The sequence below is a fragment of the Miscanthus floridulus genome, chromosome 11, assembly GCF_019320115.1.
Source record: "Miscanthus floridulus cultivar M001 chromosome 11, ASM1932011v1, whole genome shotgun sequence".
Lineage (NCBI taxonomy): Eukaryota > Viridiplantae > Streptophyta > Magnoliopsida > Poales > Poaceae > Miscanthus > Miscanthus floridulus.
Window position 1 is genome coordinate 64401135 of NC_089590.1, and position 70521 is coordinate 64471655.

Genomic DNA, 70521 nt, shown 5'->3' on the forward strand with positions numbered 1-70521 from the left:
GATAATAGAAGGCTAGAAAACTGACAAGGGGGTATTCCACATCAAAGAGAAAATAAAAGAAAAGCCGTCTCAACACTTTAAAGTGGATGAACAGGGCGTGTTGTGGTTTGACAACCGTCTTGTGGTTCCCAAGGATCGAGAGCTTAGGAATAAGCTCATGGATGAAGCTCACCTTTCTAAGCTATCTATCCATCCTAGAAGTAGTAAGATGTATCAAGGACTAAGATCCCGCTATTGGTGGACCAAAATGAAGAAAGAAATTACAGCATATGTTGCCAGATGTGACACATGTTGTCGAGTGAAAGCCATTCACATGAAACCTGCCGGTATGTTGCAACCCTTATCAGTCCCTAGTTGGAAGTGGGACGATATCAGTATGGATTTTATCACGGGTTTGCCCACTACTCAAAAAGGACATGATTCGATATGGGTAATTGTGGATCGTCTTACCAAGACCGCTCATTTCTTGCTTGTCAAAATAGATTATCGACCACCTCAATATGCCGAGAGATATATCGCAGAAATTGTGAGGTTGCATGGAATACCAAAGACCATAGTGTCTGATAGAGGCTCACAGTTCACGGCTCATTTTTGGGAACATTTACACAAAGGCTTAGGAACTAGTTTGATTCGCAGTACCGCTTATCATCCTCAGACAGATGGTCAGACTGAACGAGTAAATGCTATTTTGGAGGATATGTTGAGAGCCTGTGTATTGTCTTCCAAGGGATCATGGGAGTCATGGTTACCGTTAGCTGAATTTTCTTATAATAATAGTTATCAAGAAAGCATTAAGATGGCCCCATTCGAAGCTTTATATGGCAGAAAATGTAGAACACCATTGAATTGGGTCGAGCCTGGTGATAGAAGGTATTATGACATTGACTTTGTAGAAGAAGCCGAGAAGAAAGTTCATATTATTCAGCAGAATATGAAAGCTGCCCAATCACGTCAGAAAAGCTATGCAGACAAAAGAAGGAGACCCTTTGTATTTGAAGTTGGTGACTATGTTTACCTGAAAGTCACGCCAATGAAGAAGAAAAGGTTTGGAATCCGAAGAAAGCTTGCCGCGAGATTTGTAGGACCATACAAGATCCTGGAATGAAGAGGTCTGGTAGCCTACAAGTTAGAGTTACCTGAAACAATGAGTACCATTTTCCCAGTTTTCCATGTATCACATCTCAAGAAATGTTTGCGTGTTCCAGAGGAAAGAATAGAACCTCGAGGTATTCAACTCAAATCAGATTTGGTGTATCGTGAGTAACCAGTCCGGGTGTTAGACACTAAGGAACGTGCTACTCGGAATAGTGTGGTGAAAACATACAAGATACAGTGGGATCATCATGATGAGGGAGATGCAAATTGGGAAACAGGAGAGTATCTACAAAAAGCTTATGAAGATTTTATAACAAATGGTTCGTAACCCAAATCTCAGGACGAGATTTTTATAAGGGGGGAGGGCTGTAACACCCCTGGTGTTAGTCTTACCTAATTGCACTTGCATTTCCTGATCATGAGCATCATTCATCCATTCATAAGCATATATCACTTGAAACATGTGAAACATGATTATGAAACAAGAGTATCATTTCAAGTGTTTTCATCATTTCAGTACCTTTAGTGCTTGATTTTTGTATGACCAATCTATGGTATAGCTAAATATATTGTTAAACATCTTAGCTATGCTTAGAAAGTCATTAGGAACAATGTTCATGTTGATCATTTTGCCCAATTAAGATTTCAAATCATGGTTTGACTTGTTTTGACCCTAGGACTTTTTGGTTTGACTGTTCAAAAAGTACCACTTAGAATGTTTGCATGTCTAAGCAACCTAAAGCAAAGTTGTAGCAAATTATATGAGGAACAAAAAGTATTTTGTGACCAAGTCATGAAAATGTGCACAACATGCTCAAAATGGTCCCACAAGTCAAAATTTGGGTTGGTTTCAACACTTAGAAATTTCTAAGTTTAAATTCCAGTTTTTAGTTTCTTGAACACGACTTTGACATGATTTTACTCTCTGTCCTTTGTGAATTAGACAGTGATCTTTACATAAGTTTTGTAGCTGGCATGTAGGTGTACAACTTTCGTTTTGATTTCTTTCGCTAACACTCAACGGATTAGGAGATCGAGCATCATCTTTTGGCGCTGTCAGTCAGCCCTATTGTTCTCTGAACCGAGCTACAGTGTTCCGGTTTCAGTCAGTCCATGGCCGACCAAGGTCAGGTGGTGGCCGCCGCGTGTCCGCCACGCGCTCGGCTCGCCCTGACCACGCAGCGCGCTGGCTGGCTTGAAGAGGAGCGCGCCCTGCTGCTCTCCGCACGCGCTCTGCCCCCTTTCACCCCTCCTTGCCTTCCCCATTCGCACCCGCAGCGCACCGCCGACGCCATCAGCTCCGCCGAGCTCGCTCCAGCTCGCCGCGGTGCCACAGCCACCACCATTCAACCCACAGCTCCGCCATCGCCTCTCGGACCTCATCAGCGCCCTCACGGAGCCAGCCAAGCTGTAGGTGAGCGACATTGCCACCGTGCACCACCGTGGCATGGCCACCATGGTCGCCGCCGGTGATCGCATGTGGTCCCGCCTGACCGCTTCACCGTAGCCACTAGCCGTAGCATAGGAAGGTCCGCCTTGTTTACCCTGTGCTTGCGCGCGCCTTGTATGGCCACCAACCGTCGGGGTTCGCCGGAGCACCACCGTGCGCCATGGCCGAGCCGCCATGGGCCATGGCCGGTATCTAGGGAGTCCATTAGAGTCTAGCTTTAGGGGTGCTATGGGTGCAGGAGACCGAGGTGAGCACGCCGGTGCCGTCGGGTTCACCGGGGGAGCTCGCCGTCGGCGAATTTCGCGGCTGCCGCGCTGTCGTCTCCCTCCGTCCCCTGTTTCCTCTCGCTGACACGCGGGTCCCGCGCGTCAGTCGCCGAGCCGAAGGCGGGAGCCAGGTTTGGGCTGCGCTGTGTCGTGGGCCGTCGGATCTTTTCGGGCCAGCCCAGTATTGTTTAAGTGATTGGATTTCCTTTTATTCTTTATTATTTGAAATCTAAAATGGTTTGAAAATTGTTTGGGTGATCAAACTTGCTCCAAATCTATTGAAACAAATTTTGCTAGGTTCCTTATCATCAGATCTACTTGGGAAAATTATTGCATGTCATTTTTGGGATACTTTTCGGTAGGATTTTATTTAATCATGGATATTGCTGATAACTTGAAAAATATGTAGAAAAATCTATAGTCTGTAGAAAAATATGATTTCAAGTTTGTTAATCTTCTTAGGTCATGTACTTCCTAGAAAAATATGTTTCATGCATGTGCTGTGGGAAAATTTTGAGGTGTAGTTCAAGTGCCTTTAATGGCTGATTTTTGTTATTTTTGCTAGAGAGCAAACTTTGTATAAAACATGCATGTGGTAATTTTTGTACAAGTCATTATAGGCTATGAAAAACCTAGGTAAAATATTAATTCTGTTGTTTGACACTTTTCATAGTACAAAGTAATTTCATGCTCATTTTTATGCTATAGCTTGTCATTTTTGTGTAGGATAGTTTACTTATCCAAATGTCATGAAATTTTTATGGTAGTCTGTTTAGGGTAGTATTATGCTACTGTAATTTTCTCAGATTTTTAGGAGCATCAGAAATATATGTTGCTATTCAAACCTATTATTAATTAGGGTTTAAGTAAATGTTGCTTTAAGTGTGATTAAGAAATTAGTAAAGCTTTGGTGTATCTTTGAAGTATTTAATAAAATATGTTGACTTAACATATTAGTAGTAGAAGAGAATGCAGTAGATGACATGTGCTTATAGTATAGTTTCTTGGATGATGTTGACTACCTTGTATTTCAACATACCCATGGCATTCATCTCCTTCGATGCACCGTTTGCATAATCACTTACGCGCATTGCATCATACAGGATCGCAAACCGAGAACCCTAGTCGTCATACCCGAGGAGCCAGAGGAGCAGCTCGAGGTGCAGCAGCAGGAAGTGCCAGAAGCCGACGAGGAGGACGTTGAGGAACTTCCGGAGTGCCCCGATCACCGTCCGAGCTCCTTCGAGAGAGGCAAGCCCCGGAGCATTTTTCTCCCGGTTTGCAATGATTTAATTAAATACTTTACTTTAAAGTGAATGCATTACGTTCAGGAGTTGTTTGCAACCGTTGCTGCATTATACCTTGCTTACCTTTGTTATACTATATCCTTGTTACCCTGGTATCCGCAGTCGAGTCAATGCTTAGCTGGCTTAGACCGGTAGAAGTCAGGTGATTTCCTATCACCTGCGAGCTATAGGTGGTTACCTGGATCTGCTTGGATGACTATGAAGTCATGGTATAACTAAGTGTTAAATGAAGTTGAGACCGGACGGAGACTTGCAGAGTTTTGGACTGTAGTGCTTTCCGTCTGTGTCGATTAAGGACCGACCGTTGTTGGGCCTCGAGTCATGTTGAACGCATGCCTTACATTTAGCTGGCCGGATAAAGTACCTTCCGACCGCAAAGCTGGGAGATTTTTCGGGCCGAGTAGATTGCCCGCAACGCACTGTACCGGAGCAGGTGTGGTAGGACACGGGGGCGGGATGATAAGACCAAAGTGCAGTCGGTCGGCCCCCGGGTACATGTGGTTCCTGGCAAACTCGAGATTCCTGGAAAGTTGACTCGGTGATCAATATCTCACTTTAGCGGGTGAGTGAGGTTTGTGTAAGGAACAAATCACCAGCTGGTTAGGAATCGATTCGAATCGCCATCGCTCCTGGATAGTGAGCACTTGACTTGAGTTACTTCATCGTAGTAAATGTTATGGAACACTTGGACAGTTATAGTGAATATGACAGTATGGAAGTTGTTTAATGATCATTGGTTATCATTAGTCTGCTTAATCACATGTTTACTCTAGTATAGGTGCAAATCTAGTCGACAGGTTAATAATAATTAACTTGGCAATAATGCTTTTAGAAAGGTTCTTGAAATGCTAAAAATGCTTCTTTCTGCAAATGAGTCAGCTACCCTACTATAAAGCCCTTCATAATCCTTGGTGTCATTTATTTTCGGTTATGTCGGGTAAGTCTGGCTGAGTACCTTCTCGTACTCAGGGTTTTATTCTCACTTGTTGCAGATGGGCAGATGTATTACGGCTACTGTATCAACTGCCTTTATCCTGCGATGGGTGATGCTTAGGACCATGGGCGTGGTCATTCCTTACGTCTCGTCTGATGCTTTTGTTGGAGATGATCATTCGCTGGCACTCTATTTAAACTTTGTGTGTGTGGTTTGAACAAATGACTTCCGCTACTTTAATTCGAACTGGTTTGTAATAACTATGTTGAAACTCTGATGTATTTGAGATTTCAAACTTTTATGTAATGTGTGATGGTGACCGCTAAACTTATTACGATCATGGCTGGGACACAAGTTGGTTTGAAATCCTTCGTGATTTCACGGACTACCGGGTTATACGGGCTTAAGTTTGCTCAATCGTCTGCTCTGGTGGATGATTTTCTTACTTAATTTCGTATAATTGGTCGGTTCTGTCACACTTCCCTTGGCGCCCCTTAAGGCGCTCAAGGTGAGCCCCGGCTCCTCCGCCCACTAGGTGGCGGAGGCACAAGCCGCTATCCAACATGGCGCGGCGTCGGCGAGGGTTGACCCGAAGGAGTCGGCCGCCCAAGGAGGGGCTGCCGAGGTGACCCCTACACAGACAAGGGAGGGAGTGCTTCCGCCCCATAGGGGCGAGGCTCATGGGTCGGATGGGGCCGGCGTGCCCTTGGTTACCGAGGCCCCCGGGGTCTCTGAGGCTAAGGCGACAGAGGCCAGGGCGCCCAAGACCGCCGAGACCGCAGTGGCCGCGGTCGGTGTTTCTGCGTCCTCCGAGGCCACGATGGCGGAGGCCGGAGCCCCCGAGACCGTCGAGGCCATAATTGCGGAGGCCGGAGCCCCCGAGATCACCAAGGCCGTCATAATGGCGGCGAGGCTGTCTGTCCAGGAGGCGGAGATGAAGGCGGCGGAGGCCTCGGTGGCACCCTTGGTTCAGGGGCCACCGTTGTTGCGAGAGAGCGCCCGAGAGGCGAAGGTCTATCTGATCTCCTCCGACGATACTTCCCGGGCGTAGGAGGTGGTCGACGCCGAGGAGGCCGATGCCATGGAATAGCCGGCGCCGATCTTTGGACGAGGGAAGCTCGGCCCTTGTGCGGGCGTGACCTGAGCCTCGCGGGTGGGATCACCCGCGGGTACTATGGCGGAGCCGGGACGACCCTATGGGGGAGCCTCTGTTTGCCCTTGAGGACGTAGCCGAGGGCGGGCACTAGGGCACCTTCGAGCAATACCGCCAGCTGGCGAAGCGGTCGCTACGGATGGCCTTGTCTGTGGTGGCCGACGAACTGCCCAGAGTCACCCAGGTTCGCATTTTCCTTTCTCGCGCAACATTGTCCTTTTCTAGTTTTGTTGTAATCAATGACCCCTGTTCTACTTCCCCAGGAGCTCGAGACCCGGTCCCTTGGGAAGTCGGTCTTTCTCCGGTGGGAGAGGGGCGTCTGGGACCAGCTTCAGCGGCAGAAGGGCCTTCTTGCCAGCGCCAACGAGCTCCTATCGGCGCAAAGCACGGAGGTAGAGGACCTTCGCCTTCATTGTGCCGGCATGAAGGTCGAGGCGGCCAAGGCCCAGACGTAGCTCGCCCCTCTGGCGGCGCGGGTCAAGGAGTTGGAGGAGGAGCTCACCCGCGCGGTCAGAGATCGGGATGCCTTCAGGGGCCAAGCCATTGAAGCTACGGCCTCGGCCACGGCTCTCGCGGGGTAGCTGGGGGCGGAACAGAGGGCGCACCAGCTGACGAAAGGTGCCTTAGATGAGGCCCTTGCTACAGTTGAGGCCTCGTGAACCGAGGCTGTGGTTTGGAGGGGGACGGTCGAGGGTGAGTTTTAGTCCCCTCATTTTGTTTTCTTTTCCTTATGTTTGCTCCCTAACTCCCTTGTGTGACGCAGAGCTGGGGAGTGAAGCTTTCAGGGCGGCCGAGGCTTCTCGGGTCGAGGCCCAGCGCTTGAAGGAGGAGGCCGAGGCTTCTAGGGCTGAGGCCCTGCGCTGGAAGGAGAAAGACGAGGCCTGTTAGGTCGAGACCCGACACTAGGAGCTGAAGGCCAAGAGTGAGTTCCATGGGCTTCCTCTCCTAATTTAGGTTGTTTTTTCCCTCACTCAACCTTACTCTGTTCTCCATGGTGCAGAGTCAGAGGCGGAGGTTACTCGGGCAGCTGAGGCTTCTAGCGTGGTGCAGACGGTGCTCGAGACCGAGATCGGGGAGCACGAGGCACTGAAACGTGCTGCCCTTTCTGCCTGCGAGGCCTTGGAGGTTGAAGGGGTTCAGTCAGGCAGCTCCCTAGGGAGTCGTTTGATCGCGCTGAGCAACCAGATGCGCGAGCAGCTCCGAGGAGCGCTGCGCACGGGTGTCAAGCGCGCGCTGGCCGTCATCTCTTCTCACTACGTCAGTGTCAACCTCCCGGCCATCAGTGATGGGTATGTCCTACCTGATGATGAGGAGGAGGCTGACGCGGTGGTCACAAAGCTGATGGAGGTGGCGAAAGGCCCTGGCACGGCGCTGGCGATGCTCTTCGAAGAGGAGGTGGTTCCTCCCCTACCATCTACCGGTGCTGAAGGCCTTGAGCCTTGATCTGGGCTCCGGGAGCTATGTAAAAATAGAGTAGGGGTTATTTTGTATCATAACGCTTGTGGCCGTCGAGGCCTTTATTTTTGAAGTATTTATGTTTCTTAGTTGTTTTTCTCATGTTTCCGAGCCTCTGCCCTTTGTTGCTCCTGATCAGATTTCGTTTGCAAAATACCCCCTTGGGGCCTAAGCCGTCCCTTGGGCGAGAGGTAGTGAGGGAGTGCTATAGCCTGGAGGCGTATGCCGTCTCACGACTCTACCGGCCTCTTGCTTAGGAAACAGACCTTGGTTCGAGGGGTTTTTACAACTGATTCGTCAGAGCATGCGAGAGTCTTGGCGTAGGAATTTTTGTGAAAAACGACTGAAGAATGGTGCATGGGACCTAGGGGGAGTCCCCTATCTAGCCCCCGAGGGAGGCTTGGTTCTGCTGAGGCAGAGCCGAGTCTCCCTTGCCGTGTTACTGTATTGCCGAGACCTACGATGGGCTCGAGGGGTTTCTTGAAAAATTAGACCAACTAAAGAACGCTTTTTAATTGTATTTCGAGAAAAGACATATACAATGCTTGGAAATTTAGGGATAAAAGCGACGTAGCTGTTCTATGTTCCAAGCGTTGGTGAAGACTTCGCTCTTCTTGTTGGCCAGCTTGTAGGTCCTGGGCTTCAGTACTTGGGCGATGATGTACGGTCCTTCCCATGGCGAGGTCAGCTTGTGGCGGCCCTTGTTGCTCTGTGCTAGCCTCAACACCAGGTCGCCTACCTTCAAGTCTCGGCCTCGGACACGTCGGGCCTGATAGCGCCGTAGGCTCTGCTGGTATTTGGCCGAGTGTAGTAGCGCGACGTCTTGGGCTTCCTCCAGTTGATCGAGGGCGTCCTCTCAGGTGGTGCGGTTACTTTGTTCGTTATAGGCTTGTAGCCTCGGGGAACTATATTCCAAGTTAGTGGGGAGGATGGCCTCGGCCCCATAGACCAGGAAGAAAGGCGTGAACCCCGTGGCTCGGCTTGGAGTGTTCCTCAGGCTCTAGATGACCGATGGGAGTTCGGCGAGCCATTTCTTGCCAAACTTTTTCAACCGATTGTGAATCCTTGGCTTGAGGCCTTGTAGGATCATGCCGTTGGCACGCTCTACCTAGCCATTGGTCCTTGGGTGTCCTATGGCCGACTAGGCCACACGGATGTGGTGGTCGTCGCAAAACATCAAGAACTTTTTGCTGGCGAACTATGTCCCGTTGTCGGTGATGATAGTGTTGGGGACCCCAAATCTATGGATAATGTCAGTGAAGAACAGCACTGCCTGCTTGGATTTGATTCGATTGATCGGACGAGCCTCGATCCATTTGGAGAACTTGTCGATTGATACCAGTAGATGGGTGTAGCCCCCGGGGGCCTTTTACAGAGGCCTGACCATGTCGAGCCCCCACACGGCGAATAGCCACGTGATGGGGATGGTTTGTAGGGCCAGGGCCGGGAGATGTGTGTACTGAGCATAGTACTGGCATCCTTCGCAGGAGCGTACTAGCTTGGTAGCGTCGGCGACCACCGTCGGCCAGTAGAACCCTTAGCGGAAAGCGTTCCCCATGAGCGTCTGAGGCACTGCATGGTGCCCACAAGCGCCTGCGTGCAAGTCCCAAAGCAGGGCTCGGCCCATCTCGGCAGTGATACATCGTTGGAGGACACCTGAGGGACTTTGCCTGTATAATTCGTTATTATAGAGGACGTAGGTCTTGGCTTAGCGCGCAAGCCGTCGTGCTTCGGTCCTATCGCCAGGAAGCTCCCCCCGATCAAGCCAATCGAGGAACAGGATTCGCCAATCCGCATCCTGATTAGTCTGCGGAGGCTCGGTGTTGACTTCCTTGACCTCAGGCTTGGTCGAGGGGGTCTCGGTAGTAGAGGGGGCATCAAGCTTTGTCGTGGGTCCCACAGGTGGGCCCTCCTCTATCGTCGAGGTGTAGTCAATGGAAGGTTTGTGGAGGTCTCTGGCCAACACGTTCGGGGGGACCAGGGCCCATGCCGAGGCCATCTTTGCTAGCTCATCGGTGGCCTCGTTGTGCTTCCGCGCGACGTGGTTTAGTTCGAGGCCGTCAAACTTGTCTTCTAGGCGACGTACCAACTTGCAGTAAGCCTCCATTTTGGGGTCGAGGCAATTTGACTCCTTCATCACTTGATCCACGACGAGCTGCAAGTCGCCTCGGACGTCGAGACGTCGTGCCCCAAGTTCAATGGTGACTTGCAAGCCGTTGATGAGGGCCTCATACTCAGCCATGTTGTTTGAGGCGGCGAAGTGGAGCCGCACCATGTAGCGTATGTGTACTCTGAGGGGCAAGATGAAGAGCAGACCCGCGCCTGCCCCGGTCTTCATCAGGGATCCGTCGAAGTACAGGGTCCAGCACTCCATCTGAATTTGAGCAGGTGGTAGTTGGGTGTCTATCCACTCAGCCACAAAATTAGCCAAGACCTGAGACTTGATCGCTTTCGAGACGCAAAAGTCAAGGCTTCCCCCATAAGCTCGATAGCCCACTTGGCTATCCTGCCCAAGGCCTCCCGGTTATGAACTATCTCGCCCAGGGGGAAAGATGATACCACAATCACTGGGTGAGACTCAAAGTAGTGACGCAATTTGTGCCGGGCTAGGACCACGGCGTAGACCAGCTTCTGGACATGGGGGTAGCATGCTTTGGTCTCGGAGAGCACCTCGCTGATGAAATAAGTAGGTCGTTGTGTGGGCAGAGCATGCCCCTCTTCCTACCTCTCTACCACTACGGCAGCGCTGACCACTTGGGTCGTTGTGGCGACATAGAGTAAGAGGGCCTCATCCCTAGCCGGGGGTAGCAGGATGGGAGGATTTGTGAGCAGCGTTTTGAGTCTGTTGAGGGCTTCTTCGGCCTCGGGGGTCCAAGAAAAACGCTCAGATTTTCTCAAGAGTCGGTACAGAGGCAAACCTTTTTCACCGAGGCGCAAGATGAAGCGGCTTAGGGCCGCAAGGCATCCCATGACCCTCTGTACTCCCTTGACGTCTCTGATTGGTCCCATGCTAGTTATAGCCGAGACCTTCTCTGGGTTGGCTTCAATGCCGCGTTTCGAGACTATGAATCCCAGGAGCATGCCTCGGGGGACCCCGAACACACACTTCTCGGGATTGAGCTTGATGCCCTTCTCTCTAAGGCATTTGAAGGTTATCCTCAAGTCATCGACAAGATCTTTGGCCTTTCTGGTCTTGACCACGATGTCGTCTACGTAGGCCTCGACGGTCCACCCAATGTTGTCACCAAAGACCTAGGTCATGCACCGCTGGTATGTGGCACCTGCGTTTCTAAGGCCGAAAGGCATAGTCACGTAGCAGTACATGCCGAATGGTGTGACGAAAGAAGTCGCGAGCTGGTCTGACTCTTTCATCTTGATTTGATGGTAACCAAAATACGCATCAAGGAAAGATAGGGTCTCACACCCTGCAGTGGAATCAACGATTTGATCGATTCAGGGTAATGGGAAGGGGACTTTTGGACAGGCTTTGTTCAAACCGGTGTAGTCTACACATATCCTCCATTTCCCACTTTTCTTCTTGACTAACACGGGGTTAGCCAACCACTCTGGGTGGGACACTTCTTTGATGAACCCGGTCGCCAAGAGTTTCTGCACCTCCTCATCGATGGCCCTACGCTTTTCCTCGTCGAAGCGGCACAGGCATTGCTTCACCGGTCTAGAGCTGGCCTAGATGTCCAAGGCATGCTCAGCGACCTCCCTCGGTATGCCCGACATGTCCAAGGGACTCCATGCAAATATGTCGGCATTTGCACGGAGAAAGTTGATGAGCACGGCCTCCTATTTGATGTTGAGGGTGGCGCTGATCCTCAGCGCCCGGTCGTCGGGGCAGGCGGGGTTGACCGGGACAAGCTTGATGGCCTCCACGGGCTCGAACATCCCTGTGCGACACTTGGAGTCAGGTGCCTCGCCACTGAGTTGGTCGAGGTGGGCGATGAGGGTCTCGGCCTCTACAAGAGCCTCTGCGTACTCGATGCACTCAACGTCGCAGTCGTATGCATGTTCGTACGTGGACTCAACCGTGATGATACCGCTGGGGCCTGGCATCTTGAGCTTGAGGTAGGTATAGTTGGGGACTGCCATGAACTTGGCGTAGCATGGCCGCCCTAGGATGGCATGGTAGGCTCCCCCGAACCTGACTACCTTGAAGGTAAGGACTTCCTTGCGGTAGTTGGAGGGGGTGCCGAAGCAGACGGGAAGGTCGATGCACCCAAGGGGTCGCATGCGCTTCCCTGGCACGATGCCATGGAAGGGTGTGACGTCACCTCAGAGCCTTGACCGGTCGATCTCCAAGAGCTCTAGGGTATTGACGTAGAGGATGTTGAGGCCGCTGCCTCCGTCCATCAACACCTTGGAGAGTCAGGTGTTGCCGATGATCAGGTCGACAACCAGTGGGTACTGCTCAGGATTCGAAACATGGTCAGGGTGGTCATCTTGATCGAAGGTGATCACCTCCCAAGACCAGTCAAGGTATTGGGGGGTGGCCACCTTGATCGAGAAGACCTCTCAGCGTTCCCTCTTGCGCTGCCATGCCGTAAGGCACGCCGAGGGTCCACCAAAGATCATGAAGGCATTGCGTACCTCAGGGAACCCGTCATCCTTGTCCTCGTCCCGGTCACCGGCGCCCTTCTGCTTGGCATCGTCGTCAGGGAGCCTGAGCCTGGCGTAGTAACGCCGTAGCATGGAGCAATCCTCGAGGGCGTGCTTGACCGGGCCTTGGTGGTAAGGGTAGGGTTTCTTAAGCATGTTGTCAAAAGGCCTAGGGCCTCTGGGGCCTCGAGGATTCTTGCGTTCTGTGGCCCCGACCAGATCGGCCTCTAGGACCTCCTGCTTCCCTAGGCGCCCCTTTTTCTTTCTCTTGAGGAGGTGGGAGGCCGAGGCCTCGGGGGCCTCGTCCCTCCGCTTACCCTTGGTGTCGCTGTCGGGGAAGATGGCTCCGACAGCCTCCTCACCCGAGGCAAAGTTGGTGGCGATGTCGAGGAGCGTGGCAGCTAAGCGCGGCACGTTCCGACCTAACTCTCGAACCAAGTCCCGACAGGTGGTGCCGGAGAGGAAAGCCTGGACGATCTCTGAGTCACCGATGTTGGGCAACTCGGTGCACTATTTGGAGAAGCATCGGATGAAGTCTCGGAGAGACTCGTCCGGCTTCTGGCGATAGCTTTTAAGGTCCCAGGAGTTCCTAGGGCACACGTATGTGCCTTGGATGTTCCCGACGAAGATCCTAACCAAGTCGCGCCAGTTGTGGATTTGTGAGGGAGGGAGGTGCTCGAGCCAGGCTCATGCTGAGTCTAACAAGAGCAAGGGGAGGTTGCGGATGATGAGCAGGTCATCGTCCGTGCCACCTAGCTGGCAGGCCAGGCGGTAATCGGCAAGCCAGAGTTCGAGGTTGGTCTCGCCGCTGTACTTTGCAAGATTGGCTGGTTGCTGAAACCGGGTGGGGAAAAGAGCAGCATGGATGGCCCTGCTAAAGACCCGAGGGCCTGGCGGTTCAGGAGAAGGACTGCGGTCCTCCTCATTGTCGTATCGACCACCTCGGTGTGGGTGGTAGCCCCGAGCGGGCCCCTCATTGTCGTGGCGTCGTCGCCTGCTGACCACCTCATGGTCTCCCTGCACCTCGCGTTGATTGCCGAGGCGGTCCAGAAGCACGGGGACCCTGTGGGCTATTGGTGCTCGAGCAGGCTCGGGACAAGCCGAGGCTTCCCTGTCCTACCAAGGCGGTGTCACGGGTAGGTTCGAGACGCCCCCGTGCCGTCGGGAGGCGGAACTCTCAGCCTGCTGAACCGCGGCGGTCTCTAGGAGCTCTCAGAGCTCGCCGCGGACCCGCCGCCCCTCCATGGTAGAAGGCTTGAGCATTGCGCGGACTAGCATTGCCGCAGTCGCGACATTCTAGCTAGCGCGATTGAAGACTGGGGGTTGCTCGCTCCCTTCGTCGTCGTGGATGCGGTGATGTACATCGCGGGCCCTACGTCGGGCTCCTCTACCTTCGCCGCGACCTCGCTGTTCCTGTTCGAGAGAGTCTCAAAGCTGCTGTAGAAGAAGTCGGTCTTGTTTGACCTTGGCCTGGAGCTCACGGAGCTGTTCTAGGTTCGGGCGTTGAGGTCGCGTAGGAGTGAGGTTCTCATTCCGTGCTGTCGGTAGGACAATGCACGAAGGTGTGGCAACGCCTGTACCCAGGCAAAGCGGGGAACAGCTGCCCGCCCCCTCGTCCTCCTCGCCCGCCCTCGGCATCCCGAGCCCGATGTGGAAACACTCGCGAGTGGGGTCGTAGGTGCCCTCGTCGTCGGAGTCGGAGTAACCTAAGTAGTAGTCGCTTGCGGCCAAGAACTGGCGCATAGCCCCAGGGTCATGGAGTTTAGAGAAATCCACTCCGGGCCATGCCTCGTCCTCCTCAGAGGAGTCGGCGTGGGTGCTCAGGTCGAGAGTGAAGCGTCGACGGCGTTCTGAGGGATCCTTGTGAGCGGCAGCGTAAGCGTAAGCATAAGAGGCGATGGCATTTCTCAACCCAAAGGGGTATAGAGATGGTGCCGTCACCGGACTTTGCTCCACTGGGATTGACTCCTCAGGGAGTGGTGGAGCGGAGCTTGATGACTGGGCATCGCCGTGTGCCACCAGCGATTTTCCTTTATCCAAGCTCAGGCTAGTCAGGTCCCTAGCCAGGGACCCTGTGCCAACAGCTGGTCGTAGGATATCGGCGGGGAGCGGCGTGCTGCCCCGGATTCACGTGGCATCGGGGTGGTCTTGCTCGCGTCGTGCCTGGCGAGCGTGGCGAGAGCGGTCGCCCGGGCGCCGCCTGCGCCTGGGCTGCCGATGTGTGACTTCATCGTCGGTTGGTGGGGCCCAAGGAGTGAGGAGTACCATGTCATACTCATGCCCTAGAGACATGAACTCTAGACTCCCGAACCAAACCATCGTGCCGAGACGCAATGGTCGTACAGGGTCTGCCATCTGGAACTTGCTAGGATGACGAAACTGACACGCAGGGTCCCCTACCTAGCGCGCCAACTGTCAGTGTTTCAGGCTGGGGGGTCCTCAACCGACTAGTGAATTTGGACTACGTGCTCCCAGTCCCGGATGGTGATGCAAAGAGACACAAGGTTTATACTGGTTCAGGCAATCGATACCTTACGTCCAGTCTGAGAGATCGATCTTGTATTCCTTGCACCAAAGTGCTAGTAGTAGGGGGTTACAAGCACAGTGAGAGAGGGAGCTAATCCCAGGTCTCGGTGAGGTGTCATGTGGGCTGCTTGAGACGTTGCTCTCAGGCGGCTGGGTTGTGTATGTGTGTGTGTGTGTTACAAGGTGTTATTCCTCGTGCGCCCCCCTCTAAGTGGCCTAAGTCCTCTCCTTTTATAGTTGAAGGGAGGACAAGGACAGTACATATGCTAACTACACGGCGTCGTGCCAACAGAGGCGACATGTCCGAGCCCTGTGGCCTATTCCTGTGGCGGCATGGTCGTCGGAGTGGTCCGTCCTTGGAGCACTGGGGCGACGTGCTGGTCATGTCCGACCCTGTGCGTCATGGGAGCTCTTGGGCTACCTCGGAGCAAGCGCGGCAGCCAGGACGCAGATTGTTGTGGATGGACTGTGCGTGAGGCCGAGGCTTGGTCGGTGCCGAGGCTGCACCGCAGTGGGGGGTCTCGGCGGGCACGAACCCCGAGATAGCCGAGACCTTGGTGCACAGTGTGATGTTGTTTTCGAGGCGGGGATCGCGGGACATAGTGGAGTATGGGTGCTGATCATGGGCACAACGTCAGAACACAGTGGTCAGTAATCCCCGCCGTGCCCTGTCCCAGTCGGTATGGCGCTGATGCGACCTCAGGTCCCGTCGGCCATTCTGCGGTGTCGAGCCATCGTCCGGCTGAGACCGCGGGAGTGGTTGGTGTATTAATGGGACATGACATGTTGTCAGGAGGGTCGGTCGAGGCAGGGGGCGACAGGCTACGGACGAACCGGCCTCGAGCGACACGGAGAATGAGGCCTCGCGCGAGACGGAGATCGGATTCCTTGCCGAGGCCTTCCGCGAGAGGCCTCGCGCGAGGCGGAGATTGGACTCCTTGCCGAGGCCCTCCGTGAGAGGCCTCGCGCGATACGGAGAATGCACCCCCTGTCGAGGCCTTCCGTGAAGAGCCTCGCGCGAGGCGGAGATTGCGTCAGGACACCGAGACCTCCTGCGCGAGGTTCGAGGCGAGGCGGAGAGCCTGGTGGGCTTGGATGTGGCGGGTGAGGGGCCCACAGCTTACCTTCTAGCTTTGTTTTTTGATGGGACTTAAGTGACCCCTTTGATGTTCGCTCGGGGTACCCCGTTCTAAGGTACCCGACACATGGCTTATAAGCCAAATAAGCCCAAACGAACAGGGCGATGATTCGAGTAGTTCTCTCGATGAGAACAAGGACACCGGTACAATGTATATTCGATTCTGAGATATCTACACTTATTTATTTGTTAATAAAGATGTAAAATCTCTCTTTATCCATTGTTTTGTCCACCTCCTCTTAAGTAACTAGACAACGAGAGTTTTTTCTGCCCCAACTTTTTTACTTTTCAAACTTCTAACTCTCCTCCCCGGTGCCGGAAATGCTTCCATTCTGAGCACCAAGTGGCTGCCTGCGTTCCCAAACGAAGTGCTACCCAAAATAAACTGATTTTTTAATCCTTCTTTAATCAATATTTTAATAATAATAGCTACAAAAAAGATTAATAAAATGTAGCCTCTTTGATCGCGCCCACACGACTGGCGCGACAGCCCCACACTGTCGCGCCCTGTGGCGAAGACCGCTGACTGGATCTTGCGCGGCGCATGCTAGGGCCTACCCTGTCGCGCCACCGACTTTGGCGTGACAGAGCTGTCGCGCCATGCGGGCTGGCGCGACAAGCTGACTTAGGGTTGGCTGGCCCGGCTCAGTTTTCTTTTCTCTCTCTCTCCACCTTCTCATTCGCATGAATTAGGTTTAGGATATACTCTTTCCGTGGATTGGACGTAAACTACGGGTTGCATGGACCTAGGTAGTTGTTAAATGATGGATTTGGATAGGTTAGTTTATTTCGTTTGTTGTACTAGGGATTGCACACGATTTGGTTTGGAAATGTGGAGGTAGCCAGAAACACCAACACACCTTTGTAAGGACTGCATTTTCGCAAAGCAAGTTTGGTCCATCCTAAAACAATGGCTCGGATTATCGTTGATTGGTACGGTGGCAATGGCGGGATCTCTTCACAGTTACTAGCGCAAAGTGTTGGTTAAGGTTTGATAAAGACCAAAGAAGGGTGTTCGATAGTATTATGATCTACTTTTGGTGGAACGTTTGGAAAGAGCAAAATAGAAGAACTTTTCAGAACAAGACTTTGCAGCCTAGTTAGATGGCGCTGTTGTGCAAAGAAGATTTAGAACAATACCAGTTGTGCAAAGAACAACGTTATTAAGTCGCACTCTGCATATCTCATATGTGACTTGGACTCACGAGTCGTGCTCATATGAGTTAAAACAAAAAAGAAATATGACTAGCAAATGTGGCCGTGAGTTGCAACGGAAATAACATGCTACATAACTATTTAACCTTGTATATTAAATTAAAATACAGTCTTGATAGATTTTTTTCTTGCATTGCTAAGCACTACAGTCTTGATAGATCAAATATTTAACTTATTTTAATCTTCTAAAAGTATTTTAAAAATGTGCACAATATTTCTTTTAGCAAGTTAGTTAGCTTGCATGGAATAACTCAACAAATTTTTTTTTAGACGAGAATAACTCAACAAATTTGGGTATATACCGGAAGGAAGCGTCCAGAGAGAAGAAACTAACGGGAAATCAAGAGACATGTCCAGTATGTATCTCTTTGCCGATTAGATATTTGAAAACGTGGCCTGTTTTGCCGCAAGTAGCAAGTCACCAGGAAGCAAGGCGGCGGCGTTTAGATCTCGGCGTGATACTACTTAACGCCGATGTGTGAAGGATGGCGTTGGATGACAGCACGCCGAGGTCCGGAGGTGACACGCCACGTTGGCATTGACGTGGCAGGTTTTGACGTAACCTGACATGACGCCGATTCAAATATCTCAGCGTTTTATTATTTAATGCCGATGTTTGGTCTATTTTTAGAAAAAAGTTTTTAGATGAGTCTATTTTAAGAGATTGTTTTTTGAAAGGGCTAAAATGCAGAATTTTCACCCGCGCCGTTGGGGACGTCGTAACTGAGAGCTCACGAGGGCGCTCGGCCCAGATTACTAGTCCATTCTTCCAGCAGCAGCAGAGGAAGCACAGTCTGCCTCTCCTGACTCCTCTGCTTTCCCGCACCCCCGCACCCGCGCGCACTCACCGTCGCGGCTCCGGCGGCCGGCTGCCATGGCGACGGCGGCCCCGGCAGCGGCGGACTGCCGGGTGCGCACCGTGCTCGCGGCGGCGCTGTCGAGGACCACCGCCGCCTTCCTCTTCCTCTCCATCGTCGCCGTCGGGGTGGTCGTCTCGGGCCGCTGGATCACCGCCACCACCGCTGTGAGTCCACGCTCTCTGATTCCTTCTTGTCGTGTCACGATCGGCGCATCCTTTTTGTTGCGGTGCTGCTGCTTCTTCCGCATGATCGCGAGAATCTCCCTCTTCTTCTTTTTCTTTTTTCTTTTGGACGTTAGAAAATGATTTCTTGTTACAAACTGAAAAAAATTGACCAGCGATGGAATAATAACTTCCTTTCTGAGAACAATAGTGCGCGAATTAGCTTGCTATATTTTGAGATCAGAACAAAGCCGCGAGTGGTTTTGGGTATTTCTAATTTCGGACGTGGAGGCGTGGAGCTGGCGGTTTTTCCTTTCTAGCCGCGCGCCTTGCTGTTGAGCTCTGTTTGGCCTGCAAATGGTTGCCGCGGTAGCAGCCAGCAGAAAACCCTTGTGTGCAGTGCACCTAATTCTAAATTCTGCATTGCGTTCGCCGGGCTGACTTGGTAATCAAGGCCACAACACAACATGACCTAGAGTTATTTTCATGGCCTTAGTTGGCAGAAAAAAAACAGTTTCTTCCTCCATAATTGCTGCATGATTGATTAGTTCTAGACTTCCCGTAGCTCAGAAAGGAGTGAGCTAGACATCCAAAGTCTACTCCCTCCGTCCAAAAAGAGGAGACGCGTGCGGATCAAATTTTCTCAATTTTAACTAGATTTATAAAAATACGTGCAACATTTATATCTTAAAATAAATTTATTATAAAAATATATTCGATGATCTATCTAATGATACTAATTTTATATTATAATTATTAATATTTTATATATGTAATTGGTTAAAGTGAAAAAAAAATTAACTTCTCGAGAAGCGAGAACGACTTGTATTTTAGGACATAGCTGACTTTATTCTACGATGATGAATCGTCGTGTAGTGGCCACTATAAGACAATGAGAGCGACTGAACGAGACTTATAAGGCGGCGGTGCGTGAACGCTAGGGGACCCACGCCTTTGGCCGCCGGCGCAGAAAGATCACTAGGTCCGTAGCCGTAGGCTAGCGGCTAGCTAGATTATACTCCGTTTCTGTATTCTGTTTTGCCCGGCACGTCACGGTGCTCGACATCGACTGCTCGTTCGTGCAGACGGATTGGTGCGATCACGGGAGTTCGTATAGCGGTGTAGGCTAGTCGTCGTTAAAGAACGGGTTCAAGTGGAAAGAGAGAGCGCGCGAAATTGAAAGCCCAAGGAGGCAAGGAGCGTTTGTTCACGTCACAGAGGCAAATGGACCCTGCAAGCTCGCCACGTCTCTGGTGACCAAGCGGATATGTGCTGTTTCTTTCGCTGAAATTTAGCTTACGCTGATACTTATGTTAATTTATTATGAAAATAAAATACCATTCCTTCACTGAAAATTACTCCTCCCGTTTCAAAAAGGTTGTTCTGGCTTTGAATCTAGACAAACACTTGCAGGTTCAAAGTAAAACAACAGTCTTTTTAGAACGGAGGGAGCTTGCATGAATCCTCGAGAATCTTGCTCCGTCGGTTGCTTTCTCCGTTGGTCAGAAACGGCAGCATTCGTCTGCTGGAGCAGCCAGCTGCGGTACACGCCGATTAGGATGGGCCCTCTGTCTAACATCTGGATTTCTATTGCACGCTTATTTGCTCACTCATACTAAGGCTAACAGCGAATAAAAATCATTAATTCTGAAAGAAAAATAATCAAGAGAAAAAACAAAAAAAAAAGATATTTACAGTCATTTATTATGTAAGAATAAGAAAAAGAGGGATTAACAACCCGACATGTAAAGAAAGGAGATATATTGGTGCGAGAGAAAAAAACTATACAGGAAAACTCTAATTAAATTATGCAAGCAGTTGAAAGAGTCTGGTTTAAAACTAAATATTATTATGCTCTAACAAGTTTTTTTTTGAGGATCAATTATGCTCTAATAAGTGCTGACGAGCTCAGCTAATGTCCTGTGCTAGCTCATAATTGGGCTTGCATGACCGATCACATCTGCATTGGGCCTTAGGGCCCAAATGGTTTAACATTCTAATGACTTCTTTTGGGCCAAAAAAAAAAATCATCGCCTTTACTCTTTGCCGTTGCAGGGACGCCTGAGCCTAACGCGCCTCCCCACCAAAGCGGCCGTTCCCGCCGCCACCGTACTCCACCACGCTGAAACGCAACAGCTACAACCGCCGCGCCCGTCCGCACCACCGCCGCCTCCTACCCCTTCCCGACCACCACCTCCCTCCTACTCCATCTCCTGCGCCAGCTTCAACCTCTCCAATCCCGCCAAAGCGCCGCCCAAAACCTCCCAAACCCTCGCGCGCGCGCTCTCCTCTCCCTCCATCTGCCCCGCCTCCCCCAGCCCACCCCCGCCCTCCTCCTCCTCCGCCGCCGCCTCGCCATCCTCCAACAACTCGTGCCCGTCCTACTTCCGCTTCATCCACGAGGACCTCCGCCCATGGCGCGCCGCGGGCGGGATCACGCGCGCCATGCTCGACCGCGCCCGCCTCACCGCCACCTTCCGCCTCGTCGTGCTCGGCGGCCGCGCCTACGTCCAGCGGTTCCGCCCGGCGTTCCAGACCCGGGACCTCTTCACCATCTGGGGCGTCCTGCAGCTGCTCCGTCGCTACCCCGGCCGCGTCCCCGATCTCGACCTCATGTTCGACACCGTCGATTGGCCCGTCGTCCGCGCCCACCTCTACCGCGGGAAGTATGCCGAGATGTTGCCACCGCTGTTCCGCTACTGTGGGGATGATAAAACGCTGGACATCGTCTTCCCAGATTGGTCATTCTGGGGATGGTAATTCTACTTGCTTTGCTTGTTTGAATTGTACATTTTTCGGTCTAAATGGGATAAATTGGGAACTGAACACCAAAAGAAGATGGCACAAAAATGTATGTCAATTATATGATAAGTTCAAGCGAACAGGGCCAGTTCCATTAATGCTAATGTTTTCAGTAATAAATTTTAAATCCGTAGTTTCCATACCTTAAACTTAGATGCATATGAAGTACAACGGTTCTAATGATACTGACTATCCTTCGTTGGCAGGCCAGAGATCAACATAAAGCCATGGGATGCCCTGCAGGAGGACTTGAAGGATGGTAATAACAGAGTGAGATGGATGGATAGAGAGCCTTATGCTTACTGGAAAGGGAATCCATCAGTTTCTGCGACACGTAAGGAACTGGTTAAGTGTAATGTCTCTAGTACACATGATTGGAACGCAAGGATTTACGCTCAGGTAACTTGTTTTTGTTTGTTATTTTTTCCATCCCTGCAATAGGGATCCTTGGAGAAAGTAGAGTCCCTCTGTTCCCCCCTAATAGATTAAAATGGTTCTCTTCGAATTTAGTAAATACTATTACATGTTTACTTCTGTAACTGTTGCTTTTGTGGATAAATACTGAAGATATTTATTGTCTTACTTTATTTTTGGTTTTCTGGGACTTAGGACTGGTTCAAGGAGAGCAAGGCAGGATATAAGGACTCAGATTTGAGTAGTCAGTGTGCTCACAGGTTTGCCTTTTTTTCCTTGTTCTTGTTGAGTTATAACAAGTAAGGAGTTACATAGTTCTATCAATAGCACTTTATGTTCTTAGCACTTTTGCTCAACCGTTTACAGGTACAAGATCTATATTGAAGGATCAGCATGGTCCATCAGTGAGAAATATATACTAGCATGTGATTCAATGACCCTGTTGGTTACACCAAGATACTATGATTTCTTTTCAAGGTCACTCATGCCGATTCAGCATTATTGGCCTGTTCGGGATGACAATAAATGTGCCTCCATAAAATATGCTGTTGATTGGGGCAACTCTCACAAGCAATTGGTACCTTGCATCTATCTATATTTTGTCATCTACATTTGTAGGCAATTTTTTGCAGTTCTAAACATTAGATTTGGAAATAATAGTAATAAGCTCCGCTTGTTACTAACTGAAATCCAGTTGATATGCAGCGTATGGTCTATGGTGTTACTGATAGAGTTTGGTGTTACTGATAGAGTTTGGTGCAAACAACTTCTGCCCATAATAGCGTGCACTGAGAAATCAACCTGGGACCTTTTGTTGAAACATAAATAGCATAAAAATCCACCATGGTGCAAAACATGGCAGAACATAAAATGGAGCAAGCAGATATATAATATTTGAGCATGGGATTAAGAACTTAAAGATACAAGTTTTTCATCCAACACTAGTTTTTCATTCAAAACTGGAAGTGCCCTACTTTTCAACTTAGGCTGGATAAGTATCTACCATTCAATGAACACTTGTTTCACTAGGCTTCTCTCTACTAACAGTCATTTTTAGTTTTCCACAGAGTTAAGAAAACTTTTAAATGGTACTACCTCTGAATCTGATACAAAACAAATGGCCTAGGCCCTAGGATGCATGCTAATAAAAATGCTTTAGGTATGCCCTAGGATTCAAAACTCGGGAGTCGGGACCACTATGCTAATAAAAATGGTTTAGTTTGTCAAGCAAAACTTTACATTACCATCATCAAAAGTACTTCAATGGTAATATAGTTTTATGAATTCAGTATATCTTAGAAAAATAAAAACTCAAGGTGAGTGTTAATGTTATAAACAACTACTAAATTGGACAGGTGGCAGTGATTTTTTACTTGCACTGTTTAGAATTTTTAGCGTGCCTTTATGTTGCAATCTCTTAGATTGTTCCTCTACCTTTGTGAGAAATATACTATGTTTTTTCTCAATTGAAATACTTTTCTCATACTCCAAATCTTTCATAGGCACAGCGCATAGGAAAGCAAGCAAGTAATTTCATTCAAGAAGAGCTCAGTATGGACCATGTTTATGACTACATGCTTCATCTTCTAACTGAATATGCCAAGCTCCTAAAGTTCAAGCCCACTAAGCCACCTGAAGCTGTTGATGTCTGTTCAGAGTCTTTGGTCTGCCAAGCTGAAGGCCTCGAGAAGAAGTTTCTTATGAAATCCATGGTGATGTTTGCTCGTGATGCAGGCCCATGTGATCTGCCTCCTCCCTTCGACCCTCATGAGCTCAAGTTGCTAAAGCAGAGGAAAGAAAATTCAATAAAGCAGATTCAAATGTGGGAGCAAAGAGATATAGGGTCTTAGATAAAAAAAGGGCGTACCAAGTGCAGAGAGCTCCCGCTCTGTGCAGGGTCTGGGGAAGGGTGTTAGTGGCAAGCCTTACCCTCGCCTGTGCAATGCGAGGAGACCGCGACTCGAACCCGGGACCTTCCGGTCACAGGCGGTAAGACTCTACCGCTTGCACCAGGCCCGCCCTTCATATAGGGTCTTAGATAACCCCCTGCTTTTTTTTCTTTCAATCGCAGTCACACATAAGGCCTAATTTGGAAAGCAGGGGGAGGTAAACCCAGGAGAAATGGTTTATTCAAATGACATCCCCATGGATTGCTCACCCTGGGAAAAGTGAGGGATCCCAAGGCGATTTGAGTTTCCAAACTAGCCCTGATTGGTTGGTGTCTTATAATTTGGAATGGGGGGAGTATGATCTAACTTAGTGTCATTGAGGTGCGACCAAATACCAATTATTCATTGGCTGAAATCAACGTAGAAGAATATAGATAAATTGAGCAAATACCCATTCCTTAGGTATTTTTCGTATAAAGCAATGGTTAGCTACTTAGCTATAACCATTTTTCTGTATTTAATTTTGTTTTGATTGGCTTTACTTTGTAAAGCAACTGTAAATGTTACACAGAAATAGTTCAACAACAATTATGCAGAATATATAATTCTTAGCCAATATTCACTTCCTCATTGAGATTGGATGTCGTAGATATCTGTGCTATAGCTCAAAAAGAAGTATTGCAATGTGAACTCCTGTGAGTTCTTGTACCGTGGAGAGCTTGATGGAGCATGTCAAGGGTATCCTCTGGGAGTTTAACGCATGACCTCTAGCTAATTAATTTTACTTGAGATGCTCTCTTTCACTGGTCACTGGCATGGTAAGCAACTTCACCAGTATTTTTACCCTGCAGAAAACCCTTGAATCGGTACTCTGATAGACGATGCAAAGGAAGGTGGTGCCTTGTGAACATTTCTGGTCCATTTAGGATTTGCATCACTGGGATTTCCGAAGCCTGTGTCAGTTTCTTAAGAGTCAATCCAATTGCAGGTTTCAGTTTTCCACTACAGCAATGCATTGTTTTCTTTGCATTGATGTCAGGTAAAGGTTGTTACTACTAGTTTTCTTTGACGTCTTCCATATATCAAGTATATGAACTTGCCTTGCTCATGGCTTTGGTTGGAGTGAGCTCTGAAATCTCACCTTGGTGTCCACGCCTACAGTCCATTGTGGAAAAAGGGCTATGCAGCATAAGAATATCTAGTACAGTTATTTGGTACATACTATTTTCTCAACAGTCAACAAGCTCATAGTCAATGGAGAAAAAAAAAAAACAGAAGCGTAATTTCTTTGAGCCTTCTTCATTAGTCCCCCAAGTTTGATGTCAAGTATTTTTTTTCACCTTTTACTGTTCTGTTTGCTGCATTATCCATTACATTGCATCCAGACTGCATCCAGGTTCTTGTAGAGATTATCAATATCTAGCTACAGTGACATGGTCAAGATCATGACGTCAGTTACTCTATCCGCTCCAAGTTATAGGTCACTTTCTTTGTCTGAAGTTAAATATGGTCAAGTTTTTAGAAAAAAAATATATTAACATCTGTAAGCTCAAATAAATGTACTGTCAGAAAATGTTTCAAGATGGGTTTAATGAATCTAATTTTGGTGTTACAGATTTTGTTGTATTTTTCTATAAATTTAGTTAAAATTAGAGACATATGACTTATGATAAAACTGAAGTAATCTAATTTGGAACGGAGAAAGTAATTCTTTTTCCGTGAAACAGACCACAAGAAAAGAAACAAGGAGGGTGAAATGTGAAGAAAAGTAAAATCATTTTGGAATGAAGACTAAGGTCTTTGTTTTGAGTCCAGTAGCTGCTAATAGCTCATAGCTAATATTAGCTTACTAACTATTAGTTGTTATTAGCTACTTTGGTCCAACTAGTGAGATACTTGATGCTCATAATCAGTAGTTGTTTGTTAGTACTTCAGCCAATAATTAACTAGACTATTAGTTGATCGTATTGATTTGTAATGCATTTCTTTCTGTACGCATGCTCTTTTAGGGAATTGCAAGCGGTTACAGGTACTTGATGCTCAATGTAGTGAAACAACTTTTTGAGAGGCGAATGTAGAAAGGAGAGATAAAGTAAAGAATGCCATTCTCATAGAGTACCAGGGAACCTTGTGTCTGAAGGCTATTATATCACACCGCATCCCATTTGGCAGCTACAGGAATCATGATTAGTCTTGCGTTGATTTGCTTGGAAGCAGCACTATCTCCCTTTTCGGTCCACCTTTAAATTAAACAATCTCCACTGGCCTGCACGTGCATATTCGTGTGAAAAAAAAATCTCTCTCCTCTAGGCTCCAAGAAATTCACAGATGCGAAATGAAACTGAACACTGGAAAGTGAGGAAACGCCTCACATTTCTCAAAAAAACACAGCAAGCATTTTTTTTTCTTTTAGAAGTTCCACATAAGAACTAGGAAGCTAGCTTAAGATTAAGAACATGATTGTGACTTTTGAGTTACCCATTTCTTTTGATCAACTAGTGTACCCTTTATTGCTTTTCCTTGCAGGCTAACATTTCGCTAGGCCACGGCACGATGATGGCGCCCTGTCAAACTAAGTAGTACGTGACAACGGTGACGTGTACCCATCTCTGACTAGTGATTACTCTAGATTTCTTCTTTTGAAACAGAGGTGATTACTCTAGAATTGTCGTAACTTTCTGCAATACTCCCTCTGTCCCAGAATAGATGACGTTATGGAATACGTGCTGGTCAAACTTTCTCAACTTTGATTAGATTTATAGAAAATACGTGCAATATTTATATCTCCAAATAAATTTATTATGATAGTATATTCAATGATCTATCTAAAGATACTAATTATGTATTATAAATATTACTATTCTTTTATATATAATTGGTCAAAGTTTAAAAAGGTTGACTTCTCGGGAAACGAGAATGACTTCTAGGCCCTGTTCGCTTCGCTGAAAAAACAGGCCGAAACACTGCTTCGGCTGATTTGTTATGAGAGAAAAACATTGTTCAGACTGAAAAACAAGCTGAAAAATACGGATTATAAGACAAGCGAACGTGGCCCTATTCTGGAACAGAGGGAGCAATGGACTAGTGGTTGCAACAACTCTTCTCAGGTTATTGCGTCATCCTTTCCTTAATAAAATGTCAAACAAGCAAGTGCGAGGAAACGCCCACGGCACAAAGAAACGCCCGGTCCGGCCGTGACACGGAGCGAAAGTGTATTCTATACCCCTGAGCCCTGATCCCAGGAAGATTTGAAGCGTCACCTAACCCGCCAGTCGCTCTCAGAATGCCTGCGTGAAGGAGCGTGTCCGGCCCGGACCTCCAAGCTGAATTGGTCCGGAAGATTTCAAATTCCGATGGAGGGATGAACACCAGTTGCTCTGATAAAATGATAAGCTTAACTGTCAGCTTCAGGTATAGATGATCTGCTACCTGATCTGGTACTCTGGAGCTGGCCATGGGGCGAGTGTGTGCCGTGTCCGGAACGTGCCCCAGGTGTACAAACTCGGATCCGGTACGTGTACGTACAGCGGCTGTGGAGTGAGACCTGAAAAGGGGCGCAGAGTAAAGTGGGGGTGATGCACGGCACGGCAGGAAACGACTACGGCAGAATACCTGCGGGGGTGGGTTTGGTTGGGGCTTTGTCCTCGTACGATTAGACTAGTAGCAACTAGCAAGCAGTTGCCCTTGCCAAGCCATCATCACCGCTTGGCGTGGCCGTTAAGTGCACGCAGTGTGCAACCCGCTTCGTCCTCTTCCACCTTCCTCGCGGCCCCATCGGCGCGGCGGGCCATAAACATACCATACGCGACACGAGGACCTCCATGACCATGTGATTGTGAAGTGAAGCAAGCGAACCAGCCGCCCCTGCTTTCCTCTCGATCACTTCCAGCGCCCGCCACCGCGCCGCGCGCCGCCGCCGGCGTGATACTTTTCTCCCCCTCGTTTTTCTTGTGGTGTTGCACCCAGCACCCGTGAGCATTTTCCGGGGGGCTGGTGTGTGTGTGTGTGTGTGTGTGCACGGATGGGGAGGAGCGGCATGTCGACGGCGAGGTTGCTCGGGGTCTCCTTCCTCTGCGTGCTTCTCGTCAGGAACTCTGAATCTGCTTCGGATGACGGTATTGCTCCTCTCCTGTGTTCTGTGTGCTGTGTGCTTCCTTCAGCTATACTCTTACTTGGTGACAAGTTGATAGCCGCTGACTGCTGTGTTCTTCTTGCGTTGCGCTTGCCAGTATCTGCGCTTCTTGCGTTCAAGAGAGCCATCTACGAGGACCCTCTGTCCAAGCTGTCGGATTGGAACTCCAAGGACAAGGATCCCTGCGCCTGGTCCGGTGTGGGGTGCTCGCCGTTCAACAACCGCGTGGTCACGCTGTAAGAATCACAAGAACTGGCCACCCTTTTTTTTATCCCTCATCTGTTTTTCCTTTCTCGCATTGCTTAAGGTCACATGATTCTAAGCAGAAGAATTCCAAGATTCTCGTTTCACAAGTGCTTTGTCTGTTGAAGCATATTCGTGGCCTTCCCTGGCTACTTGTCCAAATAGCATTCATGGTTCATTAGCTCAGATGAAAAAGAAAAGAAGGTTGCTAACCATATGCGAAATGTGATATTCCGGCCTATTTTAGAGCTTGCTCAAATGGATGGCGAACAATTATGCACTGTGGTTGAAATTAAACACTGCTGGTGGTAGAAATCTCTGCAGCAGTAGCAGAATGATGCATGTTCTCCCACAGTTAAAGTGGACAAAGTTTCTGACACCAGATAAGGCACCCAGCTGGAAGCTATCATTCACCTTTATCTACTACTTTTTATTCCTGTCTTCAGTTGACTTAACAAGCATCCACAATATTTCTCCAATTCTCCTCCTACAAAACCATGCACATATATAGTTTTGAGTATGTGGATTTTGTGGTCCATCTAGAAGGCAAACCCTCAAGCCAGTATTTTTTTCAGTTTTTATGTTGAAAGAAAAAACAAAGACAAGTGTTGTTTCTCCAAATTCAGATAGGGATTTTGTTGTTTGAACAAGTACTTAACTTATTTTTTCTCTGTTGATGAACGTCCTGTTCTCATATATTAAGTGTCTGTTATTTTTTCACTGTATAGTGAGCTGTCAAATTCATCTCTCCAAGGATTTTTGGCACCACAGATTGGATCCCTAAGATCTTTGCAAAATCTGTGAGTACTATCACTCCATGAAACTCCAATTTTAGTTTCACCTAAAAAGAATATCAACTGATAGTCTTGGGAAACTTCTTGCAGCGTGTTGGATCACAATACATTCATGGGCTCAATACCAAAAGACATTGGCATGCTAAAGAACCTGATCGAGCTGAACCTTAGCTCCAACCAACTTGCGGGGCCTATACCCAGTGAGATTGGTGACTTGGCAAAGATCACAAAAATGTACAAGAAGAGCTAGAGATCAACTTGTGCTGTTCTCATCCTTACTTCAATTTTATAACTCATCTGTTCTCTTATGCCCTAGAGACCTTCATGCAAATCGGTTGGATGGCACTATCCCTCCTGAGCTTGGCATGTTGGGAAGCCTCCTTGAGCTACGGTTGAGCAATAACAGCCTTACAGGCATTATTCCTGCAAGTAATGATTCAGACATGTAAGTAACTAATTTTCAGTGTCTTCAAAACCCCAAAGGTTGTTTTCAGTAACTGTTTGATTTTAATTAACTGTATGGAGACAAGCTAAATGAGATATGAAACAATGGTCAAACTGTGAACTCCAGAACCTTGACAGTACTCTTCTATTCAGACATCAATTGGTGTGGCATATGAACAACCAGTTATACCTGTAATACTTCTTTCAGGGAATCTGCAAACAGCAATGATCAAATTGGATTGTGTCAGCTATCTCAGCTAACCAATGTTGATCTCTCGTATAACTTTTTGGTTGGAGATATTCCCACATGCTTACAACAAATCCAAAGGTACACCTTCGCCTTTTGTGGCTTAAATGTTTCAGTTGTCTTCCTGAACTTACCTGTTTTACAGTATTTGAACAGATCAAGCTTGGTAGGGAATTGCTTCCAGAACAACACATCAAACCGTCCACTACAGCAATGTATGGCGATATTTCATATTCTAATTTTTGACATATTATAGTCAATAATACAGTTTGTTCCTCTTTTTTTTTTTGGCTGTTTGACACCCTTTTCCTTCGTTATTTGACAAGAGCATATACATCGATGGTTGCAAGATACAATTATTGGTTCCTGGTGAAAATCCTTGTGCTGAGCAAAATGAAAAGTTCACAAAAAAATACTTTATAAATAACAGATTGGTAAAGCAATCCTAGCATTTAATGAACTACAGTATTTTAGGAAGTTACTAAACTACATATTCTGTCAGACTACCCCATTAGGCTAGTCTGAGTAAAGAAGTCCAACCCTTTGTTCATCCCTAGAAGATGAAATTGGGGTGCATTTCTGGGCTCGAGGACATAGTGTGATGTTGGGAACCTAACTATAGGCTGTTAAAAATTTATCTGACACTTAACAGAAAAAGTAACCCTAGTTACATTGCTTATTGCGTTCAGTTTCGGATCACTAAGTTACGGATGATTTGGGACCTGGGATAGTGTAACCTTGGCTATGGTTGTTAAAATAAAGGCCTGAACTTGACACTTTGTTTGCTTCCTTGTTGGATCCGATCTCCCACATTCTTCCTTTTGTCCTTCTGTGCTTTGATCTTTAAGGCTCCTTTTGTTTTGGTTCATGTTACATCTGAGCAATACAATACGACTCATACCGGTCTATATACTATATGTTGTGAAACTAGAACGTTCACAATGTTACTGTAATTTGCTTTTCTGAACAGTGAGCAAGTGCACTACATATTATATTACAGGTGAAACTAATCAGGAGAGAGGCAAAGACAATGGTACTGATGAGAATGTGCAGAAAGGCCTGCCAGAGCCACTTTGGCTATTCATTCTGGAAGTCATCGCAGCAGTTTCATTGCTTTGTTTGTTAACACTTTGTACCATGACTGGCCTCCGAAGGTGCAGAGCTAGATCCTCTGGGTCCGGGACCAGTGTTCCATGGACAAGAGCTGTAAGCTGGAAGGAGAACACCGTAATCTCAATCGGTCAGTGCCTGCTTTTGTTGCGAGTTACTGATAGAACTGAACTTTACACTGTGTTGATAACGGGTTGCCTTCAATATAAAATGAACAGGCACGAGAGCTGCCTATTATATTGATAAAGAAGAAATTATGTTGATTACCAGTTGTTGCTTGTGTAGATGATGACCTCCTGGTAAATGTGCCAAAGATAAGCCGGCAGGAGCTGGCAGAGGCTTGTGAAGACTTCAGCAACATAATTGGATCGTCTCAGGAGACAGTTGTGTACAAGGGAACTCTAAAGGATGGCCGGGAAATCGCTGTTGTGTCGCTGACTGTTCTGGTGCTTTACTGGAATGACTATGTGGAACTTTACTTTCAGAAGGAGGCGAGTGTCAACCAACTAAACCCACATCAAGATTTTTACTGCTGTATAATCGTATCTCATAATATGCTCGAAATGTTCAGGTGATAGAAATGTCCAGACTGAGTCATGAAAACGTTGCAAAGATGTTGGGATACTGCAAGGAGTCTGATCCATTTTCAAGAATGCTAGTCTTTCAGTATCCACCAAATGGGACACTCTACGAGCATCTGCATGGTAAGTCAACAGGCTCTTGCCTTGCTCCATGCCTCCATGGATGGTGGCATGAACTCGGTGCGTTATCTGTTTGCAGATGGAGATGGGTGGCAGCTATCTTGGCCTAGACGGATGAAGTTAGCACTCGCCATCTCGCGGGTTCTCAGATACTTGCACACCTGAGCTGCAACCTCCATTTGCAGTTGCTGCACTGACGTCTAGTTCAGTTTACCTAACCGAAGACTTCTCCCCAAAGGTCTGTGTTGTATATATGCACTCCTAGACACACTGCTAAATCAGATAACAACTGCATAGCATCCTGATTTCTGAGCTATGAGGTTCCAGTCTTAGTTCAGTTCAGATAACAACTGCAGCTGATTGCGGTTTTGCAGATAATCGATTTTGAGAGGTGGAGATATCTTGCGACAAAACCAGGATTTGACTCACTGAATGGGTCAGCCAACAGCATTACAGATTCTCGGCATAAGCGTTTCATGGACGTCCAGGCCAACACCTATGCGTTCGGCGTGATCCTGCTGGAGCTGATCAGTGGCAGAGCCTCGGTTTCCAAAGATAAAGGGGGCTTAGTGGATTGGGTAACTGCTGACTCTTCTTGACTCAAGCGGCCAAGCCTGCTCATGCTACAGCTACACTGCCTCAGGCATGAATGGCCTCAGGCTACCTGTATCTGTGATCACTGACAACGGCGTGTTGCATGCAGGCAAGAAAGCACCTGGAGCAGCCCGAGGAGTTCAGCAAGCTGGTGGACCCGAGGCTGCAGAGCGTTAACCAGGAGAGCCTGGGCATCGTCTGCAACGTGGTGAACCTGTGCATCGACCCGGAGCCGTCGCGGCGGCCGTCCATGAGCATGATCGCGGCCATCCTGGATGAAGGCATCGAGGCGTCGGCGGCCACCTTGCTCAAGAATTCGTCTCTGGCCTGGGCCGAAGCCGAGCTGGCCATCTCCTAGATGCCCTTTGCGGCTTTGCTCGTTTGCTGCACTCGCTAGACTGTATGCAGCCTGTTCGTTTCGGCTACGATCGATTATTACTGCTGGCTGGTTTGGTGGGAAGAAAAATATTGTTCTGGCTTATAATCCACGACCGTTTACGACCGAGCGAACAGGCTGATGGTTGCTTGGACAGTGATGGTTTGACCCATTGTTACTCCGTTTGGCATTGTAATGGTTTTTTTTCTCTTATCTGGAGAGAGAAAATTGCGTAGAAATCTGAATTCAAAATGACTTTGATCAGCCCGACAAGCAGAGTTTTTTTTATCCTTTCAAATACAGAGGGAGAGCATTTTCTTTTCTTTTTTGAGCACAGCATTTTCTTCTTTGTTGGGGTAGCATACTTTTCCGGAAAAAGTCCACGCTACCTTCCTTAACTTTCGTGAAAGTCCGCTTTTTCTCCCCAAACTTCAAAACCAGGCAAAACACCTCTCTCAGCTTTTAAAACCGTTCATCTTACCTTCCTGGCCCTATTATAAACGGTTTTGAAGGCGGTTTTGTCTTTTTTATTTATTTTATTTATTTTGGTTGAATCTTTAAAAAATTATAGTAAATCACAAAAAAATCATAAAATGGAAAATTCAATTTTTTGAACTTCACATGAGTAGATCTACACAATGAACATATAATATGGTATGCTTTAGTACAAAGTTTTTGTTGTGGCTTTAGATCTATGTTTTTCTGTAATTAAATAGAAAAATTCATAGCTATAGTTTCTATGGTCCAATTATGATGAAATTTTTATGGTGGACTAATTATTGTATGCTTAAACTGTAGTAAAAAATTCATACTCATTGGATCATGTATAACTTAGTTATAGATTTTATTTAAGTTTATGCTTGTTAAATATAAATAAATCTATAACGAAGCTATACATGATCGAATGAGTATGATTTTTTTACTACAGTTCAATCATACAATAATTAGTCCACCATAAAAATTTTATCACAATTGGACCATAGAACTGCAGCTATGAATTATTCCAATTAATTACATAAAAGCATAGATCTAAAGCTACAGCAAAAACTTTATATTAAAGCTTACCATATTATATATACACTGTGTAGATCTACTCATGTGGAGTCCACCAAAATTGGATTTTCCATTATATGTTTTTCTGTGATTTACTAGGATTTTTTAAAGATTCAGCCGAAATAAATAAAAAAGAAAAAGATAAAACCGCCTTTAAAACTGCTTATAACAGGGCTAGGGGGTAAGATGAATGGTTTTAAAAGTTGAGGGAGGTGTTATGCTCGGTTTTGAAGTTCAGAAAGAAAAAACGGACTTTCGCAAAAGTTGAGAGAGATAATGTGGACTTTTTCCTTCTTTTCATAAGTCTCTTTATTTCCATTTCATCGGCGGCCCACGCGAATGCGGCCTACGAACCACGGAGGCCGTAGGTCCCAAATATCCAACGGCCTGCAAAGAACAACCCACAGATCGGCCGCAACGGGGACTCTGGGAGACTGGGAGTGAACTTTTTTCTTTTCTTTTCTTTTTTTTTTTTTGATGAGAATATAATATGCGTCGGGGAAGGGAAGGAGCACCTTTTGCCGCCGCGTCGCCATGGCGGCGGGAAGAGAAACCGACGAACAGCTGACCGAGTACGAGAAGCAGCGGCTGTCCCGGATACGCGAGAACGAGGCACGACTCGAGGCCCTGGGCCTCCGCAGCCTCGCAGCGTCTCCTCTCCTCCGCAGCCCGTCGCCGGGGACGGCCAAGGGGAAGCAGAAGAAGCGGTCCGCCGACGAGGACGAGGAGTACGTCCCATCCGATAACGGCGGCGGCGAGGAGGACGACGAGAGCTCGTTGGAGAGCGCGCAAGACGAAGAGGTGGAGGGAGCGGGGAAATCAGCTTCTAGGTCACATGCCAAGGTGCGGGGCTTCCCCTTTCCTCAGTTCTATGTCATCCACTCATCCTCATTCGTTGATGGGGTCTGCCGTCTAGGCGTCGCCCTCATAAATGGTAATTTTTACTGCACAATGGGGGTTTAAGATCCACTAATGAAAGGGTATGATTTGGTAGCTGCTATTATACCACAGATGTGTTGCATAATTGTTCTCACATTTTGTTTCAGGGAAAGAAAAAGAAATTGTCAAAATCTACAAAGAGCGCGCGTACTAAAGGTAGTGCTTCTTTTGCTGATGTGGTGGATGATGATACAGCCTTACAGCAGGTATTGTGATAACCACGAATACACTACAAGAGCAATATTGACCCTAGAATGGCCCTCAGATCCTAAACGTTTGTGCTAAGGCCATGTTTAGATCACCTCCAAATTCCAAGTTTTTTCACTCTCTCTCCATCACATCAATTTTTAGCCGCTTGCATGGAGTATTAAATGTAGGTAAAAAAAATAACTAATTACACAGTTTAGTTGGAAATCACGAGATGAATCTTTTGAGCCTAGCTGGTCTACGATTGGACAATATTTACCAAATAAGACGAAAGTGGTACTATTCATCAGGTTCAAAAAACTTTCAATCTAAACGAGGCCTAAGTTTTCATTGTATGCTTTGGTTAGCACTTTAATTAACAATGATACAGGCAATTGCTCTCTCCCTTGCGGAATATTCAGAAAAGCCTGTGACTGCATTGGGTGCAGAAACATCGAGCACAGTAACAGGAGCGAGTGAAAGTACTCCACACAAGAACAACAGCAAAGCATCAGTTCAGGACTCAGCTAAGAACAAGAAGATTAAAAAGCTGGTACGTCCCTTCAAGCTTGAGTTGTATCAATTTCACCTGTGCCATGTATGTTTTACGCACTCGTTTTTCCCCCCAAGGGTAAGAGCCGGATTCAGCTGACAGAAGATGATGTGGTTGCATTCTTCTCATTTGACGGTACTCTTATCTGATACCAAAATTCATTTTCTACATGTCTGACCCATCAAATGTGTTAAATATTGTTCATTATTCCAGGATCTTGTCAAGTACAAGATCTTGTTAAGTGCAATGAATAGTATTTTCATGAAATGTAATGAACTCAAAGTAACTTGGTTTGAATCCACGTTATTTTAAATCTGCTTTGGTGCGGATGTTTTTAGTCTAGTTTGACCCTCTCATACTTGTTTGCAGCTCATAGAATTAGCCCCTCGCGCACCCACCCCCCCACCCCCCCCTCCCCCCCCAAATCCCCATCTGCTTATGGATCAGCTGTAGGTTTAGATGCAAGATAGAAGCTTAAACCAAACCTAAAACTAGCATGATTCTGTTTCTAGTCTTGTTTCTAGAGAAGGACCATGACCATGCCGCTATCGTAATATGTTGGTGCACACAGACTTGAAAGGAAAAAAATGATACACCTTTCGCTTCATTGGTTGCTTGCAATTTAATTTCTGCGGAAACTGGTAGGAATATTTGCGAACTTACTTTGGTCTACAATTCATTTATTGTGCAATATCTGCCAAGAAATGATAGCAACAGGTGGTAGTACAGTAGTACTGATGTATACCACGAGTCAAACTGAAATTACTAGCCTCGAAATAGCTTCTCTGGGTATTTGTTCCGAGGTATCTATAGAGCAAACTGATGATCTATACACTTTTATTAAAAAATGATTGATACACTTATTGCTTATATTTACTGCATGCTCTGTACAAAAAAAAAATATCATTCTTAGTATATTACTTGTGGAAATAGTACTGATTTGTTCACATTTTGTTTCTCAGAAGTTGGTAAAGGATATATTACCCCATGGGATCTTGAAAGAATGGCTACAATAAATGATTTCATCTGGACAGATTCTGAGATATCTAAGATGATCCGTTGCTTTGATAATGACGGTGATGGAAAGGTTTGTCTTCGATTTCCTCTCAAGTTTAAGTATCAATGTGAACCCACTTGCGATTTGCTAACATTCACTAGCACCTGAAAATGAACCAGAACTGACAGTTTTGTTTCCTCGTTTTTATTTGCCCATCCAAAGCAAGTTGATTTGTATATATGAAAACACCCTGGATCACCATGAACCCGCTGAATCTTCAATTCAATGGATATCAGTCTCTTTAGCTTGTCAATTTAATCAGACATTAGTTAGCATTGCGGATGTGTACTACTGATTCCTATATACATCTGTTCATGATTGCCAATGTTGAACAAGCACTAGAAATATAAGGTTTCTTTTCAACCTCCAATTTCACTATAATTTCTCCCCTATTTTCTTACATCTTGATTTTGCTGCTCCACAGATAAACCTCGAGGATTTCCGCAGCATTGTATCTCAATGCAACATGTTGCAGGAGCATGAGAAGTGAGGGCAACATGTTGCAGGAGCATGAGAAGTGAGGATGACGAGTGTTGCCTGTCTGAAGATGCTTGTACTCTAGTTATGCATGGCCCAGCCTGTGACATTGCATCAACATTACTGGCATAGCGGGGGGACATAAAGTGAGACAATGAAGCCCATTTGTGTTTTCCTTTTAGCCATTCAATAGAACCTTTTTGTTGTTGGAGCTTGTCAAGTCCAGTTGACCAGGGATTTATGATTCTACACGACTATTCTTCTGTGTAAACACTAAACAAACAGATTCTGAAAATGATAGTTGCTGCGATCGTAGCTTTTAAAGTTTTTTTTTTAAGAGGTGCACTACTAATACCTTTAGGTATCACCTTTTTTCTATGGAGAAGTTGTGTCAGAGAAGGCCATGCGCGAATTGGACGATTTCAAAGTTTCATACATTGTCTTCTTTTTATTTCGGGTTCTAGTAGTAATTATCTTACGTCCACCTTTTTTTTGGAAAGATGTACGTCCACTGTTTTACTCTGAACCAGTCCGTTCTACTCACACATTACGGCGTTTTTTTTCATGAAATGATATTGAAGTTTACGGCTGATAAACCGACTGATGTTATTTTATTATGAGAGAAAAATAATGTACCATAGATGATAAGCTAGGCTGATAAGTTAAGCGAACGGGGTAGAATACGGGTGTCCTGCTTTAGATTGACTTGACAAAGTGATACGGTCCTTTTACGCACCTTTAGATTGACTTGACAAAGTGATACGGTCCTTTTACGTATCGTCCGGCTATGCATTGCTATGTGGCACTTGATCTTGGACGTTGGGCGCGATCTTCGCCGTTGCTTCGCTGAATTAGCGTTGGGGCGAAGTTGTAGCATCGTTCTTGACGTCTTGCCTCCCGATGCGCGGTTCCACTTAGGAAACCCACCCCGCTGGGAGTCGTGGGTGGCGTTGCACGGGTGCGTGGCTATAACTTCCCCCACCGTGAGAGTTGGACGGACGCCCAAGACTTTGCAGCCAGCGAGGAAGCCAGAAAAAAATTTAGGAGAGGCTAAACAAAAGAATAGAGGCTTTTTTATCTTCTCTTAACCTTAGTCCCTCCTACCTAATACATATATACATAAAATTTTAAGGGAGGGCTTAGGAGGGCTCCACGTGCCCAGGATCGGTAGGGGGAGCTAGAGCCCCCAAGCCCCACCGCTGGCTCCGTCGCTATTTGCGGCTATAAAAGTGGAAGACTTTGCGCCCAAGACTTTGCATGCAGTCATATTAACAAAATTAATGTGTCTAAATCATGATTATTAAATGAATTTTAATTCCAAGATCCAATCGAGGCCTAGCGAAATTTCAAAGTCATAGAAATATGCATGAAATAGGATGATAATTCTTTCCGAACGACTAGCCTCAGGACAGACGCTCCCGTCGGGCGTCCAGACGTGGCTCGCTCTAATAGGCGGGATACCACGCCGCACACAAAAAGAGACCGCGACACCTGTTTTTGTGCCCCCACTGTGTGGACCCCGCACTACTTCCCGTCCTGACCGCCGCACCCGAACGCTAGTGGGTCCCAGTCACTTGCCCCACCTAAAGATGCGTGACGGAGGCGTTTGCTGGTCCCAGGTACCCCAGCAGCAGCAGGCGACTGCGGCAAGTTGTTGTCTGCCAACCACCGGCGCTATTGCAACATGTGCAACACCTAATCTACTTTTACAACATCCAGATGAAACACTTGCAATATACGTATAAAATAGATGAAACACTTGAAACATACTCTTGAAACATCCGTGTATAACCATAACAACGTATGCAACATCCAGATCTACTTTTGCAACATCCAGATGAAACACTTGAAACATATGCTTCAAACATGCGAGTATAACCATAGCAACATATGCAGCATCCAGATAAAACACTTGAAACATACGTCTGAAAACACTTGAAATGCTTGAAACATAGGCTCGCAACATGCATATCTTGTCATTGCAACATGTGCAACATCACATATCTACTTTAACATCCAGATGAAATACTTAAAACGTGTTGTCGCCTGCGGCCACGGCCTATCTGGTGGGAAACTGCGATAGTCAGTAAGCTCGGGTCAGGGGAGCGTCGAGAACAACGATCCAGCGTACACCCAGGCGCAGTTGCAGACCTCCCCTTCCTGCCACGATGTCTTCGGCCAGCCACGAAAAACGATGTCCAGACCGACGGCGACCTCCTCCTGGTGGCGTCGGGGTGGTGGTGGTAGGGTGAATGTCGTAGCCATGACGGGCGAGGCAGACTAAGGCCCGACAGGGGATGAGGCGTGCGTGCGACAAGGGATTGGGCACGCGCGCGGTGTAGGATGGGGCGCGACAAACGACGTAGGATGGGGGCGCGGTGGGGGATGGCCGCATCGGTGAGGTGGAGTGGGGTGGACGGACGGCGATACAGCGCGGTGAAGCCACGACAGGGCAAGGCAGAGTGGGGAGTAGGGGCAAATCCAGCGTGGGGGCTGAGGGGCTCCAGCACCTCCTACCCCCTTATGTTGTCCATAGACCCCCTATGGAGCTCCTCTAAATTTGTGGCCATGGATGAAGAGGAAGGAGAAAGAAGAGGAGAAAGGGGAAAGAAGAAGAGAAAGAGGTCCGCGTTTTTCGTATTGTTTTAGCACTAACAGGATGATATTTGATAGTCAAACAATAGGCCCATAAGCATTGAGCACGCTTTGTTGCCTGCTCGAGTAATTGGGCCTGGCTCAATAGGTGCAAAAGGTGCTTTGGGCCTAGCTCCACCGAAACGAGAATGGAAGACATGTTTTTTTTTCCCCAAGACAGGCTTCAAATAATAAGATAAGATGATTAAGAGCTATAAAAGAATAGTTGCACATAACAAATATTGTGATAATTATTTGTTTAGTTTTATCTCATGCAATATGTTCTCGCGCGACCAGCTATACAATATCCAAACTCGGCTAGGCTAAAAAAAAACATGACAATGTTGCTTGGCCAGGCCCAGGCTAACCAAATACAATACAATACAATACAATACAGGCAACCAAACATGGCAATGTTGGGTTCGCTCGGCGCCTCGGCCTGAGCCTGTCCACCGAGGGTTTGGCTCCCACAGCAGGCTAGGCTTGACTGTTACACAAACCAATCAAACCCTGGATGCCTCATGCCTGAAAGGATTTAACCTCAATGGTCGACCAAAAAGATATCATTAATTACCCAGTTTCTTAGTTGCACACACTAACATAACAGCTAACACAAGATTAAGGACACAGACTTATTGCCCGACAACCTGTGTGTGGTGACTGGTGACTAGCCATCCCAAGCACGCAACTACGCAAGACACCAGATGAATATGGTATGGAGTAGCAGTGTACATGTGAAAAGTGCATTAGAAAATATAATATTGTGAGGAAAACCGGTCTAACATGACGCCGAGTCACACGAGATCATCTATCTCTTCATGATATATCCTAGTAGCATTCCCAGGAGAGCAATGGCCACCACGACCACAAAGGAGAATCCACCATTCTGCTTGCTGACTTCCCTCCTCAAAAGGTCCTATTGAGATTCAGCAAGACTTTTTAGTTACATATGTACTATTTTTTCTACATGCAGAGCTAGTTATGGATGCAATATAAAAAGTTTGCCTAGAAAATCATGTATATCACCTTTGTGAACGCACTGAGTTATGAGCCTAAAGAAATGTAAATAGATGCATACATATATGATTGTAAAAGTGTCAAAAATAAGAAGGAAAAAGGATTAGAGATGAGTTCCCGGTGAAAATATAGTATTCAAATTCAAAATAGTCAGATGTGTGGACGTGGAAAGAGCTAATGTTTCCCAGGGAAAAATGCACATATTGCAATGAACCTCAACTACGGGGAAAAATAATCTGCTCCAATGGAATAGTAGAGCATGTGCAAAATGTTTGCATAAAGATAGAATGCACTAACCAGTTCCTCTCGAAGCTTCTTGTTCTGCTGAATAGCAGAGTTTCTCTCTTCTGTCAACTTTGAAATCAAAGCAGATGTCTACACAGAGAACAATAGGGATAAGGTGCCTTATTCACAAAATGCAACTCAAATGTTGAACTGAACCACATTAACTACTTTGTGAGACGAGTTAACAACAGTGCTAAGATCTAATAATAACGCTTAATATTTTGTGAGACCAACTACATCAGACAACTTCACAGTTCACACTAACTACAAAGGACCAATGGGCAATGGAGATTGCATAAATCAATATCAATCCTGAGGTGGATGCATACAAGGGCCATGTCAAAATATACACAGGAGCGTGACAAATTGAAAATAAGTATAAACTGAAGCTAGAAACATCAATCAACACAACAGCACCCTGGAAACTTAACCAACTCCACTGTATGGATGTTAATGCACAGTGCTGCAATCTTGTGCAGGTATAACATATTAACGTGTACAATGACTGAGCAGGCTAGAGCATAAACATAGTTAATAGTAGCTTATGTATCTCCTTGCACAAGGATCCAAATCAAAATCCCAAACTTCCAATAATACAAAGGACTATTAAAGTGTGCATATATTCTAGCCCAATGGTATAGAAAAGCAGAACATCATCAGTTTTGGATAATTGCTATCAACCTGTTGTAAAGTGGTTTCAGGTTTCAATACAGGTTCTTGATAGAATTCTATCGCACCACGTGATGAGGCTTAAGCTGCTCAATGTCTCTTTTTATAAATCTGACGAAGGTGCATAATATACGCTAAAATCATTGACAGGTGCCACCGTGCCACACAAAATTTACCAAGTCAGTCTCAATATCTCATTAGCATTTGAACCGGCACTCCTAACTTCAAGGTGTAAGTGTGGCTCTCTAAAATATTAATCATTCATAGTTGTAAAGCACATGAGCTGCAAAATTCTGGAGACAACAGCGGCACTCCTAACTTCAAGGTGTAAGTGTGGCCCTGTTCGCTTGTCTTATAATCCATACTTTTCGGCTTGTCTTTTCAGCCAGAACAGTGCTTTTCTCTCACAACAAATCAGCCAGAACAGTGTTTCAGCTTGTTTTTTCAGCGATATGTGATGTTTAGGTACCATCAGCTTAGCAATGGTCCTGTTCATTGTAGTGGTCAACCACTCAATTGACACTTTTTTTTGTAAAAAAAAAGCACAGGTTTTTATCCCCAGCCCCCAAGGCACCTTGAGATTAATTTCAATGGAAGATTCAAGTGCAAGCTTCGTTAAGAATTGATTGAAACACACACAGAGGATACATTAAGATTGTCTTTACTGGAGCTCACCTCGGAGGTGTAGTCCTCTTGATCTTTGTGAGTTTTAACAGCCTGTAACCAGCAATGAGCACAGAGTAAGTTTAAATTAGTCTGAGAAAGAGAAGTAATCTGTAAATGTGCATGAATGTTAAGATACTAACGGAAAACAGTGGCTCATCAGATTCCCTCGTTGTCTGCATCTAAAAAGTAACCAATCATGGGGGAACTATTGATGGACAAACAAGGAAATGAAACAAGCAAATAACATTTGCAGGCCGTACCTCTTGATAATTCAAGTTACTTCCATCAGACAATGAAGCTCGGGGTGACGAGCCTTCTTCAGATCCCTCACGCACTGGGGATGGCGGTTTGGGTGGTGGGACGTAGACAACCTTCAGCTTAACCTCATCCACCACATTACCTGATTCTTTGGTAAACTGCACAAGGTACAACCTCAAGCATTTCGGAAACAAGCATCTGCTGGAAAAAATTTCACAAAGATTACAACATTTACCATATCTCCAGTGATGTCCTTGACTAAGGTCCCTTCCGCCACAACGACACTTTGCACAAGAAACTTGTCCTTGCACTGCATGTCTGGTGGTGCCTCCTTTTGTGCTTGCATTGTCACTGAGAAATTGCAAAGGGCGTCAAGCGTTTCGGTAATAATCTGGGGGAGGCCCACGTAAAATGAACTTGTAGGTAAGGAGATGAGTGTTGGAATTACCGATGACATCACTGGTGGACCGAGGTGGTACAATGCCGCTGTTCGGCCGGACACAGTACTTCTTCGGGCTCGTTGTCTTAACCTAACAGACACGAAATCCACCCAAATCATTAACTACTACTCAACGTTTCATGCAGTTGCTGACTTCTATGACCTTGACAAAGCAATCTAGCCGAGTGGGAAAAAGTGGCTTCAGAATACCGAGTTTACCTTAAAGCCGATGTAGTCATCTGTTCTGTTCGTCAACTGCATAGAGCACGAGATCTGCTTCTTTGTCTCGACTGCGTGATGATTGGGGCAACAAACAACGAGAGAGAAAATCAACGCGACAACAAAGCCAAAATTCCCTCGACATTCTTATTCTTAAATAGGGAAAAAAAAACATGCGGGAGAATCTGTGAGCAGGCACCCGAGCAACAGCCCAAATTCCGCTTCAGAAAACAACACGAAAGCATGTGCAGGAAACGCTTTAACTAACTACGACACGAGGGAATGTTCGGCGGAGGAACCGTACATGGGAATCGGAGCTCGAGGGGCTCGATCTCGAGCAAGTCCTTGGAGTCAGACCCCATCCCGCCGCCGCTGGAGTCCGGGAGAGGGGACGCACGCTCGGGGCGCTGTACGGACTTGATCCGGGGGTGGCAGCCTGGCAGGCCACGCGGGCGAGCGAGGAACTAGGGTTTGGGAAGCGAGGCGGGTTTGCGCTCGCCCACAGGAGCAGGGAAAGAGCCTGGAGTGGAGTGGAGCGGCAGCAGCAGATGCGAATTTGGAATCGCCGTAGACAACGGGAGTTGGTAGGAACTGGGAAAGAGCGGAAAGAGGCAAGGAACGCGGGCTGGTGCGACCTCTGTCTGTGGCCATGTGGGACTCGGGAGGCGGGCGACGCTGCCACGCTGGAGGCGAGAACGATCTGGGTTTAAAAAGACCCATGCCTTTACCGCCGTTTCCTTTCTCTGGAAAACGGCAAAAAAAAGTTTGGTAGGTGAATGCTCTAAAGAGCAATAACGCATTGCAATTTGCAATGCAATTTTAGGTGTCAGTTTGGCTATTTATTTTGAGGTAGGTGAATGCTCTAAAGAGCAATAACGCATTGCAATTTGCAATGCAATTTTAGGTGTCAGTTTGGCTATTTATTTTGAGTCCATGTCGTCCGTCTATAGAACACTCAAGTGTCTCTGATGCCCAGAACACTTGACTTTTGTTCTTCACACCTTCATCCTCCTCTCAATGCACCGCTGTTGTCCACCGCCACGCCGCGGCGAGGTACTACGGAGCTCCAAAGAGACCCTACTGCACCCGTGGCGACATCCTCCGCCGCCTAACCTGGCCCAGCCGCCTCCATTGCCGCCCGCCCTGGCAGCGTCACCACCGCCTCCGTCTCGCCACTGTCTCTCCCGCCCCCACCCCTGTCTCTCTAAAAATCTCTTCTAAGCCCGTCAGAGATGGAGAAGAGAGGGAGAGGCCAGAGATGGAGAAGAGGTGGCATTGAGTGTTCCAACACTCCAGTGAGGTGTAGAATTACCGTTTTCTTTTAACCGTAACCACGAATTTCATGCAATCAAACTATCTTGTGTCTGCGTTCCAAACAAGACATGGAATTGGTATTTGAAATTCATGTTGACGTTACTCCTTGTCTTTGTCCCAACTCATCATATGACTTGGCCGTTCAAGCGTGGAGTTCACTCATTTTAGGCGCTGGACCATCATGGAAAGCTTTTTTAAAAAAAATACAGAGAGATTCGATGGCTGTAGGTTTGAACTTTTGACCTAGTAGGCAAGGCGTAAGGTATCATATACTAGTCTCAAGATACATTAGGTCGGTTTGTCGTGGTTGCCACATGATATGGTGTTACATCCGTATCAACAAAGATTACGCAGAGGAAACGTGACTTGCTAAACTTTGCTTAGCTTGATTAGCCTGCACATGACTATCACCTCACAATGAGGAGACTGAAGATGCAGTATCGCAGCAGGAAAAAAAAAAGCCAAAAGCAGCTGATTCTGTTGACATTTTGACAACATAGGAATGGAACCTTTACTCCCAAAAGGGGAATGCCATCTGGGCGATGTAAAGGGTATACAGTACTAGTACATTCAAGGAACGTACACAGTGATGTTGCTGTGTTTAGTATGATGCTCAATCAAATGGTCATGTTCCTGTATATATATACTACAATAATTACACAGTTCAAAGTATGAAGTATCTAGCAGCCTGGTTCCTGCTCCAGCATAGGAGCAGCTGCACTATTTACCACAGGCAAAAAAAGAACAAAAAAAAAACTCTTACAAAACGATTGCCCAAGCATTGTGGGTTCTCAAGGATGTTCGGCCTTTCTGAACGTCCAGCAACTAAAATCGCACCACCGTCAACATGAAGAGCATTGTTGCAGGTTGAAGTACCATGAGCCCCCCAAAAAGAAGGCACCTCAAGCTTTTCTTGTATGACTTACTGGTTCATATCATCACTTTCTCCATACCTTGAATTTCTAGCAAAACTGAGTCCAGCAAACCAGGCAACACGCATCAATTGGACTCCAAGGGCAAGTACCCACCAGGATACCAGGCCACGAAGACTTTGCACCATCCAGCCAGGCGCACTGATTTCTTCAGCTAACTGGAGACCCCTCATCAGCTGTAGTACTCGATAGCCTTCATAAACCACTGGAGCTACCAACCATACCGGTGATTTCCAATGCCATGTAAGCATCTCAGTCAACATCTGTACAGACAGGAGTAAAAGATATGGTCCAAGCAGCACTGTAAATGGAATGAATGGTAGTTGTGGCTGCAGAGTGCCCCTACGGGATGCAAAAAACAGGGCAAATGGAGCAATAAAGCCTACTATGGTAGCAGCCAGATTCCAGAACCTGTAGGAAATTGGGATCTGCCTTTTCAGGTCCAAAATATTGTTCTCTTGACGGCCGCATGCATCGGCCATAAGGAAAAACAGCATCGCTCCCATATTAAAAATGAAGTCAAGTCCGACTAGAGATAGAAGGCCAGCAATGTTGGCAGCATGAAACACTGAAGACAATGGCAGCCATAAAGTTGGAACTATACCCGTAACCAACAGAACTGAAGGCCCTAGTAGCCACATTGGCAGTTTAAATGCCTTTAGCTGCCAAGAAGGTTCATTATTCACCTCTACAACATCTTCATCACTCTGGAGGATTGGAATCTGTGGAGCTTCTTCTGTATCAATAGGTTCAACAACAGCTGTTCCCTTGATGATACTGCCATCATCGCCTGCAGAGGCATATGGAAGAGAGGTTTCCCATGACAAATTATTGGTGCATTGCAGCACAAGATTTTCAAAATGGCCTGGTCGCAAGGGTTTCCAGTGAAGAGACCTTGGCAAATTGGTCTGTCCACTCTCATGAAACCTCCTCCTAACAAATACTTTGCTTAATTTTATTTGTGAACGAAGCAGAGAGGCCATGGTATAGGATGTCAATCTGTCTCCGGAACCACAAAAGAAGTGAAACAAATTAGCATCTCTAATTAAGTCAAGAGAAATTCAAAATTCAGATATAATAGTAATCCAAGTTCATGTCTGTTTAAGAACAGTAAAGCTAAAACAAAATTTAGATATAATGGTTGTCTTAGTATTTGATTGCCTTTGTATCCAACATAAACACTTGGTTGATGGTACTGAATCAAGGCATCAGTGTCTGTAACCAGTGGATCATAGATTCAAAAGTAATGGCACAATAAAGAACTTAAACTTACTACAGTACGCAAATGCATACTGCCTGATTTCAGTAAATGTTTTAATAATTTTTTGTTAATAAATTGGTACTAAAGAATTGAACTCCAAGTTCAGCTCTTGCCATCTCGTGTTTGTTCTCTAAACAACATGAACATACCAGCTAGGCTTTGTACCTCCCTATTGGTAAGATGCCTTCAAGAACAACACTGAAGGTCTAAAGCCAATGCTCAAGGACTTAATGGATGGACAAAACATGCAATCCCTTTTGGAGATGATCACCTTGGTTCGACAAGAATAAATTAAGAATTGTCTAATAAACTACAGTTTCAACATCAAGTGCGCAGCACGACTAACTAGGTAACTCCAATAAACATAATATTCAAGAGCCAGGCGAAGCATTAAAAGGTTATGCCTAGAACTGCAACATTTTCTGGAACTGATAGGATTTACCAAACGTTGAATGAACTGATGCTAGTAGAAATCCTTTACCTAAGTGTACTGACATAAATCAAGTTTAACCACACTGATTCTCAAGAATTGAGAAACGACAGCTGTAGCAACGAAATCACAAGTCACAACCCAGCATAACACCCCATTTGCACATCAAGAAATTCAGGACCTGTGTGATAGCTGACTAATCACCACCACTTCTGATCCCTTGGCTGCTGAGGTTGATAAACTGCCTAGGTATGATGAGTATGATGACAGAATTAACTCAATCGAGAATAAAAACTCGCAGACCTGCACCAAGGCCGGATCCAATAAAAACTCGCAGATCTGCGAATCTGTTTGGCTGCTTGCTTTTACAGCAGCAGCAGCTGCCATGGACAGTGCCTAGTTGCAGCTGCGGCGCTGTTTATACCACCAGCAGATGGACAGTGGCATAGGTGTATGCATGTACACCCGATAATTTTTGTCAAAAGAACGAAGTTGGTAGGCATAATACATGTATACACATACTCTTACACTTGTGACTAGATCAGAACCGAATACAAATACCTTAAATTAGGGTTCCGGTGCTCAGTTTTGCACAGGAGGGGGAGGGGGGAGGGGGAGGGGGCCAGGGGGGCATACCTGGTACGGTGGGTGGTCGTCGCCGGCAAAGGATCCGACGAAGACGGGGCAGCCAAGAGTACGGCGGCGGCGGGCGTGTTCCGTTGCTCCGCCTCCGCCTGGCCCCGTTGATGCAGAAAAGGGCCGAATCGAGCGTATAGCTATCGGGCCGCGCGAGGAGAACGGGCGAAGAAGAAAAACAGCTCGCAGTGGCAGGAGAGCAACGGTAGGACTGTAGGAGAACGGCCCATGAAACTGATTCTTAAAAAAAGTTAAATGTTTCGTTCTTTCTCGGTTTCGTTTTCCTTTTTTTTCTCTTTCCTTTGCCATGATATTTGTTTGTTTTTGTTTCCGTTTGCTTTTTTTTTTACAACGACACTCAAAAGAGTGTCTCATATATGATATATATCGAGGAAAACAAAGACTAATACAGAAGATGGATAATAAGACATAAAATGACCTCTAAAAATAAGAATACATAAAAAAAACAAATCGGTTGTTGTCGGTGCGGGATCCACGGGATACCCCGCAAGGAAGGGAGAAGACCTAATCTAATTAGGATTCTTCCCTTGTAATCTTAGTAGCAGTATTACTCTGTAATCCTACTAGGAACTCTCATTATAAACCGACTAGGACTCTGGCCTCCTGACTATATAAAGGAGGGCAAGGCTCCTTAGATCGGGAGTTGAAGACAACAATTGTACAACACGACACTTTAGAGTCAATCCAACGCAAAGGCTAACACCGACGTAGGGCTATTACTTGATCCACGATCGAGGGCCTGAACTAGGATAAATCGACTGTCTCTTGTGTTAACCATAGAATTCTGCATACGCTGAAGCCCAAACATACTGCCCCGAGTACCCCCGTGGCAGGCTATCGGTGGTCAAACATCGATAGCTGGCGCGCCAGGTAGGGGCTTTCGGCGACTTTGCATCCGAGAGCTCGATGGATCTCGACGACATGATCTTCACGAATGGATCGACCTTCATCTTCGGTTCATGGATCTGCGAGGCAGGCGATGATGGCAAGTTCCAAGGCCGTCTCCGCGAAGATTCAGATCATTATCAAGACTATCCTAATTCGACGATAACGACAGATCAGCTTGTCGAAAGATTCGCACAGCTCGTAATGTCCAATCCGACTCAGTTTTCACGACTTCACGCATCCGATTGAAACTCAAGTTCCGCTTCCGAAACGAAGTCTTATCCGAGTTCTTTCGGAAAACCGAGTTCTTTTCTGACAAAGCTCCAGAACATGACGTCAACCTGTCAAGAATACTACTCGGAGTACACCCAGAGTACTTCAAAGAAGTCGGGTCCTTTTTCGTTCGGACTCCACAACATGGCAACATCTTATCAGACATGGCACGAAGGATCCACTTATCCCATGCTTAGAATGCCGCTGAAGGGAGCCCAGAAAGGTCTCGTTTTAACCATAACATCTCAAGACTGCATCATTCACTGGCTAGGTACCGTTCCTGAGGATGACGGCACCCAACTAGTCGACGATACGACAACAGCAATTCTACCCTACCAAGAAGGAGATTCCATCTATGACTTTGAAACCTCTACTGAAGTTATCAACAGCTCTGGTAGAACGGAAATCAACGACGATGACAGAACAACTCACGCTAGAGAAGTATTCATGATTTGCCGTCCTCGATCACCATTGATCCCCCCAGAAGCACCCGACGTAAGGTCTTCAGATGAATCCGAGTCCAACATATCACCATTTATCCAGGGGCATGATGGTGAGACTGAGAATCAGAGGCAAGCGAGAGAAAGAAAGAACAAATTGAAATAAGGACGTCAACGCCGTGCGAAACAGCGAAAAGACACTTGGATCAAATATGAATCAGACCTAGCCGAGTACAAAAGAAGGAAATCAGAACGAGAGGTCGAAGAAGGACGAGCAGCGAATACACCCTACGATAAGATCCGAGAAGCACTAGAAGAACTCAAGGCGACCTCATATCCCAATGAAAAACAAGAACAGCTCCGAGATTTTCTTCGATTAACAGTCTTTAGAACAAACGACGGAAGGGCAACATCTCATGAACAGGAAGATCAAAATCAAAGGAAGTCCGCTTTCGAAAGACTTGGACCAAGTGGAAGTCACAACGGAGAGAGCCGAAGAAATCACAGTCAAAACAACCGAGTCGAGCAACCAAGAAAGGCCAGAAGCAGAGCACCTACTCGGACAGCCACACAGAACTATTCTCACCAAAACGACAGTTGGCAAGAAGGGGGCATAGAATCAGAATATATAGAAACCAGAAAGCACGATAGATTCTCCTGTTTTGCAAACAGACTTGCTTCAATTCGACTACCTCATAAGTTCAAACCGTCCAACCACTCCAAGTACGACGGCAAGACCGAACCAAAGCAATGGCTCAGGATTTACTCACAATCAATTGAATTAGCCGGAGGAGAGATGACATCAAAACCTTGTTCTTTTCCATGGCCCTAGAAACCATGCCACTTCAATGGTTTGACAAATTAAATCCAGGATCAATCAGAAATTGGGAAGATTTACAAAGAGCTTTCTATGAAAATTTCGCGGGAATCATTACACATTCAATCACCCATGTAGAATTAAAAGGACTCAAGCAGAAAGGAGGTGAAAGTCACATAAATTACTATCAACGATTTGGTGAACTACAAGCTCAAGTACATGATATCACACAACGAGAAGTAATCGAAGCTTTCTCTCACGGAATCGTGGCTAGGTGGCAATTTTAAGACTTTTGCAAAAAAAAACCCAAGAAACAATGAAGAATTTAGAAGAAAAGTAGAAAAGATGATTACTGCAGAGGAAAAAACAAGAGAAAGATTCTCGGATAGGAACAACAGAGACAACCCAGACAGGCAAAATCCTCAAAACAACAGACATTAGGAGAGAAAGCGAGATCCAGACAACACAGTAGCAATGGCTGACAAATCAAAGAAATTTACAAAGCCCAGAAGATATGATGACATTGAGAACATGCGTTGGCCCTTGCACCCTAATGGAAAACACACCATCGAAAATTGCTACACCTTCAACGAAAGATACACTAGAAAAGATAGCAAGGAAAACAATAAACAAGACAATCAGAAAAAAGAAGGAGACAACCATGAAGACAAGGGATTCCAAAAATCCAGAGGGACAGTGGTCGTAATCTTTGCCGGGGTTTCAGACTCCAGAAGCAAACATCAAGAAAAACTAGCGTTATGAACCATCATGGCAGCAGAACCTGCTATACCAAGATATCTCAACTGGTCAGAGTATCCAATCCAATTTTCAAGAGAAGACCAATGGACTAGCGTAGGAAACATAAGCCATTACTCATTGGTTCTGGATCTAACCATTACCGGTATGACTGTTACGAAAGTACTAGTCGACGGAGGAGCCGGACTCAACATCATTTTTTTTAGAAACTCTAAGGAAGATGGGACTACAACTCACCGAGATGATCACACCAACAAGCACACCTTTTTATGGCATAGTACCCAGCAAGGCAGCAATGCCACTTGGACAAATCACTCTACCGGTTACTTTTGGGACTCCCTCGAACTACCGCACAGAGTTCATCAAATTTGAAGTCGTAGATTTCGACTCATCATATCACGCAATCCTCGAGCGCCTAGTACTAGTGAGATTCATGGCAATACCACATTATCCGTACCTGTTGCTTAAGATGCTAGGGCCTAACGGTGTCCTTTCTCTTCGGAGTGATTTAAAGCGCGTATTTGACTATGACATACAGGCAATCCAAATTGCAGCAAAGGCACAAGCAAATGATGGAAGAAAAGAAATAGCCACTATCGCCGTAGAAATAAGCCAAGAAAAACTAGAGATACCGGCTAAAAGACCAAGCATCCTAGCACCACTAAAAGAAGCCGACGTCAAGCAAATCGACCTAGGCAACGGTGATCCCTCAAAAATAGCAACCATTGGTGCCCACCTATTAGCAAAATAGGAACTCGCGCTCATCAACTTTCTTTGGGACAACAAGGATATCTTCGCTTAGAAGCCGGCCGATATGCCAGGGGTCCCAAGAGAGTTGGCTGAGCACGAAATTGATGTCAATAAAGGCTCCAAGCCTGTGAAGTAACGACTACAACGATTCTCTCTCGACAAAAAGACAGCAATTAAAAAGGAAATTACAAAACTGATGGCAGCTGGATTCATCAGGGAAATTCTCCACCCAGATTGGCTAGCAAATCTAGTTCTGGTACAGAAAAAGAACATGGATGAGTGGCGCATGTGTGTTGACTATACAGATCTCAACAAACACTGCCCAAAGGATCCGTTTGGGCTACCACGCATTGATTAGATAGTTGATTCAACAGCAGGATCTGCACTATTATCCTTTCTTGATTGCTATTCCAGATATCACCAGATCACATTAAAAGAACAGGACCAAAGCAAGACATCTTTCATCACTCCGTTCGGCGCCTACTGCTACAGGACCATGTTGTTTGGACTCAAGAATGCTGGAGCCACTTACCAAAGAGCCATCCAAACATGCCTTGGTGATCAGATCGGTGAAAACATAGAAGCATACGTGAATGACGAGGTTGTAAAAAGAAAGAACCCGGATATACTGATTGAAGACTTAAAACAAACCTTTGAGAATCTAAAAAGGTGGAGGTGGAAATTAAACCCAAACAAGTATGTATTCGGAGTTCCTTCAGGATAACTACTCGGATTCTTGGTCAGTCATCGCGGAATCGAAACAAGCGCCAAGCAAATTCGAGCCATAACAGAGATGGACCCTCCTCGAAACGTCAAAGATGTACAAAAACTAACAGGCTGCATGGCGACACTCAACCGTTTCATATCAAGACTCAGCGAAAAAGGGTTACCTTTCTTTCAACTACTAAAGAAGACAGACAAGTTCGAGTGGACGGAAAAAGCCAATGAAGCTTTCAAGAAACTTAAGGCATACCTCACCTCCTCACCAGTCCTCACATCTCCAAAGAAAGACGAAGACATGATGCTATACATTGCAGCAAGTTCTGCTGTAGTCAGCATGGCGATAGTAGTGGAAAGGGAAGAAGAAGGGCGCGTGTATAAAGTACAATGCCCAGTATACTACATCAGCGAAGTACTGTCAGAATAAAAAATCTGGTACCCGCATGTGCAAAAACTACTCTACGCCCTACTGATCACTTCGCGCAAGCTTCGTCACTATTTTGAAAGCCACAAGATTACCATGGTGACAGATTTCCCACTAGGAGACATCTTACACAACAAAGACGCAACAGGACGCATATCCAAGTGGGCGGTTGAACTCGGTGCTCTCAACATCGATTTCACCCTACGGAAAGGAATTAAATCTCAAGCTCTTGCTGATTTTGTTGCCGAATGGACAGAAATTCAACAACCCATGTTAAGCGCCATCCTTGATCATTGGAAGATGTACTTTGATGGATCACTCAAGCTAGGCGGAGCCGGTGCAGGCGCCCTCCTAATTTCTCTGGACGAAAAACAATTAAAGTATGTCCTTCAAATATTATGGCAAGCTACCAACAATGAAGCAGAATATGAAGCTCTCATACACGGGCTAAGAGTGGCTATTACCCTCGAAATCAAGCGACTACTCGTATACGGCGATTCGGCAGTAGTCATCAACCAAGTCAATAAAGATTGGGATTGCACCAAAGAAAACATGGGTGCTTACTATGCTAAAATCCAAAAACTCGAAAAACATTTCCAAGGATTAGAAATTCTACATGTCCTGCGGGATTCCAACATTGCAGCAGATGTTCTTGCCAAGCTTGGATCCGACAGGGCAAAGGTCCCACCCGGCATATTCATAGAGGAGTTATCATCTCCTTCTATCAAACAACCCGGTGAGACAACCACAGAACTCACAGCCAAAGGCAACCAGATTCTGGTGATCAACACTTCATGGACATAGGTTTTTACTGATTACATCAAAGACAATAAGTTGCCAGCGGAAAAATAGGAAGCCACACGAGTCGTTCACAGAAGCAAGAATTATGTCCTAGTAGGAGACAAGCTATACAGAAGAGCCGCATCATCAGGAGTACTCCTAAAATGCGTCTCATTTGAAGAAGGCATACAAATCCTAGACGAAATACACTCAGGTTGCTATGGAAATCATGTCGCTTCAAGAACACTAGTCGGTAAAGCATTTCGCACTGGTTTCTACTGGCCAACCGCTTTGAAAGACACAGAAGAACTCGTCAGAAGATGCAAATGTTGTCAGATGTTTGCAAGACAGGCTCATGTGCTAGCCCACAATCTCATCTGCATCCCACCTGCTTGGCCTTTCTCCTGCTGGGGGCTGGATCAAGTAGGACCTCTCAAGAAAGCAAAGGGCGGTTTTGAGTACATCTTTGTAGCAATTGACAAGTTCACCAAGTGGATCGAATACAAACCACTCACAAAATACAGCGTAACCAAAGCAGTCAAGTTCATCCAAGACATTATGCACCGCTACGGCATACCTAATCAAATCATCACAGACTTGGGTTCTCCCTTCATAGCTACAGAATTCAAAAGTTGGGCACAGGATTGTGGCTTCAGCATAGATTACGCATCAGTCGCACATCCAGAAGCCAATGGACAGGTAGAAAGGGCTAATGGACTCATACTAGCCGGATTAAAACCAAGACTGTATGAAGAACTAGTAGACTATGGGTCAAAATGGATCGAAGAATTACCCAAGGTTGTATGGGGGCTACAGACTCAAATAAGCAGAGCCGCCGGATACTCACCTTTCTTCCTGGTATACGGATCAGAAGCCATACTACCCGTAGACCTAATCTAGATGTCACCAAGGATAGAGCAATACGACGAAGAAGAAGTAGAACACACCCGAAGATTAGAACTCGACAGCATAGAAGAAGTCAGAGTAAACGCTACCCTGCAATCAGCGAGATACCTCCAAGGACTAAGGTGCCACTACAACAAGAATACCCAGTCTCGATCGTTACAAGTCAGAGACCTAGTACTAAGAAGAATACAAAAAATCAACGGATGCCACAAACTACTTAGTCCATAGGAAGGTCCTTTTATCGTTACAAAAGTCATCGGACCAGGCACATACAAGCTCATAACTGAAGATGGAAAAGAAGTCAACAATACATGGCACATCAGTTAGCTATAAAGATTCTATGCATAAAAACAACTCAAGGGAAAATATGTATACAAGACACAAGAGATCAATGTTCATGATCAACAAAGATACTGCTATGTATCATTGTAACACATCAATATTCATGATCAATAAAGATGATTATCTCTCGACAAACATATGTCTCATGGCTCTTTCCGAGTTATTTCTTAAATGCAAAATGGCTAAAAATACGCCTGAGCATCCCGTCCGAGAGCAAAATAGCTGAAAAGACACTTGAGCCCGCCGATGAGGATAGCTAACAAGCTAACACCCAAAATAAAATGCAAAATGGCTAAAAATACGCCTGAGCATCCCGGCCGAGAGCAAAATAGCTGAAAAGACGCTTGAGCCCGCCGATGAGGGTAGCTAACAAGCTAACTCCCGAAATAAAATGCAAAATGGCTGAAAATACACCTGAGCATCCCGGCCAAGAGCAAAATAGCTAAAAAATAAAATGCAAAATGGCTGAAAATACGCCTGAGCATCCCGACCGAGAGCAAAATAGCTGAAAAGACGCTTGAGCCCACCGATGAGGGTAGCTAACAAGCTAACACCTGAAATAAAATGCAAAATGGCTGAAAATACGCCTGAGCATCCCGGCCGAGAGCAAAATAGCTAAAAAGACGCTTGAGCCCGCCGATGAGGGTAGCTAACAAGCTAGAACCCAAAATAAAAGCAAAACGACTAAAACTAAGCTTGGGCATAGACCAGAGCAATTTCAAATGCAAGACCCTCCAGCTACTTGTTCCAAATAGCAAGAGGCTCGGGGGCTACACTGGAGATACCCAAGAATGCAAAGATCTACATATAACGAGTTGTTTACCGGGCACAAAAGAAGGCCAGACAAGCACTCGATAGATCAAGAAATGTCGTCAACACAAAGATCTATATATAATGAGTTGTTTACAGGGCACAAAAGAAGGCCAGACAAGCACTCGACAGATCAAGAAAGGTCATCAACACAAAGATCTATATATAACGAGTTGTTTACATGGGCAGAAAAGTACTCGATAGATCAAGAAAATTTGTCAAGATAGTGTGCAGAATTGTTTACAAGGCAAAGACGAGAGAAATACAAAGTACTCGGCAAAGTCTAGTAACTCTGACCAATCAGACAAATCATCCGAGGAATAAGCAAGGCATTCAGGCAAAGAAGACATCAACAAAAAAACCTTCATTCAAAAAGAAGTATAATGTCATATTACAAGGCACGGGCATAAAAGTCAAATACATCAAGCCTCATCATCAGGAGAAGGGAGAACAATATTAAGATTATCTACTATCCTACTAGCTAAGTCTTCAACTTTATGCTCCATCCTATCAACGGCATCAATGTATTCTTGACTGTCAGCTTCCTCTGCTATCTTGGACAAAGGAGCCGCTGGAGCAAGAACCCGAACTTGGGCCAGGACATTCTTGGTACACAGTTGAGCACACCTCTTCACAAACTCTTGGAAACGAGTCAGAATTCGAGGAATCAACTGAGCCCAAGATTGCCCATCATCCGCTAGAGTTTGGAGAACATCGGCTACTAAACGAAAGGATTTCCACAAAGCTTTCTAGTTTTCAGTAGCCGTCGCCAATTTGCTAGACAAGTCTTCAATAGTTTTTTGAGCCTGCATAAGATCTTTATCAGCTCCATGCCTAATCAACTTAGCAAGCGCGAGTTCCTCCTCAGCATGAGTAATTACCTCCTCAGCCTTGTTGTGACTTGTACGAACAAGAGTCTTCATTTCTTCAACGCCCTCCGAGAGCTTCTGCTTTTCAACCTAGAGAGCTAAACAAGACAACAAACAACAAGTTAGCAGAAAGGAGAATTTGAATGTAGAAGGAAACAAAAAGAACCCGCAATATCGTTGCACTCTTTCTTCATGGCCTCCAAGTTCTTCATGGCCTCCAAATTCTTTTGAGCCTCCTGGAAAGCAGCATCCCTCTGCTTCTCAATCTCAATAACCCGGGCACAAAGAGATTTTTCCTCCTCCTCATGCGTTTGATGCTCAGCCTCCATCTCGGCCCGGAGGAGGTCAAGATCAGCTTTTAGGGCGCTCACTTCTGAAGACAACTTTTTCTCGTTTTCAGACAAGAAAAAGAAGCCGGTATGATCATGAGAGAAGGACTGAGCAAAAAGAGACAAAGAAAAACAAAGAATGAGGATAGAAGAAAAGCGAACATCTAAAGAAGGAATGGTGAAAAAACTTACCTGGAGCTTTTCTCCAAAAGAAGTCGCAAGGGACGATAAGCTTCCCCAGGCAGTAGTTAACTCCGATAGCCGATGAGTGGCATCAAACTGCTGCACCACATCATCAGCAAAAGGAGGACCACTAGAGGTAAGAGAAGGAGAAGGAGAAGCCGGCCGAGGCGAAGAGGGCATGACTAGAGGAATCTCTCAGGAAGCCAGGGTCAATCCCTCAGAAGGACCCACCGCAATGGCCACGGTCACCTCTGGGGCAACCAAGTCTGCAGCGGCACCATCGCCAGAAAGCTTCATCGCCCCCGTAGCCACTTCACCAATAGTACGCTATGAGTCCTGAGGCTCAGTACTCGGTGGCACAATGGAGGGCTGAGAAGAAGTCGACGAAGAAACAAGAGAAGATGAAGGACTGAAAATTGATAAAAGAAATCGCCAATGAGAACCAGAGAAAAGGTGAACAGAAGCAAAAAAGATGAAGCCAGAATCCACTCACTCAGCCACCTTCTTCTTCACAAAACAAAAAGAGGACCTCGTAGGGGGGACCACGGTGGCAAAAACATCCCCGCCACTTGGCGGCAGGAGCGGTATAGCCGATACCGGAGCCCTAGAAGAAGCTGGTACCGGAGCCTCGGAAGAACTTGGCACCAGAGCTATAGAAGAACTTGGTACCAGAGCTACCAAAGAACTCAACATTGGAGCTTCAAAAGAAGCCGGCATAGGAGCCTCAGAAGAACCCATACCCGACGTCCGATTACTACAAAAAGATCAAGACTAAAAGTCAAGACAAAGAGGAGAAATTCAACAGCAGGAGAATATGAAAACAACTCACCACCGCATGATAAGGTGTACTTCATCATCCTCTTCCCCGTCGGTCTCAACCAAGGCCACCAGGGCACCCACTGAAAAAAAGAACAAAAGTACTTGGTTCAAGATAAAAACAAGAAAACAAAGGGACAGAGAGTATTAAATATGCTCACCTAAGAGCATGCTAGCTACAACTGGAGTACCTAGACGAGTACTTGGCTTACGAGACTTCTTGGAAGCAGACAGACCAGATGATGACCCATCCATTCGCCCCCTCTTCGAGACACTATGAGGACCTTGAGGGACTAGACGAGGAACATATTCTTCATATACATCAACAAATCCAGAAGAAACCCCAGGAAACACTGTGGAGATTGGGAACTTACTGGTTGCAGAAGCCTCAACAAGTTTCTCCCCAGTATTCGCCATAGCAGGGAGAACATCAAGAGGGATCGGGTCAACAAAGTTGTGCCCAAATTCCTATGAAAAAGAATAAAACAACAAGATAAGGAAAAGTTAAGCAAAAAATGGATATAGCAAAAATATAGAAAGTACCCGAACGAAGAGAAAACGACTTACAGCTGGAGGCGGGTTGTTGGTAGAGAACTTGGAGATAGTAAGCGGGACAACGCTTGTTCCTTTTAGCATCTTCTGGAGATGCTCGAGTACCTCTTCGTTGGTCAACTCAAGGGTTGGGACCATGCGTGAAGAATCCTCAGCCCCAGAGTACTCAAAGCCAAGGTGCTCTCGCTCCTTTAAAGGCTAAACTCGGCGACGAAGAAAGCTCGAGACAATGCCAAAACCGGTCAAGCCTTGCTATTTCAGTATACTAATCCTATCAAGGAATGGCTGGATTGCTTGAACCTCAATAGACGTCACAGTGTTCTTATCCCATCGGTCATTAACCAAGGGACTAGATCCAGAGTGGACAGCAAGAGAAGGGATCAGATTGGCGGCATAAAACCAGTTGGCATGCCAATCCCTTACAGAATCAACCAGGTCATAGTCAAAGAACTTGCTCTTAAGACCCTGGCGAAATTGAATCCCACAACCACCAAGAACACTGGTGTCTTCACGACGGGGTTGGGGTTTCAGGTGAAAGAAGTAACGAAACAGAGAAAGAGGAGGGGGAATTCCAAGGAAAGCTTCACAAAGATGAACAAAGATAGAAAGGTGAAGGACTGCATTAGGAGCAAGATGATTCAGGCAAATCCCAAAATAGTTGAGAAATTGATGAAGAAAGGTAGAGGCAGGAAGGCAAAGTCCAGCACGAATGAAATAGACAAAAAGAATGATCTCACCAGGACCTGGAGCAGGGACCCGATGCTCGCTTGGAACTCTCCATTCAGCAAAGGCCTTGCTCTGGATCAAGTCATCGCTGACAAGCTCATGAAGCTGCTCTTCGGTTGTTGTCAGAGCCGGCCAAGACTTCTGGGCAGCCCTCATGGCCACAAACTCCTAATTCTCAATCACGGAGAGTGATGACTCCTCGTCCACAAAGGATGACTGGGACATGCTTGCGGTTTTCTTCTTACCCATGTACTAACGGAGGCAAAAAAGCAACTAGGGGAAGAGAAAGCTTGGACGGTGGTGCTAAGACAACGGCGGCAATGGTGATGGTAGATGACTGAGAGCTAGGGTTTCAAGGCAAGAGAAGGGCAGTAAAGAAAAAGAAGATGAAGGGTCTTTAAATAGATTTTACAGCGATAAAAATGGCCCACCAGGCCCGTTAAAGCACCATGTGAGAACGCAATGGTCCATTTACTGGCATAGCTAAAATGATAGAGGGCACAAATCCACACAACGGTATAATTTAATTGGCAGATTTTAGACTTATCCATCCAGCACTACTGCGGAGTTATCAGATAACTACAAAAACAACCCGTCAACCAAGAAGAAAAGAAGGGCAACTTCACAAGGAACATAAGAACTTGGTTCTTACAGAAAGAACTCAGGAATCTCATGAACAACCGGAACTACAGCAGAAAAATAAATGACAACTCAGAAGACAAGACTCTTTCCATTACAAGCGACTTCAAAAATAGAAGATTACAAATCTTACAAGACCTAACGTACTCGGTACCACGAAAAGCAAAGTAGCAAAGAGGAACACAGACATGGCTAGGCTCTGGAACGACTACGTGTCCCAAATTGCTACTTGGAAGGACAAACCGCCATCGGCTACACTGTTTTCTTCAAAGGACGGACACTGTGCATCCAAGGCGGAAATCAGCAGCACGGTAGGACAACACGGAGCAGAGAAGGCCGGCAGGCATCTGTCTACCCAAGACCGATGTGATGTTGGATATGGTGTTGATCTACATCGGACAGTCTTAGGACAGGCGATGAGGATCAACCCAGAACTGCCAGATGAAGGAACGAAGCGCACATCACAAGACTTTCTCCAACTACCTCCATGTACATCCTGGTACATTGCTGCTGTGGGATTAGCCTACCTCTAATCCCTATCACAAGACTTCCTCTAGCTATGATAAGATACACAGGAACTACAAAACATGCCTAGGGGCAGCTCTACTTCACAAACTACCATGTTAATGACCATGAAGGTTTCAACAGAATGTTCAATGGATGAAAACAAGCACTCCGGGAGGGTATTTATAGATCAAAAGAGCGGTGCACATGGACTAGGAGTACCAACGAAATAAGCCTAACAAAGGACACAGTGAAAAGACAGGACTTAATAATGGAAGACTCAGGCGAGAGGGAACAGTACTTGAAGACGAGCATATTTGGAAGAATATACTGACACAGTACAACCTGTGAACAAAAGGCATTCACACTCAACCACCACCATACAACTACATCTGACAACAGCAGACTACCAGAGAATATGCCAAAACTCTGCATCCGAGTTCTTCCTGAACAAAATAACCCGGATATATGCTCGGGGGCTACAAAAGGAGAGGTATACAGTTCCATCGAACAACTCAGATTCAAGACCCTCCAACTTTTTGTTCCAAATAGCAAGAGGCTCGGGGGCTACACTAAGTGAGTGCACTTTTTTCTCCAAAAAAGCGCACATCACTCAGAACGCTTCTTCAAGACAGACGACTTCAGGGCCACAAGATAAAAAGAACCCGGGCATAGCTATATCCGAGCTCTTTCCGACAAAAAGAACCCGAACATAGCTAAATCAGAGCTCTTTTCAACAAGGAAGTCGGGGAGCCTTTCAACGAAGAATCAGGAAGATTTCAAGAAAAAACCCTCAAGCTCCTTGTGCCAAATAGCAAGAGGCTCGGGGGCTACATCCAAATGGGAGTACTTTTTTCTTCAAAAAAGTACACACCACGCAAAGATCTCACGAAGCGCTACACGGTTTCGCTCAAGAAAGCACTCGGACGACGCTTGTTCCTGCTCAATGAGACTTGAAGGAACAAGATGAGGCTTCTAGAACTCAACCATGAAATGCTCGGGGGCTTGTCGATGCGGGACCCACGGGATACCCCACAAGGAAGGGAGAAGACCTAGTCTAATTAGGATTCTTCCCTTGTAATCTTAGTAGTAGTATTACTCTGTAATCCTACTAGGAACTCTCATTGTAAACCGACTAGGACTCTGGCCTCCTGACTATATAAAGGAGGGCAAGGCTCCTTAGATCAGGAGTTGAAGACAACAATTGTACAACACGACACTTTAGAGTCAATCCAACGCAAAGGCTAACACCGACTGGACATAGGGCTATTACTCGATCCACGATCGAGGGACTGAACCAGGATAAATCAACTATCTCTTATGTTAACCATCGAGTTCTACATACGCTGAAGCCCGAACATACTACCCCGGTTACCCCCGTGGCAGGCTATCGGTGGTAAAACATCGATAGTTATCTTCTTCCTTCGATCATCCGCTGCTTGCCGGAGCATGAAAATCGCATAGAACAAACAGTGAAGAAACAAAACACCTGCAAACATCCTCACCAAAACACGGCTTTGAAGACCGCAAAAAAACTAGCAGCTGACAACGAGATCTAATACCCACTAAAAGAAACCCTCCAAGAAATATAGGCCTACAATTCTTCACCATCAGAACATAGTGTTAAAAATACCGGCTGTCGAATACACCGAAAGAAGATATCAAGATCATCGCATCGAAAGTCAGGCAACTATTTTCCAAGACAAACATGCCAACTGCCAAGATCTAGAGAGAACCAACAAATCTGATGTAACACCCTTGGTGTTATGTTGTACAACTTTTAGCTAAAACACTGCATGAACATTTTACTTGTGTGTACATGTATGTAATCTAGGGTATAAATCAATTTTGAAATTGAAACGTTCATTTGAAATGTGAACCGAATGGTACATGGTATGTCATGTTGTATCGCTTAGATGGGGAATTACTCACGGCCGGGATCAAGAGTCACTAGCTAGCTTAGTGGGTAGCTTGGAAACCGAAAGTGACGCAAATCCGAACGAAGGACTTAGTCGTTTCTTAAGTCGGAGAGGTGTCGACAAAGCAAAGTTTAGACATTTTTAGAGGAGGATCGGGTTAAGTCAAGGCAAGGTGTTTTAACTTAGTTTGATAGCCCTATATACCCTATGGAGCATAGAACAACTAGTTTGGCGTTTGGAGCATTGGGTTTGAGTTTTTGAGCCACTTTAAAAAGCGTGCACGGCACATTGTCCATCTCCGGGCGCGGTCACCACCTCGACTCGGCCTAGCACCACCGCTGGCCTACCCAGGACGCTGTCGCGCCAGCCGCGTCCCCACTACCGCGCCTATGCAAGCACGCTGCGCGCATGGCCCCTATGCTGCCACGCTGGCCGCCTTTCCGCCCCGCTCTAGCGCAACTCGTGCACGTCGTACGCGCCCTAACGCGCTGCCCACCCGACGTCGCCGCTCACTAGCCGTCCAGCCGTTACTACTGCCCGGTCCGCTCCGCTGTTGCGCGCCTGGCTTTCGACTCACGTGCACACATGCGCGCACTAGGGTCCAGCAGACCTGAATGTTGCCTCCTCCGTCACATCTATCTGCGACACTGCCGCCGTCGTGCCTGCTTGCATGTTCAGCTCATCTGAACCAATGTCGCCACTCTCCCGAGCACTCACGCACACCGCCTACATGGCCTTCACTGCTCCCATTGACACAACGCATTTGCACACTCGTGGGCTCGTCCTGCTTTGCCTCGTTCTCACGTTTGCAAGCAAGGCCATGACAAAGGGTTCCTGCCACGTCGCCTAGAAGGTCGTCGGGCGACCGAGCCGTGCCAAGCCAAACCCATGCACTGGCCCCTTTCCTTGTGATGAGTACGTTAGGTGGTCACATGGAAGTACATCTTTGTGCCTAACACACCACTGTGCGGTAGTACAATGTCAGGGCGCCAATATGAATTCTTGCCATCATCGCTCGCCATAAGTCCAGAGGCGTCGCTCCTGAAATTGGCCTCACACACTCCACCATTTTCCAATTAGCCATACACACATCGAGCTTGGGTAGCTAGCTTCCGTTCGGACTCGTCCCGTCGAGTGTTCGTCCTGCGATGAGGTTGTGCGGGGCGTTCCTCTCGTGGACCTCCAGCACGAGCTCGGCGAGGTCAGTCAGCTCATCCGCACCATCGCGCTCTTTTGTGTCGAGCTAGTAGCAGCGCCACGAACAGCACACCGACGTGCTCTGTTCACCGGCGAACACCATCGCACCACGCTCGCACAGGTGAGCAGAGCAGCCGGCGGTGCGTACTGTTGTTCTTAGCTTGTTGACATCAACCTGATGCCATCCTTGTGTCTCACCCATTTTAGGGCCGCTTTCGTGTAGGAAAATAAATCCTGAATACATTAGAAATACGCCCTACTCTGTCAGCTCATGTCCGCGCAGCCGCCTGGGCCAGCTGCCTTCGCGCCCTCGCCTGCTGGGCCAGCTCGCGCCCATGGCCTACGTTCTTGCTTGGGCCAGCTTGTGCTAGCGCCCGTGCCCCTGCCATGGGCCGGCCTGCCCACGCTGGCCTCGGTCCGCTACCACGCTAGCCCCAGCTCGCACGCGTGCCCTGCCTTGCTGGGCCGAGCCGCGTGCAAGTTGGGCCGCGCCGTGAATTCGTTTTCCAATTTCCAGCGAATTACAAATGTTTATTCAATATAGTTTCTAGCTAAACTTTGATAAATTATAGTAAATCTTGTAGATGTCCAAAAATAGTGAAACCAAGTTTGTTAGGTTCACAAAAATATCATCTATCTGTTAGCATAGTTAGTTTATAGTTAGCTGTGATAGTAATAGGCTCATAAATCCAAACTAGAGAGCTTAGTATTATGTAGAGTAATATTTGTAGGAATTTTTGTGGGAAATTGGTGATAGCTATAGCTATGAAAATTTTCAGTAGATTCACTAGATTATTATGTACTTGTTATAAATTTTGTATCCCTAGAGTAGGATGATAAATACAGTAGCCATTATCCTTGCTTTATCATATATAGCGTAAATCAGCATTAGGAGTAAGAATACATGTAGTTGCTATAATAATAATAATGAATGTCATACTTCAAACTTGTTGTTGGTAACAAGAGATAGCTTAGTACCGTGATCGGTAGCACTAGCTTAGTAGTTAGACAGATGTACTTTTGTTTTAAGAGCTGTTGTTTCTATATTACTAAGTATTGCATCATCATGTCATGCATGTAGATCACGAGTTGGTTGAGTTCACGCCCGTCGATTACCCAGAGTACGATGAGGTGATCGAGGAGTACGAGGAGAAGATCTTCGTGTAGGAGGGAGCCCCGGAGCGTGTTGGTGCTGACATTACTAACCCATCGCCTGCCCAAGGCAAGGCCCGGTGCATAACCCCTATTTCTAATGATCACTAGATATATATATGTTGTCTAGTTATGTTACAGGCATTTTATGGAAACTACATGCATAAATATATCTACCTGAGTCCTACTAGTACAGGTCGAGTAGCTGCTATGCTCAGGATATCGGTAGCGTGAGTAACCTATCGTTACTCACAAGTAGGTGATAAAGATGATCACTCATGATAAAATGGTGGAAAGGAAAATAGTGACCGAGTAGGGATATGGTTTGGGTACTGGTGGGTGTAAGGGGTTGTCCTGCGGCCAACAGGGCATGGCTTGGTTACACTTTTTCCCTGCCTATGTCGATTAAGGACCGGTCGTTGCATAAGGCATTGTGGGCAAGTCATAGATTTATTGTCCTGAGCGCATACTTAGGTATGGGCGCAGGGAAGACTTGTTGCTCTCTTGTCATAGATACAGCTTTCTAGACCGACTGATTGGAGGTGGAGATGGTGGAGGGTCTTGCACCACACCGAGTCTGAGACTCTAGAGTGGGGGCTTGGAGTCCAAGTTTGGACGGGGACCTAGACACCCGGGACAGGAGAGTGATGGGTTAGTCCTGCTTGTGCCTGAGGTACAAGCAGGGCGTGTGTTTTTGGGGCACCCAGCTAGGCACATTGGTTCGCGAATCGCCGCCGAGTCGGTACGACTTGCTTTGTGTTTAGCACCGTAGTAAGAACTGAAAGTGGAAAGGAGAAGAAATGGAATTGCTTGCTCAACTCTTGCTTGAAAGTAGAATAGGTGCTTATATAGACTGGTTAGATGATAACTTAATATGGCTGATAATAATAACATAAATAAGGACTCACTATTAGTATTGTTTTTTGCCAAAAGAATCCAGCAAACCATAAAGCTTATTATATTCTTTGGAGTCGGGAAATTATTCCCACTAGTCGGATAAGTCTTGTGAGTACATTGTGTACTCAGGGTTTATTTACCCCTGTTGCAGGTGATGCATGAGAAGTACCCTTGTGTGGAGGATTCTTCTGGTGGGCTCAGATGGATCCTCGTTCCTATCGCTAGATGTTTATATTAAATTCCACTATTTATCATTCTGTACTCTGACATTTGGTATTGTAATAATGTAATTTTAAGAAACTCTAATGTATGAAATGGACAAGTATTATAACTCATTCTCATTATTGGATCCTTAGGAAAAATGTGGATCTTTCGGGTTCTCCCTTAGGGTGTGCCCAACGGATACCGCCCGCTATAGCTTACTTTCAGGGTGCTTAGTGTCTGGTGGAAGATGAGCATCTCTATAAGCGTGTTATTTTGGGCGGTTCTGCCATAGTTGGTTCTAGAGCCAATAATGATTACGAGTTTCATCACTCTTTTTCAAAACTTAAAAATTTGACCAACAAAAGCTTTGCGAAAAGCAGGATACGATTACATTATGTAAATAAATATAAGCCCTAGCAATATGGTTTATCTAGGATAGCGACACCGGTCTTATCTAATCAGTTTTCTATAGGTACACTGACTTACGTCGCGTAAGAAATCGTTTAGTATATGGAAAGTGAGTGTGCGATGTGCCGAAAATTTTACGAGTGCCGCTATATTCTGGATTGAGTGAACGTATAGGCCGAAGCATGCATCATGATAATAGCATCTTACTTAAACTAAAATCCCTCTACATGTATAATTGAATTAGTAAAGTGATAGGGCTAACTAAAGGAATGCTTTAATAAATGTGCTATCATTTCTCTAATCCCTTGTTTTTTATCGGTAAGGTCATTCTATATGGATGGTTCCTATCTCTTACAGATGAATCTAAGGTCTAGACGTGGGAGCACTAGTTCTAGGGCAGCTCACGGTCTTGGCGAAGGCCAGGGCGAGAGTGGCCAGGCGATTGAGCACGACAGCGGGGGGGGGGTCGGGAGGTTCCACCTCTGGCTCCTCATCCTTTCCCACCACTGCCACCGCCACTGCCAATGACTCACACTGAGATGATGGTGGAGCTATTAGCTGCTCGCTGAGAGTCAGCCCGTGCCATGGAGATAATGGCACAAGCTATCGTGAGCTTCGCTCGTGGAGGCCACGGGGGCAACGGTGGGAATGGGGGTGGTGCCCGTTGTCCTGAGGGACCCTCCTCTTACTAGGACTTGCTCAAGACCCACACACCCACATTCACACTGTCACGAGCAGAAAGTGCGCTTTGCAACGCAGCAGCTGTTGGGGTCCTCAAGTGCATGGTGGGATACCTTCCATGCCATGCATCATCTTAATCATCTAGCAGCTTAGCAGGAGTTCACCACAACATTTTGAGAGTTCTATATTCCTGCTGGTGTTGTCAACCGAAAGGTGATTGAGTTCTTAGAGCTACGCCAGGGGAGTATGACAGTGATGGACTATGTGAATAAGTTTAATCACTTGGCCTAATATGCTGGCATTCATGTGGACACTGATGATAAGAAGAAGGACCGCTTCTTTTGTGGTCTCTCTTCCATCCTTCAGGAGAAGCTATACACGGCGAACTATCAGACCTTTGGGGCACTGATGAACACCGTCATTGCCATGGAGGGTTTTCAGCAGGAGTCTCAGGCAGAGTGGAAGAGGAAGCAGGTGGCCGCAGGGTCTTCTAGCCACCCTCATACTTAGAAGATACATGTTGTCCGGTGGGGGCCCTATCAATCATTAGACAGGCCTTCGTTTCGGCAGCCCCAGCAGACTTCTCAGACTTCCTCCACACAGTACCATGCACCCCCATAGCAGGTGCAGCCCTAGCAACCTCAGGGACAACAGGTCCCACCTCATCAGGGATTTGGGAACAAGCCCAGTGCTTGCTTCAAGTGTGGCAAAGATGGCCACTATGCCCGGGAGTGTCCCTAGAACCAGCCAACTCAGTCCGCTCAACCGTCAGCGAACTCCAAGCTTGTTAGGAGGACAATAATCAAGAAGAAAGTGCCCAGCAGATCTGGCCAGGTGCATTTCATATATGCTGAGCAGATATTGTAGCAGGAGTCGGTGATGGCTAGTATGTTTACCATCGACTCCCATCCAGCTTATGTGTTATTCGATTCTGGTGCATCACATTTCTTTATGAGCATGGGATTTGTAGAGCGGCACAACTTACCACTTATGGCAATACCATATGCCTATAAGATCCATACTGTGGGTTCATAAATTTTCATCAATACCCAAACAGATACAGTAAGCTTGGTATTAGCCACCCACACTTACCGCCTATAGTTTATGGTAATGCCTAAGCAAGGCATTGATGCTATTCTTGGAATGAACTGGTTGTGGGTGTATCGGGTAGTATTGGATATGAAGCGGAGGAGTGTGGAGTTATGGCTTCCTTCTTCTGAGGATAGGATGTCTCTTATTGTACCCTCAGATCTAGTCTTACCTATTGCTGCCCATGCTGAAGCCTCTCCTGATCTTACCTCCATTCCTGTGGTATGTGAGTTCCTAGATGTTTTCCCTAAAGATCTTTCTAGGTTGCCACTGAACAGAGAGGTAGAATTCTCCATTGAGCTAGAGCCTGGTACTGCCCCTATCTCTAGACGCCCATACAACATGGCTCCAAGGGAACTAGCAGAAATGAAGAAGCAGCTGGAAGAGTTGATGGACAAAGGTTTCATCCATCCTAGTTCTTCACCATGGGATTGCCCGACTATTTTCGTGAAGAAGAAGGATGGTACTCTGCGGATGTGTGTGGACTATCGCCCCCTCAATGCGGTAATAGTTAAGAACAAGTATCATTTGCCCCACATAGATACTTTGTTCGACCAGTTGGTTGGTGCCGAGGTGTTCTCGAAGATTGATCTCTGATCAGGCTATCATTAGATCAAGATTAGGCCATATGATATACCAAAGACAACTTTCTCTACTAGGTATGGGTTGTATGAGTACCGAGTGATGTCTTTTGGTCTTACCAATGCCCTGCCTTCTTCATGTACCTCAGTTTTCATGATGGAGCTAGATAAGTTTGTGGTAGTTTTCATTGATGACATCCTGATCTATTCCAAGAATGATGAAGAGCATGCCCAACACCTTCGGATAGTACTAGCTCGACTAAGGGAGCACAAGCTGTATGCTAAATTTAGCAAGTGTGAATTTTGGTTAGATCGAGTGCAGTTTTTGGGACATGTGTTGACACCTTACGACGTATCAGTAGATCCCAGCAAGGTGCAAGATGTGTTGGATTGGAAGTCTCCCAAGTCTGTGCACCAGATTCATCAGTTTCTTGATCTTGTTGGGTACTATCGGCGTTTCATTCCTGATTTCTCCAAGATAGCCCAGCCAATGACCAAGGTGCTCCAAAAAGAAGCTAAGTTTGATTGGAGCCCAGCTCGTGAAGAAGCTTTTCAAGCTCTGATGACTTTTCTAACCACTGCTCCTATGTTGGCCCAACCAGATATTGATAGGCCCTTTGATGTGTACTATGATGCCTTGAAGATAGGGTTGGGGTGTGTGCTTATGCAAGATGGGCATGTGATAGCTTATGCTTCGCGCCAACTAAAGAAGCATGAGGTGAATTACCCCACTCATGACTTAGAGCTGGCTTTTGTTGTCCACGCTCTAAAGATTTGGAGGCACTATCTGTTGGTCAACAAAGTGCATATCTTTACAGATCACAAGAGCCTCAAGTATATTTTCACTCAATCTGAGCTGAACATGAGGCAGAGGAGATGGTTAGAATTGATAAAGGATTATAACTTAGAAGTCCATTATCACCCAATAAAGGCCAATGTAGTGGTTGATGCTTTGAGCCAAAAGTCACACCAGGTTGATGAAACATCTTTATCTCTCAACCACATAGAGGTGTTGGCTCACATTGAATTGGCCTCAGAATTGTTAGAGCAGATTATTCGGGAGCAAAAGGAAGACCCCGAAGAAATTCCCCACATCAGAAAATTGATAGCCGAAGGGCGTGGCCCTCACTTTAGTGTTGATGAGCATGGAGTGGTGAGATACAAGGATAGACTAGTGGTTCCATCCAATGAAGAGCTAAAAAGGAAGATTTTGAATGAAGTCCACCATTCAAAGTTGTCTATTCATTCTGGCAGCAACAAGATATATCATGATCTACGCCACTTGTACTGGTGGTCTAACATGAAGCAGGACATGACCCGGCACATCGCGGAGTGTGACACTTGTGGTAGAGTTAAGGCGGATCATATGCGTACTCAAGGATATTTGTAGCCTTTGTCCATTCCTGTGTGGAAATGGGAAGATATTTCCATGGATTTCATTGTGGGTTTACCCCGCACAACCAATGGTTATAACTCTATCTGGGTCATTGTGGACCACCTCACCAAGTCTGCTCATTTTATTCCGGTGAAGATTTCATATACAGCCAGAAAGTATGCGGAGATATACTTTGATCGAATTGTGACCCTACACGAAGTTCCCCTGACTATCATCTCTGATAGGGGATCAGTTTTTCTCTCTCTCGCTTCTGGGAGCAACTCTAGGAGTGTCTTGGGACTAGTCTCCTCCACAGTTCAGCTTATCACCCCTAGACTGATGGCCAAATAGAAAGGGTGAACCAGGTGCTCGAAGACATGTTGAGGGCTTGTGCCATTTCTTTTCCGGAGAAGTGGGATGAATGCCTGAAGTTAGCTGAATTTTCTTATAATAATAGCTATTAGGAAAGCATCCGCATGGCACCATTTGAAGCTCTATACGGAAGAAAGTGTAGGACACCACACAACTGGGTTGAAGTGGGAGACTGCGGGTACTTTGGGCCTGAGTTCATCAAAGAGGCTTGAGATCAAGTGAGCATTATTCAGAGTCACTTGAAAGCAGCTCAAAGCCGATAGAAGGCTTATGCCGATAAGCAAAGAAGGCCCTTGGAGTTTCCAACTAGAGATTATGTGTATCTCAAGGTGTCTCCTATGAGAGGGGTGCATCGATTTGGTGTCCATGGCAAGCTAGCCCCTCGATATGTGGGTCCTTATCAGGTGTCGGAGCAGTGTGGCCCAGTTGCTTATCGTTTCTAGCTTCTAGATATTTTATCTATGGTACACAATGTGTTTCATGTATTGCAATTGAAGAGATGTTTGTGGGTTCCGAATGAAGCTGTGGAAATTGAAGGGCTTCCCCTCTAGCCAAATTTGACTTATGTTGAGCATCCTATCAAAATCTTGGATGAGAAAGAAAGAGTGACCAGGAACAGAGTGGTAAAGTTCTACAAGGTGAATTGGCAAAACTATTCAGAGGATGAAGCCACCTAGGAACAAGAGAGTTACCTATAGCAGCATTACCCCCACCTTCTCGCCGGTTCGGATAGTTAGTTGTTGCGCCAAAATGTATTTCCTATCTCCTTCCCACACTAGGCATATGAAATCTTGGATCGAGATTTTGTTTTAAGGGGATAGATTTGTAACACCCTCAGTGTTACGTTGTACAGCTTTTAGCTAAAACACTGCATGAACATTTTACTTGTGTGCACATGTATGTAATCTAGGGTATAAATCAATTTTGGAATCTGAAATGTTCATTTGAAACGTGAACCGAATGGTACATGGTATGTCATGTTGTATTGCTTAGACAGGGAATTACTTACGGCCGGGATCAAGAGTCACTAGCTAGCTTAGTGGGTAGCTTGGAAACCGAAAGTGACATGAATCCGAACGAAGGACTTAGTCGTTTCTTAAGTCGGAGAGGTGTCGATGAAGCAAAGTTCGGGCATTTTTAGAGGAGGATCGGGTTAAGTCATGGA

At 46.3% G+C, this 70521-nt stretch overlaps 3 protein-coding genes and 2 pseudogenes across 7 annotated transcripts; 3 read left to right on the forward strand and 2 right to left on the reverse strand.

Annotated features, from left to right (window-relative positions):
• The first annotated feature begins 17914 nt into the window (after positions 1-17914).
• LOC136491008 (uncharacterized) lies at positions 17915-23968 on the forward strand. The gene is made up of 6 exons (XM_066487215.1): positions 17915-18171; positions 20224-20924; positions 21177-21369; positions 21580-21644; positions 21751-21961; positions 22887-23968. Exons 1-6 carry the CDS (start codon positions 18022-18024, stop codon positions 23232-23234), a joined length of 1668 nt encoding a protein of 555 aa, XP_066343312.1. The 5' UTR covers positions 17915-18021; the 3' UTR covers positions 23235-23968.
• Positions 23969-25055: 1087 nt separating this feature from the next.
• Positions 25056-32220, forward strand: LOC136491007 (probable LRR receptor-like serine/threonine-protein kinase At1g63430; annotated as a pseudogene).
• A 1171-nt stretch (positions 32221-33391) lies between these two features.
• Positions 33392-36709, forward strand: LOC136493261 (protein pxr1-like). 3 transcript variants are annotated; one of them, XM_066489323.1, is made up of 7 exons: positions 33392-33810; positions 34014-34112; positions 34484-34645; positions 34723-34780; positions 35608-35732; positions 36127-36163; positions 36195-36709. In XM_066489323.1, exons 1-7 carry the CDS (start codon positions 33502-33504, stop codon positions 36221-36223), a joined length of 819 nt encoding a protein of 272 aa, XP_066345420.1. In that variant the 5' UTR covers positions 33392-33501; the 3' UTR covers positions 36224-36709. The 3 variants fall into 3 exon arrangements, with proteins under 3 accessions (XP_066345420.1, XP_066345421.1, XP_066345419.1); XM_066489324.1 differs by having other exon boundaries at positions 33395-33810; positions 34014-34062; positions 34542-34645; positions 36127-36707; XM_066489322.1 differs by having other exon boundaries at positions 33398-33810; positions 36127-36704.
• A 2665-nt stretch (positions 36710-39374) lies between these two features.
• LOC136493263 (vesicle-associated protein 1-2-like) lies at positions 39375-43022 on the reverse strand. Of its 3 annotated transcripts, none has more exons than XM_066489327.1 (9): positions 42671-43021; positions 42367-42437; positions 42157-42238; positions 41944-42059; positions 41711-41866; positions 41591-41623; positions 41460-41501; positions 40128-40205; positions 39375-39729 (listed from the first exon to the last, which is right to left on the reverse strand). In XM_066489327.1, exons 1-9 carry the CDS (start codon positions 42726-42728, stop codon positions 39622-39624), a joined length of 744 nt encoding a protein of 247 aa, XP_066345424.1. In that variant the 5' UTR covers positions 42729-43021; the 3' UTR covers positions 39375-39621. The 3 variants fall into 3 exon arrangements, with proteins under 3 accessions (XP_066345424.1, XP_066345423.1, XP_066345425.1); XM_066489326.1 differs by having other exon boundaries at positions 41591-41629; XM_066489328.1 differs by lacking the exon at positions 41591-41623 and having other exon boundaries at positions 42671-43022.
• A 1893-nt stretch (positions 43023-44915) lies between these two features.
• On the reverse strand, positions 44916-47091 carry LOC136493262 (uncharacterized; annotated as a pseudogene).
• Between the last annotated feature and the right edge of the window lie 23430 nt (positions 47092-70521).

What these genes read in the sequence shown, in the direction of transcription:
- LOC136491008 (XM_066487215.1), top strand. Translation starts at nt 18,022, where the DNA reads ATGGCGACGGCGGCCCCGGCAGCGGCGGACTGCCGGGTGCGCACCGTG. An exon ending in GGATCACCGCCACCACCGCT is followed by an intron (nt 18,172 to 20,223) that starts GTGAGTCCACGC and finishes TTGCCGTTGCAG; the next exon opens with GGACGCCTGAGCCTAACGCG. An exon ending in AGTAGTCAGTGTGCTCACAG is followed by an intron (nt 21,645 to 21,750) that starts GTTTGCCTTTTT and finishes AACCGTTTACAG; the next exon opens with GTACAAGATCTATATTGAAG.
- LOC136493261 (XM_066489323.1), top strand. Translation starts at nt 33,502, where the DNA reads ATGGCGGCGGGAAGAGAAACCGACGAACAGCTGACCGAGTACGAGAAG. An exon ending in ACAAGAAGATTAAAAAGCTG is followed by an intron (nt 34,646 to 34,722) that starts GTACGTCCCTTC and finishes TTTCCCCCCAAG; the next exon opens with GGTAAGAGCCGGATTCAGCT. An exon ending in TGCATTCTTCTCATTTGACG is followed by an intron (nt 34,781 to 35,607) that starts GTACTCTTATCT and finishes TTTGTTTCTCAG; the next exon opens with AAGTTGGTAAAGGATATATT.
- LOC136493263 (XM_066489326.1), bottom strand. Translation starts at nt 42,728, where the DNA reads ATGGGGTCTGACTCCAAGGACTTGCTCGAGATCGAGCCCCTCGAGCTC. An exon ending in CCTCGAGCTCCGATTCCCAT is followed by an intron (nt 42,438 to 42,670) that starts GTACGGTTCCTC and finishes ATCATCACGCAG; the next exon opens with TCGAGACAAAGAAGCAGATC. An exon ending in AGAAGCTTCGAGAGGAACTG is followed by an intron (nt 39,730 to 40,127) that starts GTTAGTGCATTC and finishes GAATCTCAATAG; the next exon opens with GACCTTTTGAGGAGGGAAGT.